Raw genomic sequence first — 72,089 nt, 5'->3', positions numbered from 1 at the left:
AAGTGTGTGTGAATGCACTCAACCGTTTCAACGTGCAGCTCAGTTCTTGGTCAGAGACGTCTAAGCACAACAAAGATCACATAGAAACAAGGCAAAATCACATAAAACCCTCATCATGGGCCTTCTCCAAGGCTGTCCTCTGTAGGTGCCCAGTCAGTAGTACCAGCACCCTCGCACAGGTCGGCTATCATGACAAACAGATCCAGGCTCCTGCTCAACCAGTCGTCTAACTCAGATTCTGTAAGGTCAACCGCAATGGAAAACTCATAGGGTTCTTCCACCGTTTCACCTCGCACGACACAAGTAACCGTAAGCCGATCCTCCCCTAAGGGCACAATTCTTATCCTCCAGGCACCGGAAATGAGCATGATTCTATGTAACTGGACGGTGACAATAGCAAAATCAAAGAAAACCAGTCCAGTAACCGACCCACAACAGTCCTTTCACAATCTCCCAATATTGCCCACAGCAAACTCCCAGTGGATATAGTACTGACTATATTCACATAAATATAAAGCCTATTTCCAAAGTCTGAATACTAACAGGAATCTTGTAGCAAAATTATTTCAGCTATTTAACCGACAGTGCGACAAATACCACAGTTTCACCCCCAAACCAACAGACAAAAAGAACACATGTAAGTGAAAACCAGGTATTAGTTATCATGAGTTTCTCAATGTATAAAAGTATTCAAAAGCCTTCAGTATTCATATATTACATAGCAGACCCAGCCAAAAATCACCTATTAATTGCAAACATAAACATCATTTATTTCATTGTAAAACACAGTGCCAGAAATATAATCACACACAGTCATTCAATGCCTATCAGGGCGTCATGGCCAGACACCTACGCACCAGGTAATTAACGGCTCCACATGTCCCTCAGTTATGTCACAGACAAATAAAATGCCAAAACAAAAATTAAGTATTTCACCATAAATGTATAATTCAAAGTGACTTCCCTGGCCTTCCGGGTCAACTCAGCGCCCACGAGAAATAATTAAACATGTCCCTTTACTTCCCTATGGGGTAGGACCGCACCCCGCTGTCTGTGTGTAAAGTCTCAAGTTATCCGTAAGTCAACAGTTAAAGGGTTCAATGTTTAAAGTCAATAGAAAATAAGAAGGTGTACATGAATATTCAGCATTTCAAACTGTAACTCAAAGGCAGCCACTTCAACCATATGTGCAGTTATAGAAATTAATAAAAAACAATTAAACATATTGTCCACAGCAAAAGAGGAACTAGATCTCAAATTGTAGTGCGTATGAGGCCTTCAAGAAAGGCCCTGAGAAAAAGGGAAGTGACCGCACCCACTAAGGGTATTCTGAAATTACCAGCAAATTTCAAATACTACAAATGCACAAAATGACCACTTATTAACACACAAAGAAAACACACCATTAAAGCTCCTTTATTTTACTTTAAACAACAAGATGTCACTGCGATAACAATATACGAGTCGCCATGCAATTCAGCTCTCATAATTAGGCTCATAAGATCTATAAACCAGATGAATTAGACCTTGTGTAATATACATGGTATCAATCAAAAAAATCAGCCAGTTGTTCTTCTCCTATCACCATATTCGTGCGATACTCATAAGGAACATCCACTGTTTCACAGGAAATAAAAATCTCTATTGCAAGCCCTTCAGGTACTGGTCTTAAACTAACTGCCACAAATGCGTCAGTCACATTACCCTCCAAGTCGGACAAAGGGATGTCAGGACCATCCATTGGTTATATATATTTAAAATGGGACCGTATTGAACTGATCTTCTTTATTCTCTCAATGTTTTAATTGAAAATGACATCCTGTTTCATTCATGGTTTGAGTACTGGATCAATGCACACGAATGTCGCACTTTAAATTGAAAAGAGGAAGTCACACTCAAAGTCAATGGTAATCTAAGAAAGTCACAGCTGGGTCACTTGCAAACACACAGACATACGACTTTAAAATAACATATCCTCTGCAAATTGTCTCTCACACAGACTTTCTAGACATAAAACTTTTACATTATAATACAGAGACGTCTTGTAATCACAATAACAACAATTATCAGGCCAGACATTGCACAACCTCAACAATTTCGACAGATTTAAATTAACCCTCCAAGGGACAAACTCCAAGTTTTTTATCATCAATTACCCAGTTTCAGGTCCAACCTGTCTCTGGTCTAATCTCTAAACTCCCTAACCCAATTTAAAAGCGTCCAACGCCCAAGCTCCAAGCTTTACTACCCAAAAGCGCAAATACCGTTTCTAAACGGTAAAGTGATTTAATCACTAGTTATTCTGGAGTGTCCCAATCTCCACAGTGACCAACTGACTATCCCTCCTAGAGGATCTAAAATACGCGTCCGCATTTCCCGCAAGCGTTACCTCTGGACAATGCGCTTCTTAGCAGTCCAACTGCCGTTCTACAGAAATTTACCCTAATTTAAAACAACCATCATAATTCTACATTAAGTATATGACCGAAGCCGGTCCAGCCGTTTCACCAATTAAAATTACTAATTACGTATTTTCTAAATTCTCTTAAGTCATTTGTCACGTATCCGTTATTATTATCAGAACAATATTATTCTCGACAAATTATATCCGACTTTGCAAATTTTCAAACCATTACGACACAAACATTTACCAGCAATCTAATGAGTAGACATTAATTTCAAAATCCAATTCGGCACACTTTGAATAATTCAACAGGTAGTGCCTACCTTTAGATGGGCTGCCCTTTGTCCACTCAGTACGACCACCGGATCTGTCTGCGTGACCCCTTCGGACGTCCAGACCGCCAACAAATCCGTCCTCAACTCAACCCCGAGGCCAATGCACCAAATATTACGGGTCCAAAATTGAGTGAAGAATACAAAACCAAGACAGTCCAGAAGGATGGTCAAAAACAATGATTTATTTGCACACGCGCTGGAAGATGATTACTGCACACATCAGCAAGGATCTTCACCCAAAATACATTTCAGAATGCTTTTTATACTGTCAGGGTATTATGACGCCCCCTCATGCGTTTACAAGCACATAATTTGCTTCCTAAGAACATTATTTGCAACTTGTACAGACAATAATCTATTCTAAGAAATACATGCAAACACAGAAGTTCCTCTTCCTGGCAAATAAGGCGATGGTCTTTGCCCTCTGGGTCGCCATGGGCTGGTCTTCTTCTCCTTGTCACCTGTTGTTAAGCAGAGTCTAGTGCTACAGGTTTGCTAAATACATTCAGGCCCCTACTCAGATCTGTGTCTAGGTTATATGTGATATATATGTGTGTTGTAAGCATGTATGCAATCAACCTCCTATGTTCTCATCTCCCTCCAACATGTATCACCTGGACACTCTCACCAGTGAAGCTTAAAACCTTTTGGATGGAACATCAGCTCTAAACAAGCACAAATATGCACTGTATATAAAGATATAACAACATAAGAAATGGTTATAACTGCACCTGTAATAAAGGTTAATATGGTGTCAGTGTGTTTAAATGTCTCCCTACTATCTTAAGGCTATATGTGATGTTATTAATGCAATGCTAATGCTATAAGATATATTGTAGCAGTAAAACAGTTTCTTTTAATTCCACAGGCTGATGACAAAAGGCAAAACAAAAGCTGAGACGAGTGCAGGCAAGACAACTAAACTGGAAAACAGACTGAGAAAAACCCATGAAACTGTGATAAAGCTATGAAATGTCGAGAACTAATGGACTTTGGTAACGTTTGAACTGCTGCTCATGATAATCTGCTGGGGGAGAGCAAACAGGGGCTACGGTATCTTCGATAGGGTGCATGAATCAATGTGCCATCCTGGAAGAGTTGGACTATCTGTGCAACCTCTGTAGAGTCCAGGTGTCACCTTATGCTACCAATCATGAAACTGAACACAGCCAAATGCAAAACTAATGAAAAAACTGTCACAACAGTTGTGGAGGGAAAAACTTTTGTAAATCCATTCCTGTTTTCAGGGGTTGTTTCATTTTTGCCCCTCTAGTATACCTGTTGTTAGTTTCACAAATACCTCATGAATTCAGCCTGATTTGTTTGTTCAATAATATTAAATAGTTTCATCAATTGTATCTCTACACAGTGAAAAAAGTGCTCCAGTGCTGTCTAGAATAGGAAGGAGAACAAAAAAACTCCTGATCAGAGGAAGAGGGCGGGCTTTACTTGGTGTCAGTGAGAGAAATGAAAAAAAGCTGAAATGAGTGAGAAGGACGATGAAGGAAACATCTGTGCTGTGTCTGCTCTGTAAGTAGAATCTCTGTGTTTGTTTGAATTCTTGTACTTTGACTGTCTGCTCTCCTGATAACTGATGATGGAGGAGAAGACATGAAAAACAAATCAGGCTGAATTCAAGTTCAAAACACCACGAGGACCAACTGCAGGTCTGAAATGACTCTTTATCTTTGCTCAGGAGTCGAGGAAACACAGCAGGCAGTGAAAAGCTCAAATCATTCACTCATTATTTAACCACACAAATATGTACAGTGTAACAGTAATATTTATAATTAGTGCACATTTTTCTGTATAACTCCACAGTGCAGTCAGTGCACCTCCAGTAACAACAATGATTGTTTAAAAAGGTTTTTAGATAAAAAGAAGCAGAGAATGTTTAAAATCTGTTTCTTCAAATAGAAGACTTGGTTAAAACACGTTCACTTATTGTTTGAGGCAGAGCTGGACTGGCCATCGGGCATACCGGGCATTTGCCCGGTGGGCCGCTGGCGATTTTTTGTTTTTATGGGCCGATGGACTTTTTTTTTTTTTTGGAAGGGTATATATAATGAAAGGTGTTGGATTGGCCAATTGGTCATGATCGACTCTGGGCTGGACCATTATACAGCCGAGGAGGCCGGATGCACCCGCCCCTTGTTTAGCAATCTTATAGACGAACTAAAGAAAATGGAGAACAAAAAGGAAAGGAGGTGTTTATGAAAATATCACTAAATCTGTCATTTATTAATTTTAATATTAATTAATGATCATGTCTCACCTCTAGTGTTCTTGGTCTTAATTTAAGATTTTTCTAGCGATTGACAGATCACGTGACTTTCGCGCATTGCATGCCGGGAACTCGAGGCAAAACAATCCAGTACCGCATCAAATGCAAGCATTTGCAGCACCAAAAACGCTCATTCTCCGGTTCCAATACCTTCTTGGTTTTTCTTTGCCGCACAAAAAGGAATGTACAAAACTAAGGAGAACAATGCCGGACCGTATAAAGACAGACTCGACGAAAAGGCAAAGAAAAGATACGAGGAAAAAATCAAAGGAGTGAAAGGGTCAGACCCTTACGAGCACACAGAGTGGACAAAAGACGTTAGCCTGCTGCCCAACTTTCACCACGCTCAGATTTATAATTATACGGTTCTTGGAGTGAGTGCAAACACTCATGAAGTTTAGTAACTTCAGGTCACTGCAACAAGCCCAGGTACAGTTTACCGACGGATGGGTACAGGACCTTGAAATGCACCGTAGAACGAAAGACCATCGTAGAACAAAGGTAAGTTTACCAGTCTCACAAATCGTCAGTCATAAATACACATTCGTTAACCGCTTATTAATATAACCTTTGAGCTCAACGGTAATTAATTAGTAGTGGAAATAATTTCTGGTACGCATTACAGAAATGTAGCAGTGACAATAATATTGTATGTTGTAATCGCACTGGACAATTAGTGATACAAAACAACTGTTTTATCCTGTGAATAAAAGTATATGTTTTTGTCAGTGTACCGTGGTAATAACAGAAGCGAAACGCAATATTGTGTCAGGACAATTCACTATTTATGCACAATAAATAAAGGAGCATAGAGCAACAATTTCTGTTCAGTGCCAGACTTGATTGTAACCTATATCACCAATTATGTTAAGAAAAATGACATATTAACTACTACAAAACACTGACCTTTGTGGGAATACTTGGAGCAGACTAACATGTGAGCAGGAGTGTTCTGAGACGTTATATTTGGTATATCCAGACCATCCGTCGGCTCTTACTTCAGAAACATGGCTTAAAAAATTTCTCTTCAATGACGTAATCCGATAAAAAAAAAAAAACGATCTCTTTACCCGTTGGCTTCCCGTGGCTGTCAGGCGACCGGCTTTTGCAGTTAATAATACAACAGCTTCTTGCCATTTTTGGGGTTTCTTTTTATCGCTGTGTAACTGAGTTCAATTGAAAGCCTGCGTGCGCTAGTACCTCTTGCCTCAAGTTCCCAGAATCCTTTGCGGTTTTACCCCTGAATGACGTCACATTTTCAATCTCTATCCTGGTGGGCCGGTCTCTAGTCAAAATGCCCGGGCCGATTTTTTGTCCCAGTCCAGCCCTGGTTTGAGGTTAATCAGGGATTCAAAGTTGGCCAGAGGTGTGGATGTGAGTGTGTACTTATTATTATTGTGTTGTATTTGTTGTTAAGCCAGCACTGGAATACGCTGCTCAAGCAGTGACAACCGGGCTCCAGCTCTGCAGACCGAAAGATGAGAAATTAGTTGAGAAGATGGATGATCTATCAAATGTTCAATCTTACACACTTTTTTAATTTTGTCAAACCTTGTTGAACCATGTTGCTGCCATGGTAAATGGTAAATGGACTTGTTCTTATATAGCGCTTTTCTACTCTTTCTGAGCACTCAAAGCGCTTTATACAACTTTCATTCACCCAATCACACCCATTCACACAAGCACTTTTATCTGAAATCTTAAGTGCTCTGTATCTACCACTCATACACATTCACACTCCGATGAATGCATCGGAGAGCAACTTGGGGTTAGTATCTTGCCCAAGGATATTTGGCATATCCTTTTCTTTCCTTCTTTGCGTATGTCTTTTGTCTAGTTTCATCTAACGCCAACCCTCAAAGAGTCTCTCAGTCTTGTTCTCTTAAACCTAAACAAGTTATCGCCCTGGCTAACTATCAAGCTGGTGTGTATCAGATGTCTCCAAAAATGTGGGAGCACTTTTGCAAATATGTGATGCCTTGATCAGATATTTGAAGTTTATACAGCTACTTTCTTGCCTGAAAAATAAAAGTTTATTTTGTGACCCAGAAAGTGTAATAAGACTAATATTATAACTTAGTAGCGGCCACCATTGTTGGAAACTGGAATTTGTAGTGCCACACTATGAATTCTGGGATATGGTGGGACACGAAGGATACACCCGACCCATCCTTCAAATCGGGGAAAAGGAGGATGCATTAGTTGGCTGCATTCGGAGAGGTCTGGGAATTTGGACAGCCTTTGTCACGTCGCTGTGACGTATAATCGGTCTACAAATGCGGCCTCATGAGGATGCAGCTCATGAATTTAGAAACCCCCATTGATTACCTTAGAAGTCAAACATCTAAGAAAAACTAATGCCCTTCTGTCAGTTAATCCAATTTACCACAGAACACCTCACATTATCAGTTTGAAACATACAGTAGAGGTTTCGGATAGTAAATGGCCTTTTTACTATGTAGTGGTTTTCTAGGTGATTACTCCCAGCCATTTATACAACATGCCCCATTCGCCAGTCCATAAAAACACACCTACTTATCATCAATCTTGGGTGGCTTGGTTTGTAATATAAGCATAGAGTTTTATTACATCCAGTCTAAATAACAGATGGATAGGACCTGTGTGTCACCTGCTAGGTTTGGTCACAGATTATAAAACAAGAACAAAGCTTCAAGTTGGAAAAATGAAGCAAGTCACTTGCTGTGCAGTGCAGCGAGGAATTCAAAGACCTCTAAATTGGAGAGACCAAACAGCCACTTAATAAACGCATGGCACCACATAGAAGAGCCACCTCGATGGGACAAGACTCGGCTGTACATCTACATCTAACGGTCAAAGGTCACTTTTTCGAGGAGCCCAGTGTTCACATTTTGGACAGAAAAGACAGATGATTTGAAAAAGGAGTTCACTATGAACAACCATCTTTAAGTAGACACTCCTCATTTGCTTTGCATCCTACTTAATACAAAATGAAGTCAGTTTTCAAGAAGCTGCATGCTCATTGTCTCTGCTGCACTAAGGCTCTCTGACTCAAATCAAGATGGCACCGGTGTGTGTAGCTGCTCATCTATAACTCCCAAGTTTCTGTTTATATAATTTGACTTGCGTCACTCACAAAACAAAGTCTCTGCTGAGGTCGCCAGACAGTTTGGTCCAAAATATTCTGTTGTTTGGAGCTGGTGGGAAGCAACCCATGTCCCCAGTTGTATCGGAAAGCCCTGGTTACCTATACCGGGTTCCCATACTGCCTTCCCGGCAACAGCGTCATTGTCGTCAGGGTAAACTAAGCGGTCACCTGTTAAAGCTGAAGGTTTCCCTAAAGAATTCTTCTGCGGTTTTCCAACTGGTGCATTGAATGTTCCCATGATTGTTTGTGTCTCGGCGTTTCCTGGATCATGTTGATGCCTGTTTGGTGCCTGTGGTCGGTTTTGATGATGCTCCTCGGCCTTGCTGCCCATGCCCTCCCAGGCTAAACCTCCACCGTGAACATTGTCGAAACCTGACATCACTGTGTCGGGTTTCTGGACTTTCTGAACCTCATGCTCCAGCTCCAGCTCCTGCCGGGATTGGCCTGGTGAACGCCAGATAACTTATAAACAAAATATTTTTACTTCAGGACTTTTTCAGTTCCCGTGACCTGGATTTTATGAGTGTGACTGAGACGTGGCTGGTTGATGAGTCCAGTGCTCTGTCTGAACTTTTATCAGTTGTCACAATCTGGCTGAGGCAGACTGTATGTGTTTGCAAAAGAGGACTCAAACGCAGACCAAAAACTGAAAGTGACGTGGATTAACAAAAAACAAGCCGTTTATTAAGGTTAGGAAACAAGGTACAAACAAAGGGTGAAACTAAACAATAACCTAAACTGAACTGAACTAAAACTAAAACATGAAAAAAAACTTAAACATGGTGAACTGACATGCATACCTGAATTGTATAACTGATGTTTTTAGCTGGGATTATGCTCAACTATGATCATGTTCATCACTTTATTGATAGAGATTTTAATATACATGCGTGTTGTCTGGATAAACCACTGGTGAAGGACTTTTTGAGCCTTATTGACTCTTTTAACTTGGTACAGTCCATGTCTGGCTCTACACATGAACACGGACACACACTGGATCCTATTCTGTCATACGGTCTATCTGTCACTAACTTGGAGATTTGTGACTCTGTACTCTCAGATTATATTACCTGTGTCATTCAATGTTGATTTTACACATACTGCAGTCACAACTCTCACTGGCACTTGGTACCGTCAGGTTACCCCAACCCAATGTTTTAGCTTTTCAAGCAGAATATGGTGGTCAACTGTGTCGAAAGCCGACGTGAGGTCCAACAAAAGCAGAACAGAACATTTTCCTGCATCATTACTAGTGTCTGGTGAAGAGGTTGGATTCATCATTAAAATGTATATTAAAATCCCCAACTATAAGCAGCCTAAACAGTTACATAGTAGAGAATAAGAAGTTGCTGAACTTTGATAAAAACAACCTATTTGAGACAGGTGGACGATATACCAAAGCACAGTAGGAAAGATCCTTGTTTTTGGCTTTAACCAGCTATAGCTGAAAAGACAGAAAATGTCCAAATTTCATAGAGCAGCAGGAGAAATGGTCCTGGAAAGCCATAACAAGACCACCACCCCAACCAGATACCCCAGGCTGGGTAATGAAAGAATAGCCATCTGGGCAGAGTGGCAAATAGTATAAGTTAGATAATATAAAATTATTCAACAAGAATGATTTATTAGTCAGAGACTGAGCCTCATTATTTGCAGAGACTTGATTTAAAGGACACAAATACTCAAGGTTTGAGCCATCATGCTCATTGAGGCCACTCACCGAGGGAATAAAAAGTTAGCCTGCAGGAGAGTCTGGATAAACCTTCCTGAGGCAGCTGGGTCTCAAAAAGCTGGGACCAACATATCCAAGCAGCAGGGATGTGGAAAACAAGCCCCACTCCATGGAGCTTCTCTGAGCACAGGAGACAAGGCAAGTTCAGCGTCGTTTACTAGCCAAACCCCGCTGTCAAAGAAATCTGAGCATCACCTGAATGCCTGCTCTTCTCCCTCTCCTTCTCCATGGTCTAAGGGGACCGCCACAGCTGCCTGAGAACGATTCAGCTCCCATTAGAGGATGGAAAATACCAAAAGTGGAGGGTGAGACATTGTGGGGCTTCATAGAGGATTGGATGGATTGCAAAGTTAGGCGATCATAAACCAAGGCAGCCAATACATTGTTGATACTAAGATTTTCTTTATTAGAATAAATCATATTCAGTTAATCATAGTGAGGTCTTTACTGTACATGTAAAGCCACAGCTGCAGCTAGTTCCTGTTGTTCAAACTTGTTTTCTGGAGCCTGAACCTGGTGAGAGCTCTCACTGCTCTGTGTCCTAGTTTGGGTGGCCACAGCGTTCATGCTGTGAGGGGTTTTATGTTTTTGTGCTCTATGATCAAGTGTGTCAGTGCGCAGTTAAACAAGATAACATCTCCCCACCCTGGAGTTCCCCCTGAACAGCCCCCGGTTCTTTGTGGTCACTTTGAATTTCTCAGCAGAGTTGATAAGAAGAGGAGAACAAGAAAAACAGTAGAAAGACTCTGCAGATTATAAACAGCAATATGAAGAGAATCAAATTACAAAATGAAAAGTGTCAAACTAAAAGATGCTGGAAAAAAGAAAAGAAGGAAAAACCCATCTGCTTGACCCATTGTCAAGTTTGCTGACGACACTGTTGTTGTAGGCCTGATCTCCGACAACATCAAGACGGCCTACCTGGAGGAGATTAGGAACCTGGAGACCTGGTGCCAGGAGAATAACCTCCTCCTAAATGTCAGCAAGACTAAGGGGCTGATCGTGGACTTCACTACAAAGCAGGTGAGGAATTACAAACCCCTCGTCATCAGTGGCACGCCAGTAGAGAGAGTGGACAGTTTCCGATACCTGGGTGGCCACATCACTCAGGACCTGTCATGGTCCTGTCACATCAACACCCTGGTTAAGAAAGCCCGTCAGCGTCTCTTCTTCCTCAGAAGACTTAAAGACTTCGATCTGCCTGAAGGTGCTCAAGAACATTTACTCCTGCACCACTGAGAGCATCCTGACGGGAAACATCAGCACCTGGTTCAGGAACAGCACCAAGCAGGACAGACGAGATCTGCAAAGAGTGGTGCGCTCGGCCGAAAACATCATTCAATCAGAGCTCCCTGACCTGCTGTCCATCTACACCAAGTGGTGCAAGTCCAAAGCTAGGAAGATTATGATGGACCTCTTCCATCCCAACAATGGACTCTTCTCACTGTTGAGGTCTGGGAAGCGCTTCCGCTCCCTTAAGGCCAAAACAGAGAGAATGAGGAGGAGCTTCTTCCCCCAGGCTATTCGGGCCCTGAACCAGGTGTAGGACTGGACTCTCACACACATCACATTAACACACACACCACCACACATTTTCTATAATTTATAATCTTTATAATCTCTTTTTGCTATTTGCACATTTTTTACTGTAAATTTGTAAGTTAATTTGTAAATTTTGTAGTAACCTGTAAATTGTAAATACTGTAAAACTTTTTTCTGTCATTTAATGGTCGGGCATTGTACAGCTACAAGCATTTCACCCCTATGCCATACTGTTTATGGTTGTGTGTGTGTGACAAATAAAATTTGAATTTGATTTGAATTTGAATTTGATTTGAATTTGGCTCCTCAGATAGGTGGCTGCTGCAGTCAGGGGAGAGGGGACAACAGGGCACTTCCACACAACACACAGAGCTGTGAATAACACAACATCACCATGTTTATTTAAGCCACATCACATCAGAGGCAAGCATGCTGATGTAGCATTGTCTATAGATAGCTATAGGTAAATCAGTTAAGACACAGGAGTGATTCAAGATGACTCTCAGAGCTTCATCTCAGCCACAAGTCTTCCTCATATGCAGGTGTCAGTGGTGTTTTTTGAAATTTTGAGTTTGCGCATTTTGCAGCACATTACACATAAAAAGCAGCCACGATGTGCATGTTGGTGCAAACAAAAACTGGTTGCATGATCAGTGAGATTAATTGCTATGAGTTGTCAATTTGACTTGTTGGTTCTGGTTATCTATAGTGTGAAGCTCGTGAGACTTACTGAGGTGTGCCCTAGTTTGGCTAAGAAAGTATTCAGTTCATGGGAACGTTTTTTACTTTTGTGCCTGTGGTCAAGTGTGTCAGTCTTCATTTAAACAATATCGGCGCTGTCAAAGATGTTATCTTGTTTAAATGCAGGCTTAACGTCCACCTTCCTTTTCTCAGAAAGAGCCCCCACTTCTTTGTGGTCACTGAATTTCTCAGCAGAGATGTTAAAAAAAAGAAAAAAATTATGGAAAGTGTACACAATCTATAAAAATCATGGCTTAATCGCTTCATAATGCCACATAAAAAAAGTTTGGCCATAGATGTAGGGTAATAATAAAATAGCACTAAACAGTCAACTCAGCAAGTCTTGAAAAGGTAATGGCCAAAAACTTCCTCCTTGTCTTTACCTGATGATCATTTAACCTTCCATCAAATATGATTAGATGACAACAAACACGAAACATCCTGCAGATTAAACATGGATACCAAAAAAAAAAAAAAAAAAAAAAAATATATATATATATATATATATATATATATATATATATATATATATATATATAGAGAGAGAGAGAGAGAGAGAGAGAGAGAGATAGATAGATAGATACATAGTACTTTATCTGGAGTGTTCTGTTTTCAATATGTTCATATGCTAATGAGACAAATATGTGTAAAGTGTATTTCTATTGTTATACATTGAAGAATTGTGAATCTTTTATTCATCTGGATAGACAGGAAGGCTTTTATTTTGACATGCGCATAGAGAGGAAGCAGGAAATGCAGAGAACAGTGGGAAAGCATGGCTACACCTGTGTAATCATTCATGTGGAATCCAAAGCAATCCTTCAAAGGAGTCCTTCAGAAAGCAATAGTCGTAAGTTCTGTCAGTTCTTTGTGTATTAAGCAATTAATAATATGGTGTTTTGAGACATTATTTTGTACCTTCTTTGAAGTGCAGTTAAAGGGTGTAGCGCCTGAGCTAATGATACAAGTGTACGCTCACCCACTACCTGCTTGTTTTTCTTTGTAGTAATATCAGTTTGCATATCTACAGTGTACTTATTTCATAGTCTCCTGTGTAAGTGCCTGAATAGATTTACCTGCTGATTATATACATTAAATACAGGCCATTTATATGACAATTTATTAAGAGTTTTGTATTATGTGTTTTTCTAGTTTCACTCCAGTTCAATGATGTCAGTGCAAGATGATTGCTATGTTTGGAATCATTAAAGGAGCAAGTACGCTCACCTTCTTGGCTCTTGAAAAGGAGTTTGGCTGGCTGTTTATCTATGTTCACACTCAGGGAGTTTAACATACAGAGAGAACAGTACAGTGAAAGACTATATTCGTCAGAGGGATTCTCCAGCATAGTTATGGATGCCAAAATGGACGACAAAGTGTCATCGGTTTCCAGCTCCAAGCGCACCTCTTCTTCAAAGCATTCAGTAGCCAGCGCCGCTGCAAAAGCCAGAGCTATCGCTGAAGCTGCACGCACCAGGGCCACATTTGCACAGAGGAGCTCGAAAAAAAAAACAAAAGGCCAAGTTGGATTTAGAAAAGGCTACTCTTGAGGCAGATCTAGAAGCATTGAACTGAAAAAGCAGCTGCCGTTGCTGTTGCTGAGGCTGAGGTTTTAGAAGCAGCAGCAGGCATAGACTGTGATGATATACACAGCAACAGGAGTGGCATCTCACCTTTGTCCATCAAACAGCAAACTGAGGCATACCTCGAAGATCAAGCTCGAATCAGTTTTAAACCTGCCATAGATTCTCAAGCCACACTGAGTCCCATCTATGTTAAGAAAGCATCGCTGTCAACAAAACAAGAACTCCCAGAATCCAACGTAGAATATCACACTCTATCCACAAACCCTGGTTACTCACAGCTAAGTGAGCATCAGCCAACTACAGGACAGCAGCCGTTCTCACCTCAGTTCACTCCATTGAGCCCTCGCTATTTTTGTAAGGCATCTTCAGAACGCAGTCCACACATACAGCATTCAGATACTTCTCAAAGGATCAGTATACAGCAAAACTCTCAGACTCCATCTACAGGCATGTTAGACTTTGCAAAGTATCTGGCACGCAGGGAATTAGTAACCGCAGGTCTCACTAAATTTGATGATCAGCCAGAAGGCTACAGAGCTTAGCAGTCATCCTTCGTCAGCACCATTCAGGATTTGGAGCTGACAGCCAGTGAAGAGTTAGATCTACTAGTAAAATGGCTTGGCAAGGAATCATCAGAACATGTAAAAAGGATCCGTGCTGCTCATATCACTAACCCTGAAGCTGCGCTTAATTTGTCATGGTTGAGACTTCAAGAATGTTATGCAACCCCAGAAGTGATAGAGTGTGCTCTCTTTAAGCGACTGGACTGCTTCCCTCGCCTCACGTTGAGAGAAAACATAAAACTAAGGGAATTAAGTGACCTACTGATGGAGCTTTTGGCAGCCAAGGAAGATGGTTATCTACCAGGTCTTAGTTACTTGGATACTCCAAGAGGCATTAACCCCATTGTCGAAAAGCTGCCAGTGAACCTGCAAGAGAAATGGCTCTCCGCTGGTTCAAGGTATAAAGAACAGCATAGGGTATGTTTTCCCCCATTTGCCTTTTTTGTGGATTTTGTCAACAGTGAAGCCAAGGCTAGAAACGATCCCAGTTTTGTTTTGACAAACAGCAGCCGTTATTATAATCGAAATGAAAAACCCATGGCAAATCATGATGGTGGGAGAACTGCCATAGCCGTTTGAAAGACAAATGTGTCTACAGTAGCTAATCCAAGCTCCAGACATAGAGAAGAAACAGATGGGAGAGGCACAAATGATCTTGCTAAGTACTGTCCACTTCACAACAAACCCCACCCTCTGGAAAAATGTAGGGTCTTTAAAGCGAAACCACTCATGGAACGGAAGAAGTTATTAAAGGACCACAGACGGTGCTTTAGGTGCTGCTCAGTTACTCATGTTGCGAGGGAATGTCACATGAACCTACAGTGCAATGAATGTGAGAGTGATCACTGCACTGCTCTTCATCCGGAGACTACTCTCCCAGAAGTGTCGCCTCCTGCATCAGTGTCAGATACAGACCAGCGAAACAACTCCACAACAGAGGTAACCTCAAAGTGCACTGAAGTATGTGGAGATGGTCTCCTTGAACGATCTTGCGCTAAGATCTGCCTGGTGCGAGTTTTTCCAAAAGGACAACAAGAGCGCTCAGTCAAGATGTATGTCATCCTTGATGACCAGAGCAATCGCTCGCTGGCCAAATCTGAGTTTTTCCAACTCTTTGGGATCAGTAGCAACCTTTCCCCATACTTGCTGAAGACATGCGCTGGCACTACTGAGATGACAGGGAGAAAGGCAGTCGGTTTCCAGATTGAGGCTTTAGATGGCGAAGTGTGCTTAGACTTGCCTCCACTCATTGAATGTAATGACATCATGACCAACAGGTCTGAAATCCCCTCACCGGAGGTTGCGGGTTCCCATGCCCACTTGATGCCCATAGCGCCTTACATTCCTGAGATAGATCCCGAAGCACAGATTTTGATCTTACTGGGAAGAGATCTCATACGTGTGCACAAAGTAAGGCAACAAATTAACGGCCCCCACAATGCTCCCTTTGCCCAGCAGTTGGATTTGGGATGGGTGATAGTTGGGGAAGTTTGCATCAACAGGGCACACAAGCCTACTGTAGCTGTCTATAAGACTAGTGTCCTGCCAAATGGACGTCCATCTTTCATGGTGCCATGCCAGAAGGAAATATCTGTGAAAGAAAAGTTGGCGTATGGCGGGGAGCAAAGACCCTTGCCTGTCCAGTTATGGCTCCATCAACATGCCTGCTGAGGAAAAACTTGGGGTAAGCGTATTCACAAGACAAACGTGTGATAACGAACCCGCTTTGTCGTTTGAAGACGAGAGCTTTCTGAACATCATGCAGAAGGAGTTCTGTCAGAATGAACAAAACAGCTGGGTTGCTCCTCTACCATTCAGGTCGCCCAGACCACGCCTACCAAACAACCGTCCTCAAGCCTTGTCTCGTCTCCACTCTCTGGATCGCACATTGGGCAAAAATCCTAAAATGAAAGAGCAGTTCATTGCGTTCATGAAGAAGCTCTTTGAAAATGGGCACGCTGAGAAGGCAGTAAGCGATGGGCGATCCTTTTCACATGCATGAGTACCAGGGCTGTACATATAGAAGTCATTGAGTCCATGGACTCAAGTAGCTACATCAATGCACTACGCAGACTTTTTGCTTTAAGAGGGCCTGTGAAGCAGTTGAGGTCAGACTGTGGTACAAACTTTGTTGGAGCATGTTCTGAATTAGGAATGAGACAAGATGATCAGAGTCAAAACAAGATCCTGCGATACCTCTACGAACACGGCTGTACATGGGAGTTCAACCCTCCGCATGCCTCACATATGGGAGGTGTGTGGGAGCGCATGATTGGTGTGACCAGGAGGATACTGGACTCCATGTTGTCTCACGGTAAACACAGTTCCCTGACTCATGAAGTGCTCTGTACCTTGATGGCAGAGGTGTCTGCTATAATCAATGCAAGGCCATTGATCCCAGTCTCCTCCGATCCTTCTTCACCACTGCTGCTGACTCCCGCTATGATAGTAACGCAGAAACCTGGTGTACCACCTCCAGCTGGCGAGTTTGTTGGGAAAGAACTTTTGAAGTGCCAGTGGAGACGAGTACAGGCACTTGCTGACGAATTCTGGACCCGATGGAGAAATGAATATCTACACACTCTGCAGCCAAGACGCAAGTGGCAAGAAGCATGTCGTAACTTACAAGTGGGTGATGTAGTGTTGCTCAAACAGAAGCAGTCATCTCGTAACGAGTGGCCGATGGGGTTGGTCACTACCACCTTTCCAAGTAGTGATGGGAAGGTGCGCAAAGTGGAAGTCAGAACAACATCACAAGACAAAGTAAAGACTTTCTCAAGGCCTATAAGTGATGTTATTTTGCTCTTATCAATAGAGAGTCAGAAGTCACCCAAAGACAGTTAAGCATGAAGTGGCATATTTGGGAATGCCAGACGGGGAGTGTTCTGTTTTCAATATGTTCATATGCTAATGAGACAAATATGTGTAAAGTGTATTTCTATTGTTATACATTGAAGAATTGTGAATCTTTTATTTTGACATCTGGATAGACAGGAAGGCCTTTATTTTGACATGCGCATAGAGAGGAAGCAGGAAATGCAGAGAACAGTGGGAAAGCATGGCTACACCTGTGTAATCATTCATGTGGAATCCAAAGCAATCCTTCAAAGGAGTCCTTCAGAAAGCAGTAGTCGTAAGTTCTGTCAGTTCTTTGTATATTAAGCAATTAATAATATGGTGTTTTGAGACATTATTTTGTACCTTCTTTGAAGTGCAGTTAAAGGGTGTAGCGCCTGAGCTAATGATACAAGTGTACGCTCACCCACTACCTGCTTGTTTTTCTTTGTAGTAATATCAGTTTGCATATCTACAGTGTACTTATTTCATAGTCTCCTGTGTAAGTGCCTGAATAGATTTACCTGCTGATTATATACATTAAATACAGGCCATTTATATGACAATTTATTAAGAGTTTTGTATTATGTGTTTTTCTAGTTTCACTCCAGTTCAATGATGTCAGTGCAAGATGATTGCTATGTTTGGAGTCATTAAAGGAGCAAGTACGCTCACCTTCCTGGCTCTTGAAAAGGAGTTTGGCTGGCTGTTTATCTATGTTCACACTCAGGGAGTTTAACATATAGAGAGAACAGTACATGGAGTTTGTTATATATACTGCATTAATTACTCTTTTACATATTTAATGTTATACACTAAAGCTAAAGCCTGCCTCCTCCACAGCTCATTATGTATTTTTCCACAGTGACATCATGATGAAGTCCAACCTACTAAACATTAGTCTAACGTGACTTCCTTATAAGACGCTAAAATTAAAGTATGGAGTTTGAGGGAGCTGGATGAGCAGACCTTTACACACAGTCAGTGACTTTAAGCTTTATTTAAGCTTTAATTTATCCTGATTTAGTCATTGTTTAAACTTAGGTTCTGTTTTGTATTTAAAATACCAACAAGCTCAGGCATTTAGAAAAACGAAGAAACAGATCAGCAGGAGTAGATACCGCAGAAATGTCTGCAGTAACTTTGTCGCCCTTCTCGACTATCCTGTTTTTTGGCATTTTAATGTTTGTCTCTGCAGGTGAGGTTTAAAAGCTAATCACTATTTCTGGGGCTGGGCCACTGTTTCCTTCTTAGATAAAGATTAACAAGAACAGTCAAACTGATTTCATGTTGATTCTGCATGTCTGTGCATGTTCAAGCAGATTGAGAACTGGTCTCTCATGTGAGATTATACACTTTTTAACTGCTTTCCAGTTTCCAGCACAGAGAGAGAGAACACAAAGAAGTGTAATGTGTGTGTCAGTGTGATGTGTTGTAGTGTCAGGAGTCAGTATACAGCTACAAAGCTTTTTGTTCAGTGTATACAAACAGCTGTAGCTGCAGAAAAGGCAGCATGCAGAGACTCACAGTGTCTTATAATGAGAGAGATGCTTTTTCTCACTGATTATCGGGACATGTTTCTGTCATATCATAAATATTCAACTAAACATTGAATTATGCAGGAACTTAATTCAGGATCTAATCTGTAAAATCTAAATCAAAATATGTATTCAATTCAATTTATTTTATATCATGACAAATCACAGCATCAGTCGCTTCAAAGTGCTTTGTGTCGGAAGATAAAGCCTAATCTCAATGTAGAGAGGTGGTCTGTCTCCTAAATCCAAACTGGGAGCTGAAGGATGCCACACTGTTAACAGGATAATCCACCTCTGTATAAGAAGTTCATTCTTGAATGTAGTTACAGTTCTTTACATTATATATTTACATTTTAAGAGAAGTGAATAGAATCTAATAATTAAATCGAGGATTGAAATTGTTTGTCGTGTTACTGGGTCATGGACCCAGCTTTTCTGAGTTTCAAAAATTTTTAAGTTTAGTTTATTTGGATATTTTTTTATTTAAATATTGACTTCTAATCCCTGGTTTGTATAACCTGTTAAGCCTCAAAGGGCGTGTCTACCATACTTGCTCAAACTTTCAGTTTCCAGATGCTTTAAAGTTTAATTATTTTTCCATGCTCATGTGTCAGGTCCCTTTTGTTTAATATACTCATATTTTCGCCGTTTGTTTTTGTATCTAGTGCTTTGTTTTTGAATTAGTGTTTCCTTTGTTCTTTGGTGTTCAAGTGCCTTGAGGTGACGTCAATATCGTTAAACTATATTATTAAACTGTGCTTTGCTTTTACTTTTGCTTATTTGTCTCATCTTCTGTGATTTAGTTCAGCTGTGTTTCAATCTCCCCAACTGACTCCACTTCCCCTCATCGCCCCTCTGTGTATATATAATTATATTATATAATGCTTCCTATAGAAAAAGTAAGCCTTAAATATTTCTTTGTTGATTTGTAGTTTGGTGTTTAAAGGCCATTTTGCTTTGGGAGTTTTAAGAAATTTGGCCATATCTAAGTTTTCCAATTACATATAAAGCACACATCATTGTCAGATACTACTCAGACAGACAGAAGTGTAATTGCCCCCCCTCCCCCCTTTAAATATTGTACTTTTTCAAAAAAACTCCACTGTTTTAGAAGTTTGTTTTGTTTTCTCTTCCAGAGCATAAAGTCATCACAGCTGACTCTGGACAGGATGTCACTGTGCCATGTCAAGCTCCAAACGACAACAACAACTTAGTTGTCGTTTGGGACAGAGCTGAACTGAAGTCAGAATATGTCCTTTTATACCAGGATGAGTTGATTGTTCCAGACAACCAGCATCCATCTTTTGTGAATCGGACAGATCTGCAGGACAGACAGATGAAGGATGGAGACGTGTCTTTGATTCTGAAGGATGTGAATACTGATGACACTGGAATGTACGAGTGTTATGTCATCCGGGGATTCAGAAAACATACGATTCTTATCGGCAAAATCTACCTTTATGTTGTTCCTCCAGGTGAGTGAGTAGAGTTGAGTGTGTGTGTGATCAGAGGTGAAGCTGCTTCCAGGTTGTTGATGTTTGTTTCTAAAGATCTTGTTGATGAGACTTGGTTGATGAGCAGCTGGTCTGAGTGATGTGATCAGAGTGCAGTAGATAATGTCTGACAGCAGTTTGAAGAGGAAATGGATTCTGTTCTGTTCTTCACTCATCACCTACCTGACAGCTGACACCTCACACCTGTTTCTCACCTGCAGGTCACACAGGAGGAGACACAGAGGATGGATCTCTTAGACTGATCCTTCACCTGTCAGTTCCTGCTGTGGTTCTGGTGTTAATTATCCTTAAACTACAGAAACATTGTGTGATATTTTGGAAGCTGTGATCCATTCTTGCACGGGGTGGGGGCCAATGTTCCCTCTAAGCTGCACACGTGCGCAATTGCGCACTGCTGGCACGGTCTCTGCGCACAAAAAATCTGCGTTGCGCACAAAAAAAATCTAACCTGAACTGAAATTAAAATTAATACTTTAACAATTCTGTTTTGCAGTGTTAGTCAGTGAGTGACTGGCTGCTCCCGTATGGGATTAGAATGATGCCACCTTATCCAACAGTCCAGCCAATAACGCGATTCACATTCGTATATACGCAGCCAACCAACGTCACTGACAGGCTATGACAGCGTCCTTATGTGCCGACACCGGTGTTTTAGCTGGCAAAGCGGTGTGGCTGATGTGAAGTTAATGACAATGTGTACAACCATTGGAGAGGTGAGAAGGACAGATGGAAAAATTGAAAAAGGGAAACGTGTGGACTTTATACCAGTTTTTTAAATTGTGCTGATAGGGCACGTAAAACCAGAGTTGATAAAAATATCTTCAATGTTTGGTTTTCTTCCTGAATGCGATCGTTGTTTATATTTACTGCGGGAAGAAACGGTAAAAATGCCGTTTTATAAGGAAAAATGCTCAAAAGCGCTCTCCACCTGTGAGCAAAAACAAACCCCACCCCCCTGTCCCTTTCCTATTCCTCCAAAAAAGTACCATGTCGACCAATCAAAAAATGATATGGCAACGCGGCATCTAGTTGTTAAGAAACGGGGGGGAGAGTTTTAGGAGTGACGGCAGTGTTTTGAGATGTGAGAGATTTGAGACGTTTAGTGCAAATCTTGTGTAGTTAGTGTGTAGTGTAGTCAATAGTTTTGTTGTGTGTGTCAGAACAATGAGGCGACTGCTGAATGTTACAGGTGTTACAGCAGTGATACATCTCCTGCTGTGTGGCCTGCAGATATCAGGCTGTTGTTCTCCTTTATCTCATAGTGGACAGAAATAATTTTTGGAGAGGCACAAATAATTTTTGTGGCATCAGATTTGATGCAGAACAGCTGATTGTTCTGTAAATAGTTTGAAATGTTTATTTAAAAAACGCCTTGGCTGCATTTAAAAAAATAGCTGCAAAAACTTTGTTGTTTGCCAAACTCAGTTACTTTTTTGAAGAAGTAACTATATAATTAATTGCCCGACTGTTACGTCCCTCTGCATCCCCTAATCTCCTCAATGTTTTCAGCTGGTGCTAATTGGCCACACCTAGTCAGGTGTGGATAAAAGCATACCTGAGGCAAGCTTCCCAGGGAGCTCACTTGTCTTTGCCTTGGTGGCACCAGCCATTTTAGCGAACCTGTTGTGCCATTTTAAGTTAAAAGCCTCTTCTCATCTACACTCTATTCGTCTCCTTTTTTTATGTTGCGGCTTTTGAGCCGGGGCGTAACATAAGTGGGGGCTCATCCGGGATTGTTTGGATGTTTCTTGGGGACTGAATATCAGGTTTTTTGTATTTCTTTAAGTGGGTGAGTGAAGGTGTTCACTGTGATTGAGCAACGTCCCTTTAGTTAGTGTGTTTCAGCTGGGTGGCTGTGCTGCCCTTCCATCGAAGCACTTGTTTGTTGTTTTGCTTTGTTGTTTTAGTTTTTTGTGTTTGGTGGTTATCCTGGGTGGGGTTACGCTTCAGGGTTTGGTGGGAGACTGTACCCCTGGTCTGCTGCCTACCCTTGAGTTTGCGTTTAAAGATGCCTCGAGCCCGGTACACCAATGAAGACTAGACAGGTAAAGTTTTATTGGGTTTTTTTAGCGTTTTAGGCTGGGAGTTGCTCAAAGTGAATTAGTGGCACCAAACTTGGCAGGAGGTTAAGACATGGTCTTGTAGCTGAGGCGGGTAGGTTGTTTTTAAGTTGGCATAGTGTGTACACTGTGTGTGAATATGTCAGTGTTGATGGATGCTAATAAGATCCTTGTGAGGTGAGTGTTTTGTGCTGTGACCTTTAGTGTTGTGGGGAATATGACTACACAGGTCAATGACTAGATTTTTTAAAAATTTCATTGTAAGTGGGCTAAAGCAGTTATTTAAAAGTAGTCCAACATAAATGTAAATGTTGTAATAAACCATGTAACTTGGATGGATTAGATGCTGGCGTGACCACAGTGCACACGTCTGATGTTGCTCACAGTGGTCCAAGGGATCGCTCAGGGAGTTTGTGTGTTCGCTCAGACACATGAAAAATTAGAGGGAACATTGGTGGGGGCTGATCAGGCAGATTTTATTCACTGTAAGTACAAATGTAATATAAAATCATATACTGGATATCATATGTATACCATGTGATATCACATGTCAAACACCTCTGTCTACATAGATAGACAGAGGTGTTTGAATATAATACCAAAGGAAACTCCTTTTGTCTTTTGCTTTTCTTTGAAGTGTGTTAAAACTCTCTTTTTTAAGTGTTGTCTAGGGAAAGGGAATGAGCTGCCTAGTGCATTAGAAACATACTGCCATAGAAAGGTTTTACAAGGCTGTATCTATTAAACACCAAATTGTGTAAATTATGTTCTAGAGGGTGTTTTTTATTATCTATGTGGATCTCTTAGGATATATTTTTCATACTCAACTCTTGGTTGTGTATATTTTCTCTCTCTCTCTGAGCCTAGGCTTGGTTGAGCAGAAAAGGCTCCACCTTTGGGTCGAGCCAAAATCCTCTGCTCTTGGTCCATGCACTTGTTGCTAGGGCTGCACGATTAATCGTTGGAAAATCGCGATCTCGATTCATACTTATGTGCGATCTTATTTCCAAATGACAACGATTAAAAAAAAAAGAAAAAAAAAAAGACGACGACGATTGTACCGCATTTTGATCCGGGACGTAATCTGCATGAAAACAAGCGCTCCCTCTTCCTGCTCAACAAATGACAAGGGCGGAGCCTTATACCACGTGATACAGAAGCTGTGCCGTGATGCTCAAATTGGCAGGGAAAAACAACGGAGAACACGTCAGGGATGACGAGAAAGTGACAGGAGAAAATCGGTCCCGGTCAACCACCCAAACATCAATAACGGGAACCTTATACAGCGCTTCCCTATACACGTTGAACTCCCGCAGGCACAAAGAAATTACGGAGGCTATTACTTATCACCTGACCAAAGATATATCAACACTGTGCAAAACGAGGGATTTAGGAAAATGATCAACACCCTAGACAAACGCTACACAGTGCCGTCCCGCAACTATTTTTCTGTTGTTGCACTACCTGCTCTATACACGCAGTGTCGAGCAACGGTGGAGACGGAATTTCAAGCAGTACAACATTTTGCGGCAACCACAAAATGTGAGGCATTTATTGTTTTTATGTTTATTTATTGTTTTATGTTCAGTTTCAACTGTTACGAAGTTGATGTGCAGTTAATAAGTGCAATAAATATTTATATTGGAAAAGAAAATCGTGAGAGAATCGTGATCTCAATTCTAAGCAAAAAAATCGTGATTCTCATTTTATGCAAAATCGTGCAGCCCTACTTGTTGCTCATTCACTTAACCATGCCACAAAAAAGCAGCTCATGCATCCAGTCTCTGCCAGACTGTCTGCATATCGAGTGCAGTAATCAGGCTCCTCAATGCATGTGTTTATGTACTTTGTTCCAAAGATGTCTCTGTCTCTCTCTCTCTCTCTCTCTCTCTCTCTCTCTCGCTCTCTCTCTCTGGGTGAATGGCGGAGTGAATGGTGCTGGGGACAGGAGTGTAGGAGTGAGTGGATTTCTGTTTTCGAGTACCTTTTTCTATTTTTACTGTCAGGTGTAGGGATGGGTACCGGTGTCGTTCTGACATAAACGGTAGTAACCAGACCGAAAAGCAGCGCACATTTCGGTGCTTTATTTCGGTGCTTTCTTTTTTTTCTTGAGCCAATTCTAGCCAATCATTTTACGTTTCCGAGGAAAGTAGGCGGGCTCAGGTACGTACGTTCTTTTAGAGCAGAGCTACAGATTAAAAAAGGCGAAGCGGTCAAAAGTCTGGCTGTACTTCGCAGCAAAGCATGCAAACTCAGCAACCTGCAACAAGTGCTTTAAGCTGATACTGTGATACTGTCAAAGGTAACACCTCGAATCCGATGAAACACCTGGCGACGCATAGCGTTTTTTTTAAAGCCGAGAAATGTGCCGTGTTTAGCTTGCTGCGAGACCTCACACCGAGCACATCTACTGCGGGTGTGGGGCCTGTTATCGGACCCGGAGTTAGCAACAACCCCCCAAAAACCCGAAGAGTAGAGTCCTGGCCCTTAGCCCTGTCAGCGTAGTAGAAATGATGATGGCAGCAGCAGCCGTTCTTCTCTGAGTGAGTAGCTTAATGTTGTTCGTGTGTAATTCACATTGAGTAGTCTAACCACATTATTACATTAATGCATGTAAGGTGAACTAGCAAACATCATCATAGCTACATGCGGCTGTCTTCTTGTTTGGTGGCAGATACTCCCTTCACCCTGGCCAAAAAGGCTAAAATGACCAAAGAAAAAGTGGAAAACAGTTAAACATGAGAGGTTTTTGGACCAATTTTGTGTTTTTTCCATTGTTTAAGCACTGCTTCCAGCCAAGAGTGATACCATATATGCCCTACAGCTGCAGAAAAGGCTTACATTGTTATTTTTTTTTACAAAAAAACAGCTGAACATGAGAGGTTTTTGGACCAATTTTGTGTTCTCCATTCTTTAAGCACCGGTTTGAGCACCGTTTAAGCACCGGCACCATTTCAAAAGTACCGGTTTGGCACCGGTATCGGATAAAACCTAAACGATACCCATCCCTAGGCAGGTGTGATTATTTTTTCAACACACGGTTGCTAGTTTGTTTTGTTTGTTGCCGGCTGGTTTGGTAGCTTTTGCTGCCAGCTTGGCACGGCACAATGCCCTACCTGTAAGAATACTTTAATCACAACTTAACACAACTGAAACCTAAATTCTGTGTTGCATAGTTTACTAACAGTGTGTGCTAACACTGAAGTTAGCAGTTTGTTTACTAAGAGCTGCTGGGACAAACCACAGTGACCGGCTACAGAGTTTTAGTTAAGGTGGTTCTAATATGTGACCTGTTGAATTATTTACAGGGATTTTTTCAATTAAAGCATCATTTGTTAAGTTTTTATGGAGTTCAGTTCTTTTACTGAAAGTAATAAACCTGAGAGGAAATAAACTTTGGACTTTAGTAATCTGAGCTCTGAAGCTGTGATGGAGCTCAGTCGGTGTGAAGGTGGCTGCTGTGTAACAAATGTTTGTCTGAGGTGCTGCGACTGATTGTGGTGCTGCAGGGAGCTGACTGTCCTCCAGCAAACTGTTTATGGGGACACCACCTGCCCGAGGGTGTACTGAGAGGTGGTGTATGGTGCTGGGTGTAGTCTCTCTGCTGGTTCATAGTTTTTACTGAGGTCACCTGATACCTGGCAGTGAAGTTTTTATAAATCAGCTCTGTCAGATTTAATCCAACAGAATAACATGTAAAACACTCCAGGGCTTTTAATCTGAAACTTTCTCCAGAGCTGTCTGGAGTTTTTCTTACATTAAAATATTCTGGGATTACCAGACTGTCCACATCGTGTGTCCTGCCAAAACTTTCATCTATCATAACTTTCATCCACAAATATACCCTGACATTAAACCCAAATATGTCAGAGTCTGCAGTGTGATCATTTAATGTGGTCTGGAAAAGCTGCAAATGTTGCATTTATCTCAGATTTGAGAGCAAGTCATTAGTATCAGTACTCTCTCTCTCTCTCTCTCTCTCTCTCTCCCTCTGTGTGTGTGTGTGTGTGTGTGTGTGTGTGTGTGTGTGTGTGTGTGTGTGTGTGTGTGTGTGTGAGAGAGAGAGAGAGAGAGAGAGATATTCAGGTAACTTACTGGGTTACTGCAGATGCTCACACCTTTTCAGCACAACAGCTGCATTTTAGTGTATTACTGCCTCCTACTGGAGCAATGATGTCATTGTTAACGTATCACTAAACTATTAATTAAACTTGATGTATGTTAATGTTGTCATGAGACCTGGTGTAGAAAGAGATTGAATTCCCTCCGGATGCCTTTATATCAGAGCTGAGAGGTTGAAAGGTCTTAATATTTCACCTTCTGTGGTTAAAAATTACTAAAACAGAGCTTTTCTCTATTTTGTAAAAATAATTTATTCTTATCTAAGATAAATCAAAAAATAAGTCTGATCAATATTTTAATAGGAAATGTAGTGGTGTGTGTGGTGTAGGATGGGATGTTTGATCTATAAGATGTTTGATTTAATAAAAGAGATTAAAAAAATTCACATTGATGACTCTATCATTTCTAAGTTTTATTTCTTATTTTAATTTTACAACTTTTTCTGGCGAAGTTAAACTCCTTGTTAATGCTTTTAATGAACACAGCCTTCCAATTCTCAGACAGGTCGCTCTGTACAAAACCAACTTTGCTTTGTCAGTTCTTTATGGATAAATAATTAAACTTGTGCTATTTGATGTTCCTGTCAAAAAGCAGAACATCTATGGAAGTCCACGGGTCAGATTTTCCACCGTGAATACTTCAAAGTGCTTCTTCACTTTTATAATGAGTCAGTGAAAGGAGCGCTGTGTCGTCCATCAAGTGTGTTCCACAAGAAAGGTGAACGGACGGCAAGACAGAGAAATACATAAATCGCAGCAAAAAATAATTTCCGGCACAACTTCACCTGCTTCCAAGGTGCATGGAGGGGATGAAAGAATTCACAAAGCAGGAACTCCAGCAACACTTGAGGGAAGATTAACAACTTTAATAATTGACCAACGCATTTCGGCTTGTGGCCTTCATCATGATCAAGATCTGAAATCCCAACATAAATGTTAATATTAATAATATCACAACATACATGTTCTTACTTTTGTTCTGAATTTGTTTCCTTTATGTAAAATCTCATCAGATATATCCATCTGTGAGCTGGACTGTGTGTCTGTGGTCTGTGGTTAACTGAAGCTAACAGCTCTGCATTCGTCCAGCATCCTGTTTCTGATAGAAAGAAAACAATTGAGCTGCAGCTGTTTTAACACAGGACTGTTTATTTTAAGACCAGGAAGAAACATGGAAGAAACACTGCTAAATAATCTGTGGGATTATTTAGCAGTGCTATAATTGAACCTTTAATGCAAAAAAGAGCCCAGATGTGGTCCAGATGTGCCTTTTTTCTGCATTTGGTTCACACACAAGGTTGTGAGATAATGCATTTGTTGTTTAGTTGTTTAGTGTAAGATGTATACAGAGACAGACTGAACAAACCAAAGATCATTGCTACCTTTTTCCAGCCTCTCAAAGATTTGAACCATTTTTAAACTTGCATGTTAAACCACAGCAGCTACTTCCTGTTGCTGAGTCCAGTTAGTGTGAATCAGGTGAGACTTCTCACCACAGTGTGTTATGGTTTGTCAAATGATAATGATCAAGAGGTGAGAACATGTTTGCTTTGTGGTACAGTGTGCGAGATTATATTAATAGCAAACAGCAAACCATTGTGTCAGTCCACATTTTTGTCACAGACTAAGCTCTCAGTTATTTCTGATCTTTCTGTGTTTCACAGCAGAGGTGTGAAGTTAAAACAAATCTATGATTTTAAAATGCATCACTTAATCTCTTTATTCACAGCTGTTGTGTAATAATATAACAATGCTGTTGCTGTGCATTTGCTGTAGCTTTGGTAATTTTATGTGGTTTATCTTGCAGAGACTGATACAGCTGTGTTATACCCAGCAGTGAGCGATGACGATGTCAGTTATGAGCAAACAGAACAAGGGGGCCCAGGTACAGCTGCTCTTTATTTTTAGACAGAGCCAAGCTAGCTGCTGACGATGTTTCCAGCCATCGTGACACCTATGTTTTGTTCCCTATACAATAGTTCAGGGTCTATTTTTGATTGAAGCCACAAGAAAAAGTAGAGTTTCTCCTACTGCGCACAAGGTAAAAAACTAAGAGCTCAAGAGAAAAAGACAGTGTAGTGCGTTTGTGGCCAGAGAACAAAATGTCAGTAATCCTCAGTAGGATACTCTTCATAAATCTTTTGGTAGGACTTTAAGGTGAATTAAAACATAGTGTGAGAGAGCAATCTGTCAAACAGGCAAGTTGACTAAAACTGAATAACTACAGACTACATGTATCCATACATATTCTTCTTATTCATAAACACATAAGCACTCAGTAGTAAGTATAGGCGAGTAAACCAATGGTTGTAGTAGTGAATAAAAAGTGTTATTGAATAAAAAAGCAAAAATGGCAAATCTCCAGTCAAACCTCAAATAACTTTGTCAAAACCATTGATGTTTTGCATGAGGAAAGATGTGTTGCATTGATTTGTGAAACATAGGACTCGGATGCAGGACAGTAGAGGTTTTAAAAAAAAGTAGTCAAAAACGTCCAAATCCAAAAATCGAATCTAGTCCAAGAAAAGAAACATAAAATCCAAAAAAATCACAAAACAAATAAAAATGTACACTTGACACTAGATAAAAGAAAATGTTTTTTATTTATTTGTCCATCAATCCATCCATTCACTTTCTTTTGCTTATCTGGGACTGGGTCGTGGAGGGAACAGCCTGGGACCAGTAAGGTGTTTCCAGGAGACACCTCACCCAGGAAACATCCTTGCCAGATGCTCAAACCACCCATACAGCTTCCACATCACTGCAACCACAGCAACAATCTGTCTCCCGCTCACTTCTACCCTCCCTTGTGAAGAAGACTTGGGTGAGTAACTCATCCCTGACCCGAAGTGGGCTCTTCACCCTTTTCTGGCTGAGGACCATGGCCAATTCACAGATTTGGTGGAGTGAGCTGGAGACCAACATCTTATGAAGCCAACAGAATCCCATCATCTGTAAAAAGCAGAGAAAAAATTCTAAGACCACCCGGATGGAAGCCTTCTGCCACTATGGCTATGCCTAGAAATTCTGTCCATAAAAATAATGAACAGAACTGCTGAAAAGAACAGCCCTTAGGGAATGAGTCTGTCTTATACAGCCCTAGCTCTTGTATACCTTGTTGTAAAAGGATCGAACGGCCCATAGCAACGAGCCGGACATCTCATACTCCCAAAGCACCTCCCATAGAACACCCAAAGGGACATGATCAAACGTCTTCTTCAAGTCCACAAAACACATGTAGATGTGGTTGGCCAAACTTCCATACATCCTAAAGTATCCGTGAGAGGGCAAAGAGCTGTGTCCTGTGTCCTGTAACCAGGACGAAAAACGCACTCTTCCTTCTAAATCCCAGGATAAATGGTAAATGGCCTGTATTTGTATAGCGCTAGTCCCTAAGGACCCCAAAGCACATTACACTACATCCAGTCATTCACACACTGGTGATGGTAAGCTACATTGTAGCCACAGTTGCCCTGGGGCACACTGACAAAGCAAGGCTTTGTCCAGACACTGGCACCACCAGGCCCTCTGCCCACCACCAGTAGGCAATGGGTAAAGGCTGTCCGAGCCGGGACTCAAACCAGCAACCTTCCGATTACAAGACGACGATCGCCCATCGTTGCCCAGTATACAACTAATCAGACCAGGAGTGACATGTTTAGCCGCATGTTCTCCTTAAATTGCTGGCTGTCTGAATGGTGTCCAAGAAACGATGTGGGCTTCATAGATAATTGGCACACCTTCAGTTCTCATTTCTAGAAATATGGATAGTCATATTTTGGGGGGTTTAATCCCCCCAAAATATGACTATCCAGAGTTGGGACCAGGAAGCAGAGTTGCAGTCCTACATGCCTCACTGCAGCTTCTCTCCTCCTGCTACGCCCCCCCCCCAAAAAACCCATCTCCATAGAGACTGTGTCAGCTCCCAAAAAGACAAAAAGCAAACTAAAAACCAGCAGCAAACAACTTAAACATAAAAAATCACAAAGACAGAACAATACAGTATCCACATCTGAACCAAAGAGTAAAACAGTGAAATGTGGATTATTAAATATTAGGTCTCTCTCCTCCAAGTCTCTGTTAGTACATGACTTAATAATTGATCAACAAATCGATTTACTCTGCCTTACAGAAACCTGGTTGCAGCAGGATGATTATGTTAGCTTAAATGAATCAACACCCCCGAGTCATTCTAACTACCAGAAACCTCGAAGCACAGGCCGAGGGGGTGGTGTGGCAGCAATTTTTCACTCCGGCCTATTAACCCTTGTGCGCCCGCCTGTTCTCGGGGCGCGGGTCGTGGAGACCCCCGAGGGGCGTGTGTGTTATTATGATGGTGATGATGATGATAGTGATAGGGTGGGGGTCGCTAGGACCCCCTCGGGGCATATGCGTTATATTCATGATGGGTGTGGGGGGTCGCTAGGACCCCCTCGGGGCATATGCGTTATGATGATGTTTAGGGTGGGGGGTCGCTAGGACCCCCTCGGGCATATGCGTTATGATGTTTAGGGTGGGGTCGCTAGGACCCCTCGGGCATATGCGCGCTATATTCATGATAGTGGGGTCGCTAGGACCCCCGGGAACATATGCGTTATGATGTTTAGCGTGGGGGTCGCTAGGACCCCCTCGGGGCATATGCGCTATATTCATGATAGTGGGGTCGCTAGGACCCCCTCGGGGCATATGCGTTATGATGTTTAGCGTGGGGGTCGCTAGGACCCCCTCGGGGCATATGCGTTATGATGATGATGATAGTGGGGGTCGCTAGGACCCCCTCGGGGCATATGCGTTATGATGATGTTTAGGGTGGGGGAGGTCGCCAGGACCCCCTCGGGGCGTATGCGTTACGATGATGAATTTATTTTAAGTGTCTTCATCGTTTTATTTTTGAAATACACCAATTTTCATATACTGCAGGAAAAACGAAAATAAATATTATTTGCAAATTTGCAAAAAAACAGTATATGCATCAAAATAAACTATTTCCAGCAGTGCAATATGAGTCCTAAGCATCCCAGAAACGACACAGAAAGTCATAAAGTCAAACATAACTTAAAACCACCAGTATAGGGTCATAAGGCCACGATGGTAAAAAAAAAACTACATTTCCGCAAAATGACGTCACTTCCGGTTTCGGGCAGGTCATGGCGGACATGCGACAGTTCACGCTGATGGACGTAGGAAGTGTTTTGAACAGCTGATCGGATCGGCAAAGCGTTTTTCTGGAATATTATGTTTTTTTCGCTGCAAGCGCTTTTTATGCAGTTTTTGCAAAGCTATATGTGGAAGGAAACCGTGACCTAGGACAAGCTGATGGCATAAGATGTAAGTACAACTCCTCTAGTTTCATATGCAAAAAAAATTATTGCGCTAGCTTACGTAGTTGCAGAGCTACAGGGATTTAAAAATAGTTACGCAAAACGGAGCGTGTCCGCTCCGACCGGCTTTAAAGGGTTAACCTGCTCTCTAGTATAATCTCATTCTCCAAGCGTACAAACAACTCACATGAAATGTTGTAGTCTTTGTTTATTTGGCGACAATAAAAACAATCGTGAATAAAACCATACAGCATTTGTGTTCTTTCAGGCAACGTAACAGCACACGTGCACTCGTTTTACACATCGGTCGGTATTATCTTGCGCAGAATACGTTCAGAGACCGTCTTCGTCTTCTCGTCCTTGTCCTTCGTGTAAAAAGGATGATCATCGGTCTCCTAAAAATGTTTAGGGTGGGGTGGGGGTCGTTAGGACCCCCCCTGAGGGGCACTCGTGTTACTACGACGTCGGAGGCGTCTGGGAAGCGGCGTTGCGTGAAGCGGCGCAGTTGGGACAGTACTTGACGGCGCAGTTGATGCACACGTGCGCTCGGCACTCGCGGCACAGGATCTTGGTCTTGACGTCTTTGCTCCTGGGACACACGCGGCACCTTCGCCTCTTGACCGGAGAGGAGTCGTGCGGCGTGGCGTCGGCATCGTCGGCATCGTCGGCCTCGGTAGCAGCAGCAGTAATAGTAGTAGTAGTAGTAGTAGTAGTAGTAGTAGTAGTAGTAGTAGCAGCAGTAGTACCTCGGGCCGTGACTCGGCCTCCTCCTCCTCCTCCTCCTCCTCGCGCTAACGCCCTGGCTTCGATCATGGGGCACGCGAGTGCTTTGCCCAGCCGCTCGAGGAAGAGCCTTCGTCTGTTGAGCTTGCCCGCCATCCAGTCGGGGTGAATTTCCCTCCAGAGCACGAACGCGTTGTAGGGCGCCACGTCCACCATGTTGTGGAAAAGGGCCACGGGCCACCTGCAGGTCTTTGTCCTGCAGCTGTACGTGCTCACGACCTTGTCCAGGTTGTTGACGCCTCCCTTGGTGCGGTTGTAATGCAGCACCAAGGGAGGTTTTCCGCCGGCGTCGCCGTTGCTGCTGCTGCTGCTTTTGCCGTTGCTGATGCGGCGGGGCTAGGCCGGGGCTCGGGGCCGAAGCGTCAGTGGTGGTAGCGAGGAGCGGTGGTGAGGAGCAGCACGTTCTTGTTCTTTTTGGCCACGTAGGAGAGGATGATCGTGTCTGGCCCTCTTCCTCCACCGCCACCACCACCGCCTCCTTCTCCTCTTCCCTCTCCTCGTGGCGCGGAGCCCGCGATTACTACGGATTCCACGGAGCCCACGGCCCTGCCCTTGACGCAGCGCAGCTCCCTGGGGATCTCGGGTCTGTTCGCTCGCAGGGTGCCCAGCACCGTGTGTCCTCTTTCGCGAAAGAGCCTGTCGGCGAGCTCGCGTGAGGTGAAAAAGTTGTCGCACGTGACGTTGCGTCCCGGCGGCAATCCCTCGGTGAGGTCCACGACCACTCGAGCGGCCAGGTGCTTTTTGGGAGGGCCGCGCTTGTCGGGCTTGCCGGTGTAGACTTGCATCTTCCAGCGTGTAGCTGGGCAGCGCGCCGCACGCCACCCATATCTTGATCCCGTACCTGGCCGGTTTGCTGGGCATGTACTGTCTGAACGGACACCTTCCTGAAGATAGGGCGAGAGAGAGAGAGAGAGAGAGAGAGGGAGAGGTGTGGGAGAGATTGGGGTAGAAACGCAAGATGAAGAAGAGACCTGAGTTTGACAGAGAACGTGCTTGCAAGCGTGGAAGATATACAGTCATGCGAAAGCACACGCGCGGAACCCAACACAAATACAACAAAGCGAGCTAGCGTGTTTTCGCTGTTCCCACTCCCATTCCTCCTCTGGTCGCCCAGAGCAATGTGGGAAAGCGTGGGAGAGATTGGGGTAGAAATGCAAGATGAAGAGACCTGAGTTTGACAGAGAACGCGCTTGCAAGCGTGGAAGATAGAAAGAGTCACTCGAAAGCACACGCACGGAACCCAACGCGAATACACAACAAAGCGAGCTACGTGCTTTCGCCGTTCCCGCTCCTATTCCCCCCCCCCCAGTCACGCACAACACGCACGCACCACCACGTACGTACCTCTGAACGGCACCAGTCTCTCGTCGACGGTAACCTCCGGTCCCGGTCGGTACATGGCGGGCAACCTCGCGCACCACTCGTCCCACACGGCTCTGATGGGGGCCAGTTTGTCGTGGCCGCCGCCGCCGTGGCCGCGGCCACCGCCCTCGCCTCGCGTGGCTCGTCTGGTCTCTCTGTCGCAGCGCGCTCGAGTAGGCTCGAAAGGTCTTGAGGGGCATCGCGGACCTGCCGCTCTCGGCGTCCCACAGGCTCTCGCAGGCCTCTCCCCGGGACCTGTACACGCCGGCGAGCACCAGCAGCCCCACGTAGGCCCGGAACTCCACACGGCCCATGGGCTTCCACCCGTCGATGGCGGGCCTGCGCCTGTCCGCTTCCAGGTTGGTCATGGTGATCACCGAGTCCTCTATCTCCGGCGGGAAGTAGGCCATGAACGCGGAGGCCTCATCGCGCGCCGCCGCCACGGCCTCTTCGGTGGGGCCTCGTCCTCGCGGGTCGAGGTTGTCGTCTTCAAATTCTGCTTCTTCTTCTTCTTCATAGTCTTTGTCTTCATAGTCTTCGTCGTCTTTGTAATCGTCGGCTACATCTGCATCGCGAGTTTCACCGACAGCGCCGTGGCTGCGATCGCGCCCAAGATCATGAACGCCACCTGCAGCGCGGCCGGCGTCCTCCTCTTGCCAAAGCTCCCAAGTCCCCCGCCCCGATTCAGCGCCTGCTTCTTCCTCTCCCTCTCGGTGGTTCGACTCGCCTTGCGAGCCGCCGTCCTGGCAGAGTTGCAACGCCATTTCGTAGTCCTCAGCCTCTTCCGCGTAGGACCTATGGGGATCCGCGACCCCATCGTTTTCGTCCTCCCGATCCTCCGAGTAGTACCGCTCCTCCTCTGCGAGCGTTCGGGCTGTCCGGTGGTTATCTCCCTCGGCCTCTCGCTCTTCTTCTTCTTCTGCTTCTTCTTCTTCCTCGGCCTCTTCCTCCACCTCCGAGTTCTCCTGCTGCCGCTGCCGCCGCCGCTGCTCTTGGTCTTCCTCGACCCCTAGCCCTCGATAGCGAAACGTGGCCGGTCGCAACAACCCAGACACTGGAGCCGACCCCGCGTAGGCCAAAACCGTCGGCGATGTTGATGGTGATGGTGAGGAGGACGAGCACCGTGACACAGACGGCGAAAGCGCTACGCCTGTACCGCCGAGCTTAGTGCTCTTTCGCTCCCACGGTCTAGTGTGTGACATCCCTTGTTGTCGTCGCCGTCGCCCTCGCCTCCGTGAACAAACACCGATGCGCTTAGTACCCACCATCCGCTTTCTTATCATCTCGCCGCGAGACTCGCTCTGCTTTCGCTAGGGTGTTCCATCGACAGCGGTGTGTGGCGGGGGATCGTGAGACCCCAAACCCCCTTGCTACCTCCGCGGGGGGACCAGCGTCCCCCTGGCCGACAGACCGACCGACCCCGCAGGGGAGCATCAGGGTTAAAGAATGGAGAACACAAAATTGGTCCCAAAACCTCTCATGTTCAGCTGTTTTTTTTTTTTTGTAAAAAGATAACAATGTTAGCCTTTTCTGCAGCTATAAGGCATATATGGTATTACTCTTGGCTGGAAGCAGTGCTTAATCAATGGAAAAAACACAAACTTTGTCCAAACCTTGAATCTTGCTCTTGACGAAGGCGGTCGCACTTTTCTCGTCTCATCCTCTCCTCTCCCTTAGCTTCCCTGCTTAGCGTCTTCTGTCCTTGTCTAGTCTCGTGTTTTTTTGTATTACTTTTTTTCCCTGGAACACTCTCTCACAGTCTGTTCTCTAAAACCTAAAAGAGGAATTATGGATTGGATCAACTGGTCCCTGAATGCAATTGACACCCCTTTCTCAACGTGAAGTTTGGGCTTGGGTGAGCCTGACTGCTGAAGATATCTACCTATTCGGAACCATGATAACAGGGTTCTGGCTGATCGGAGCTGGCCTGGCCCTGGCTTATCGAAGATTAAAGGAAGCGGAACCAGCTGTTCAAACCTCCACAAGGCTGCCCGCTGGGATTGAAACGATGGGAAGAGACGTGAGTTTCTCAAAATGGGCTCATTGTGTGCGGCACGGATAAGATCTTGGAGAAGCTTACGGCTGCCGTGAATACTCAGAATAAGATCTCTGAGTGCAAACTGGATTACATCTCGGAAGGGCTAGCTCGGAATAACATCTCTGAGCGCAAATTGGAAGACATCTCGGGGAGGCACACTGTTGTGAGTTCTCAGAATCGGCTCCTTGAGCACAAGAATGACAACATCACAGAACGCAAGTATGGCGAAGCTCGCGGCTCTCCAACGAGAGACCAGTGCTGGACTGTAGAACAGCTTTGAAAATCATATGAGTTGTTCGCACTAAAGTAAAAAGCACCATCACTTCATGCGAATACCCTCTTGGCGCCAGCTGCAGTCGCAAGACTGGAGCCGAACACAAACACCCTGATAACAGACTGTGTTGTGACTGTTCTTCCCGTTCCATGCAAGGCCACCTGGGTTGGCTGGAAGACTGTTTACTTAGCCTAGCAGGGCGAAGGACACTGTCTCAGCTGAACTCTGGACACGCACACACATACACATACACTGATATGCACACAATCATCCCCCTCCCTTTCCAAACACCTTCGACGCTTATTCCCTTCCGATGCTGACGGTGGATCATGGAGACCAGCACATAGGCTGCGGGCCCGGATGTACTGTCTAAATCGGCTGTCTCTCACCCTTTACCCACCCCTGTTGCTTGTCATGTGTTTCTTTGGTGTATTAAGAGTTTTTTCATGTGGTATGTGCAGAGGTGTTTTTTTCTGTTCTCAAACTGATCTCCCTGTTGGAGCTCAGTCTGGGGGGAGTTATTTTTTCTCCTTATCTTTCCTCATGTTGTGCTTTTCCATGTTATACCCCTCTGACCTGTCTTCCCCATGTGATGTTTGTGTAATGTATGTATGGTCGGAGGGTAAGACGGCGCTGGCAAAGGTCGGCAGCCTTAACCCAATTTCCCTCGGGGTCAACCTTCAGGATCAATAAAGTTTTATTGAACTGAATTGAACTGAAAAACCTCTCTTGTTTAGCTGTTTTTTTGTAAAAAGATAACAATGTAAGCCTTTTCTTCAGCTACAGGGCATATATGGTATCACTCTTGGCTGGAAGCGTGCTTAAACACAAACTTTATCCAAAAACCTCTCATGTTTTCCACTTTTTCTTTGGTCATTTTAGCCTTTTTGGCCAGGGTGAAGGGAGTATCTGCCATCAAACTACGATTGTGTTTGCTAGTTCACCATTAATTTAATAACGTGGTTAGCCTACTCAACGTAAATTACACACAAACAGCATTAAGCTACAAACGCAGAGGAGAACGGCTGCTGCTGCCTTCATCATCCGTCATCATTTCTGCTACACTGGCAGGGCTAGGAGCCAGGACTCTCCTCTTCGGGTTCTTGGGGGATGTTGCTAACTCCGGGTCCGATAACAGGCATCACACCCGCAGTAAATGTGCCCGGTGTGAGGTCTTGCAGTAAGCTATCAAACACAGTGCATTTCTCGGCTTTAAAAAACACGCTATGCGTCGCCAGGTGTTTCATCGGATTCGAGGTGTTACCTCCTTTGCACAGTATCACAGTATCACCTTAAAGCACTTGTTGCAGGCTGCCGAGTTTGCATCTTTTGCTGTGAAGTACAGCCAGACTTTTGACCGCTTCGGCTTGGGCATTTTTAATATGCAGCTCTGCTCTAAAAGAACGTACGTACCTGGACCCGCCTACTATCCTCAAAAACGTAAAACGATTGGCTAGAATTGGCTCAGGAAAAAGAAAAGCACCAAAATAAAGCACCAAAATAAAGCACCGAAATGTGCACTGCTTTTCGGTCTGGTTACTACCGTTTATGTCAGATGGATACCGGATGGACACCGGTATCCATCCCTACATTTAAGTGTTCAGAGAGTGCACTGAAAAAGAATGAGAGATCATAAACAATTGAACCATATACCCTTACAATACATAGCTTTTTTATCAAGTATAGATAGTTTAATGATTAAGAATCTGCCCTCTGGATCTATAACTGTATCGAGTACTGTGAAAAAAATATTTTAAGTATTAGAATTGCTACTCCCCTTTTTCTCTAGAATTATAACAAGCTGAGAACACATTAGGAAACTCGGGTGTTTTAAGTTCATTCAAACCTCTAAGAGGTCTGTGGGTCTCTTTTTAAAGGACAACATCTGCCTGTAGTTTTTTGAGTTGGTTAAATATTTTTAACCTCCTTTCTCTGGAGCCAGCTCCATTTATATTCCATGTAACAAACCTTAGTGCACCCACAGATGTCTGTGTATAACCAGGGGTGTACGTTGTGTGTGTCGCTTAGACAGGTGGAGAGAATACATCACTTGTTCATAAATAAAGAGAAGAAGAGAGAGAAAATGTGTGGCGAGATGCTCCCTGAGTCTGAATATGTGTGTGCATATTTACTAATATGACTAGGCTTGGCTTAAGTGTGTGTATCCTGTAGGTCTGTGTGCGCTGTTTGACTGATGTAAATGTGCTGGCGTTGAGCGCATGACTGTGCGTGATCGTGCGGTGCGTATGTGTCGAAATAAAGGATGTTGTTTGTGGATGAGTGTGGAAGCAGGTGATCGAAGCAGTGAAAGAAATAAGGAAAGAAACATAAAAACAAGAAGGGGGAAAAGAGAGGAAAAAAACGAGAAGGAAAAAAAAACCCCGGAATCATTCCAATCAAACCATTGACCATTAATTCTGCTATCATATCACACTTAAGATGCAATTTGATACCGGTTGTTAATCCAGATGTTACAGATGTTGCATTAACCAGATGTTAATGCAAGTTAGTGTGAGTGGATAGGGAAATGGTGTAGCGGATTCTTATCTGGTGTGAAGTTAATACAGCCACGGAGTGATGTCGGGGTCAACTTGCGTCGGATTGGGAAGAGGACCCTGCATCGTTCCAGGATCTCTTTGGGGAACTGGTCGTTCACGTTGAAGTCCGTTCCTTTTAATTCCCTGCCGCGGGCTTTCACATGTTCCTTTTGTTTGAAGTGGCCGAATTTGGCCACAATAGGACATGGTCTCCCGGCCGCAGCCAGCATGGGGCCAACACAATGTACCCTATTGAAGACGATGTTCTTCACTGTGTCCTCCGGCAGCTTCAGGTGGGTTTTGATGAAGCTTTTTACTGTAGTCTCCGCGTCCTCTCCAGCGGCTTCTGGAATACCAGAAAATACCAGATTATCACGTATGCTACGAGATCAATAACTATTTCTTTTATTTTTTTATTTTTTCTATTTAACTGAGTAACATTGTCTGTGAGACATTTCACCAACTCCCTTAGCCTGGCATTTTCAGCAGCGAGCGTTTCCACCTGCTGCTGGCGGAATCCAGGGATTCTCGCAAGGATTTAAATTTCCAGTGAAGAATCTCCACCAAGGACAGCCTTGTATCGAAACTGGACAATCGTTGATCGATTGACTCCAGTATGTCGACAATATCTTTGCCGGCTGGCGATGTTGTGCCGGGGGAATCTGCTGGGCAAACTCTTTTCTACGACGGCGTCTCAGATTTGGCCGGGGAAGCTGCACTCTGGGCCTTCTTCATCACGAGATCCTGGAAGAACTGATCAATGTAGTCTTGGAGAGCCTCCAAACTCTCCCCGTTGTTCTCCAGGGTGTTGGAGATAATTTAGACAAATGTTGTTAGTTATAAGACAATTGATAAGTGTCTTTAATTTTCCGCCAAAATCTCCGGCGTCTGATATCAGTTACAACATGAGTCACTTACCTTGTCCGTCACTTACGTCACTCACCTACCGCCCCTTGGGATTTCTTTCCACTGTTATGCTGATGACTCCCAGATTTATTTCCCACTTAAAAAGATAAATGGCTTCTCAGTAGACACTCTGCTCAGATGCCTTGATGAAATAAGGGCCTGGATGGCTTTGAACTTTTTACATTTTAACCCTTTAAAGCCGGTCAGAGCGGGTACGCTCCATTTTGCGTAACTATTTTTAAATCCCGGTAGCTCTGCAACCACGTAAGCTAGCGCAATAATTTTTTTTGCATATGAAACCATCAGCTTGTCCTAGGTCAAAGTTTCCTTCTACATATGGCTTTGAAAAAACTGCATAAAAGCACTTGCAGCAACAAAAACATAATATTCCAGAAACACGCTTTGCCAATCCGATCAGCTGTTTGTAACACTTCTTACGTCCATCAGCGCGAATTGTCGCATGTGCGCCATGACCTGCCCGGAACCGGAAGTGACGTCATTTTACGTAAATGTTGGGGTTTTTTACCATTAGGGTCTCGTGAGCCTATACTGGTGTTTTTAAAAGTTATGTTTGACTTTATGACTTTCTGTGTCGTTTCTGGGATGCTTAGGACTCACATTGCACTGCTGGAAATAGTTTATGTTGATGCATATGCTGTTTTTCTGCAAATTTGCATAATAATATTTATTTTCGTTTTTCCTGCAGTATATAAAAATTGGTGTATTTCAAAAATAAAACTAAGAAGACACTTAAGATAAATTTCCTGTGGTGGGAAACTATTTTGTGCAACTTTTTTATATTTACAGTTTTGAGGGATAAGCCTCTTAAATTTCTCTAACTAGAAATATATGTTAAAAAACCAAAAACGATTTTCAATTTTTTTGTAATTGCATTTGTTTACAATTTATGTAATTACTATGTACTTAATGCATACATATTATTAAAATTTGGGCTATAATGGTTGTATTGATGTATAGCAACTTGAAATGCTCCCAAAAATGGCACTACAGCATGTAAAAATACAATATAAGCTCTGGCGACTTGGTTCTATGGTAGGTCTTAAAGGGTTAATAAGCAGAAAACACAAGTGATGGTTTTTGGTGGCGATTCTGAAGCCACTACTTATTTGTTTTTAAATCTAATTAAGAGATTTAATCTCAAAAGAGATTTAACAACAGCACGTTTTTAAGAAAATCAAACATATTATCCTTGAAGATCATTTTAGAGTTTTTAATGAGCTGCAGGATCCTTGTTCAGTGTGAGTGGAGAACAGCCAAGTCGCCTCCTCTGATAAACCTCCACATGTACCACTGAAAACAGTTAAATTCGTTTGAATCTGAAATCATGGCTCAAACTACTTGTTCTGAGACCATTTCTTTATTTTTCACACCAAAATATTTAATAAGATAAACTCTACACAGACTTCATCAAATATAACTAACACTTTAACATTATCAGGATTTCATAATACAAACTTCAAATCAACAAGAAAACAGCTGCAGAACATGTGGATCAAAATTCATTAAAAAAAAACAACATATGGACTTCAAGGACTAAATACACTAAAGTGATAGGAGGAACAAAAAATAGAGGTTTAACAGAATTTGAATTAAGTAAAAGTAGTCACCTGCTATCTTTAAAATGGTCCTGATGTGTGCTGCTGTTTGTAACTTTCAACATTTCTTTGCTGCCACTGTGAATAAGATTGTGTTCTTTGCCTGACTGAATAAAGGTTACACTGACTCACTGCTTCATCTTCTGGTACAAACTGGCATTATATGGAAGTACAGCCCAAAACCAGTTAGCTTGAGTTTCTTTTTTCTGGACATAAAGTCACAGAAGGTGTTTTTTCAAAGCTAGTGAACAGATTTTGTTCATTTTGGAGGTTTTAAGAGCAACTGCTGTGAAAATATTTGCAGTTTTGAGAGAAAAGGATTTAAGAGAAGATTTTACAACAGCAAAAGATTAAATATGAATGAAGAATTGAAATTTAACTGAGGTAACACATTAAATGAATACATTAGAAAAAAGAAGTTAATTTTGGAAACACTAAGAAAGTTCAAATGAAAGAAATTGAAATATATATCCATATCTGCAATTTTGATACATTATTAGTTTGGTAAAAAAAAGACATTCCTATAACTTTAATAATACAGTAACAAGTACAACTACTAAACACTACTGTGTCCTAAGGAAACAAAGACTAAAATGTAACAGGGATAACATAAACTTGATGTGCATATCTATGCATGCAGCTTCCTAAATGTAACATTCAGGATTATTCACTGCAGGTCCAGAAATCAGAGCTACCTCATCAGATCCAAGTGTGACATCAGCTGACACTCTTTACAGGAGATTCCATCTGAACTCTGTGGAGCCTGATCTCAAGGTTTTTAAGTCTGACTATGAAACCAGAAGAGGATCTTCCTCTCTCTCTTCAGATTTATTGTGATCCAGTGATTTCAGTCCTGCATGATCAGGCTGATGTTTGCAAAGAGCAGATAATGAAGTGAATGTTTTTGCACATTGGTAACAGTGAAGCAGTTTATGTACAGTGTGGAATCGTTTGTGTTCGGACTATGACCTGAGAATCCTGAAGCTCTTGTCACACTGGTCACAGCTGAAGTTCACTTCTATGTGTGTACGTTCATGTTTGTTACGATGACCTGATTGTGAGAAGCTTTTGTCACAGTGTCTGCACTTGTATGGTGTCTATTCTGTATTGATTCCGTTATGCTTTTTCTTTACGCTCATGTCCAGTGTTGAAGGATGACCCACACTGGTCACAGATGTGCTTTTTGACCACACTGTGGAAGAGGTTATGTATTCTTATAGTACTTGGTGTGTGGAAGCCTGTCCCACACTCTTTGCAGTAGTTCATTTTGTCTCCAGTGTGTCTGCGTTGATGAGGTTTCAGGTCCCGTTCGTGATTGGAGGTTTTTCCACAAAGGTCACAGAGAAACTCTTTCCCACAACCACAGTGACGACAGGGTTAAGAACTGGATCCATGTGCTTTGCTCCACTTCAAAACAAAGACCGTGTAAGTCAGGGAATTCCTTCAACATTTTTATCCTGAACGTCGCCTGAAATAAAGAGCATCTCTGCCAACGTCCAATTACATTTTACTGTTTACATTATAACACTCAGGTTACTTCTTCATTTTTCCAAACAGTTCATTCAGTATAATTCCATAAGTTTACTGATCAGACTTTTTCCAAACAATCAGGTTAAAATTACAAGATAAAAATAAATACATACCTCCCAGTAACTGCACCTGTAGAGTTACTTTCTGGTGTGGATCTGTTGGTGTGTTTTCAGCTGATTTGGAGATTTAAAAGTCTTCTCACACAGGTCACATTTATAAGGTTTCTCCTCAGTGTGGCTAAACATGTGTATTTTTAACTGTGCATCTGTTGTAAACAGTTTCCCACACTGATCACAACAGTAAACATCATTTCCAGTGTGAATCCGCAGGTGAATATTTCGGTACTGTTTGTCGCTAAAACTTTTTCCACAAAAGTCGCAGCTGTACGCCTTAATTCCAGAGTGGGTAACTAGATGCTTCTGTAAGTCGCTATTTTGAGTAAAAGCTTTACCACACAACTCACAGCTGTGTGCTTTAACTCCACTGTGGATGATATGGTGTGATTTTAAGCCTTGACGTTGGGTAAAAGACTTTCCACACAAGTTGCAGCTGAATGCTTTAAATCCACTGTGGATGAGTTGGTGTGTTTTTAAGCTCTCAGCCTGGGTAAAAGACTTTCCACACAACTCACAGCTGTGTGCTTTAAATCCACTGTGGATGAGTTGGTGTGTTTTTAAGTTTCCAGCCTTGGTAAAAGACTTTCCACACAAGTCACACCTGTACGCTTTAACTCCACTGTGGATGAGTTGGTGTGTTTTTAAGTTTCCAGCCTGGGTAAAAGACTTTCCACACAACTCACAGATATAAGGTTTAACTCCACTGTGGATGAGTTGGTGTGTTTTTAAGTTTCCACCCCCGGTAAAAGACTTTCCACACAAGTCACAGCTGTAAGGTTTAACTCCACTGTGGATGAGTTGGTGTTTTTTTAAGCTTCCAGCCTCTGTAAAAGACTTTCCACACAAGTCACAGCTGTAAGGTTTAACTCCACTATGGATGAGTTGGTGTTTTTTCAAGCTTCCAGCCTCGGTAAAAGACTTTCCACACAAGTCACAGCTGTAAGGTTTAACGCCACTGTGGATGAGTTGGTGATTTTTTAAGCTTCCAGCCAGGGTAAAAGACTTTCCACACTCATCACAGCTGTACGGTTTAACTCCACTGTGAAAGAGTTGGTGAGTTTTTAAGCTTCCAGCCAGGGTAAAAGACTTTCCACACAACTCACAGCTGTAAGGTTTAAATCCACTGTGGATGAGTTGGTGTTTTTTTAAGTCTCCAGCCCGGGTAAAAGATTTCCCACACTCATCACAGCTGTACGGTTTAACTCCACTGTGGATGAGTTGGTGTTTTTTTAAGCCTCCAGCCTCGGTAAAAGACTTTCCACACAGGTCACAGCTATAAGGTTTAACTCCACTGTGGATGCGTTTGTGTTTTTTTAAGCTTCCAGCCTCGGTAAAAGACTTTCCACACTCATCACAGCTGTAAGGTTTAACTCCACTGTGGATAAGTTGGTGAGTTTTTAAGTGTCCAGCCTGGGTGAAATCCTTCCCACACTCATCACAGCTGTACATTTTCTCTCCCTTTTTTCTGTGAGGTTTGTCGGCCTCCTGAGAGCGCTGACTTCTCGCACCATGTTGGTCCTGCAGTGACAGAGATACAAACAGAGGCAATGAGTGAAATGCAGTCGTGGAACAAACTGAAACTCCCTCCATTGGTGGAATTCAACATGTCAACAAAAACATTGTTGGTGTGTTACCACCACCTTGTGGTGATAGTATCACATTGCAATGATGTGACACAATGAGAGGTATAATTAAAATGCCATTATTGAAGAAATATTGATCAATGAAGAAAATCTTTTACGAAATTAAAGGTTAAACTCATGGTATTGTTGTTTCAATGTGTGCACACAGTTTCAATAACATTGTAACCGTGATATTTCTCTCACGTTTTGTGTTGAAGTCATTGTTTCCTCTGTAGTGGCTGAGCTGAGTCCAAATGGCTGAAATTGTTCCTCTGTTGCACCTCCAGACTCTTCTCCTACTGTTACTCAGCTGGGACACACACACACACACACACACACACACATATATATATATATATATATATATATACATATATAGTACACACATATATATACATATATATATATATATATATATATATATATATATATATATATATATATATATATATACACATACATACATATATATATATATATATATATATATATATATATATATATATATATATATATATATATATATATATATATATATATATATATGTATGTATATATATATATATATATATATATATATATATATATATATATATATATATATATATATATATATATGTATGTGTATATATATATATATATATATATATATATATATATATATATATATATATATATATATATATATATATATATATATATATATATATATATATATATATATATATATATATATATATATATATATATATATATATATATATATATATATATATATATATATATATATATATATATATATACACACACACACATGTACCTGTGGCTTCATATATCTATGCAGCCACAGGTACATGTACATGTATACATACATGACAGCACTGCTGTCCAGCTTTGTGTTTATCAAAACTCTTTTTACAAATCATGCTGGAATACGTCAGGTTACAGCTGCAGTCAGGGCTGGACTGGGACAAAAAATCGGCCCGGGCATTTTGACTAGAGACCGGCCCACCAGGATAGAGATTGAAAATGTGACGTCATTCAGGGGTAAAACCGCAAAGGATTCTGGGAACTTGAGGCAAGAGGTACTAGCGCACGCAGGCTTTCAATTGAACTCAGTTACACAGCGATAAAAAGAGACCCCAAAAATGGCAAGAAGCTGTTGTATTATTAACTGCAAAAGCCGGTCGCCTGACAGCCACGGGAAGCCGACGGGTAAAGAGATCGTTTTTTTTTTATCGGATTACGTCATTGAAGAAAAATTTTTTAAGCCATGTTTCTGAAGTAAGAGCCGACGGATGGTCTGGATATACCAAATATAACGTCTCAGAACACTCCTGCTCACATGTTAGTCTGCTCCAAGCATTCCCACAAAGGTCAGTGTTTTGTAGTAGTTAATATGTCATTTTTCTTAACATAATTGGTGATATAGGTTACAATCAAGTCTGTCGCTGAACAGAAACTGTCGCGCTATGCTTCTTTATTTATTGTGCATAAATAGTGAATTGTCCTGACACAATATTGCGTTTCGCTTCTGTTATTACCACGGTACACTGACAAAAACATATACTTTTATTCACAGGATAAAACAGTTGTTTTGTATCACTAATTGTCCAGTGCGATTACAACATACAATATTATTGTCACTGCTACATTTCTGTAATGCGTACCAGAAATTGTTTCCACTACTAATTAATTACCGTTGAGCTCAAAGGTTATATTAATAAACGGTTAACGAATGTGTATTTATGACGACGATTTGTGAGACTGGTAAACTTACCTTTGTTCTACGATGGTCTTTCGTTCTACACGGTGCATTTCAAGGTCCTGTACCCATCCGTCGGTAAACTGTACCTGGGCTTGTTGCAGTGACCTGAAGTTACTAAACTTCATGAGTGTTTGCACTCACTCCAAGAACCGTATAATTATAAATCTGAGCGTGGTGAAAGTTGGGCAGCAGGCTAACGTCTTTTGTCCACTCTGTGTGCTCGTAAGGGTCTGACCCTTTCACTCCTTTGATTTTTTCCTCGTATCTTTTCTTTGCCTTTTCGTCGAGTCTGTCTTTGTACGGTCCGGCATTGTTCTCCTTAGTTTTGTACATTCCTTTTTTGTGCGGCAAAGAAAAACCAAGAAGGTATTGGAACCGGAGAATGAACGTTTTGCGGTGCTGCAAATGCTTGCATTTGATGCGGTACTTGGATTGTTTTGCCTCGAGTTCCCGGCATGCAATGCGCGAAAGTCACGTGATCTGTCAATCGCTATCCGGTTGTTCAGTGATGACGTGACGAATCCTACTTCCGGGCCTAAAGTAGTCTGCGTTTAATATGGCTTTTGTGTTGTTAACATGTTTAATGTTTTGTATTTTCTTCTATTTAATCTCAAAAAGCTCCTAAAACAGTCAGTGATCACTGTTGACCTCCCTCGGCTTTTATTACTGCTAATCATTTATTTAAGCTCAGTTTTTAAAACCTTACGATGTAACTACAGCACAGCCCATGCAGCAGTATATGAATGACTAACCTCGTATTGTGGATGGATTATCTCACTTGTTCTCCTGGCTGAAGTTTAGTCCTTTTACAGCATCCGCTATGCGATTACATTTGTTCCTGACCACCGAGAACCCTCACGTTAACTTTTATCGAGTGGGAAAAAAAGTTAGCTTGTTTATGTTATGCTAACATAGCTGTGTCGCTAGCGGTCACGTAGCACATCATTATATACCAGCTAGCCAAACTTCAGTAACCCTACAAACGTCACTGCTGTTTAGTTTTCTGTCTTCATTTATGTTCGAAGTTATAGCAGAGCTGTACGTTTGAATTTTTTTCCAAAACCCCGCAGTCAGGACATGCTATATTGTATTTAGATAGAAGCTAGCGAGCTAACTTCCTGCTAACTTCTAACGCCGTTAAATGTCATAAATTCCATTTTCATGGATGCCTGGATGTTAAACTGAATTGTTACACCTGGTAGAGCAGAACACTGATCATTTTATTAAAGATGAAAGACTTTAGACAGTTTTTCAACTCTCAGTAATGCCACAGTGATCGTTTGATATATGGACCTGCAGCGGAGTTTAGCCCCAGACACGGCCAGTGACGTCAGACTGAACAACCGGATAGGAAAAACCATAAATTAAGACCAAGAACACTAGAGGTGAGACATGATCATTAATTAATATTAAAATTAATAAATGACAGATTTAGTGATATTTTCATAAACACCTCCTTTCCTTTTTTTGTTCTCCATTTTCTTTAGTTCGTCTATAAGATTGCTAAACAAGGGGGCGGGTGCATCCGGCCTCCTCGGCTGTAATTGGTCCAGCCCAGAGTCGATCATGACCAATTGGCCAATCCAACACCTTTCATTATATATACCCTTCCTAAAAAAAAAAAAAAAAATCCATCGGCCCATAAAAACAAAAAATCGCCAGCGGCCCACCGGGCAAATGCCCGGTATGCCCGATGGCCAGTCCAGCTCTGGCTGCAGTCAAAGCAAGATGGAAATAATTGAACAAGCAAGCCAGCGCTCAGCTTCTCCCAGCATGCTCAGCTAATAATTAGTTGGTGTTTTTCTGCAAACAGTCTCTCACTATGTCAACCTGTTCACAATAAGCTGTGAACACATTTCGCCGATTTCACTGATTTTTCATGGCAGCGACCTTTGGAGACTTTTACTTCCTGTATTTGCGCTGGAAGTAAATAAAATACAGATGCATCTGGAGATCATCCTATGAAGTCCTATTCTAAAGGCTGATTGCCCTCCCCCACGCTTGTACCTGTGGCTTCCTGTCCTGGGGGTTGGCTGTTCTCCTGCCCTGCACCCTTTGTTCATATTCAAAGACTATTTTTCTGTATGTATTCTTTCCCCCTAGCAACCGCCGTATTATATTGTTGCAGACAATCACAAACTCTACAGTCTGTCTAACTCCAATCTATACCAAGCAATCTATTATTCCCAAAAGAGATAAACTCAACATAAACTGAACCCACATTAAAGTTAGCTCGGTGCTTACCTTTAGTTGAGCCCACAAACCGAGAGACACTCCGTGATGAAGCTGAAAGTCTTAAGAAACAGATCAGGGAGCAGAGACCCACGTGGTTCCGCTGATCTCAGCTAGGATCCAGGAGACAAGGGTGTGCGGATCGATGCAGATATCGATCCAAACGCTGGTAGTGGTATATGTTCCTGTAAGTTCACTACTTTACTCCCGTTTCATGAAAAAGCAGCTCTCTCTGCTCGACTCCTCTCCTGCACACACACTTTCCCCGCCCCCTTTTCCTGGCTCTGTGGCGATTTGTTACTGAGCCGTCACGTGACTCAGCTGCATAACGTAACCACGTGGGGTGTAATTTCGAAATTAGCGCCTATCTTTTCCTAAACTCTTTTCCTTGGCCTCGATGGAAACGTCATCGTGGGAAGGAGATTAGCTCAGGGAAAGAGAGGAGCGGTGCTGAGAATTGGAACAGCCTTAGGCTGTATCCCAATAGCTAGGTTTCATTTGACGTAGACGTGACGTCGACGTAAAGCGCGAAATTTGACTGGCGGTCGGAAGTGAAAAAGATAAGCGCAAAATCACAGACAGACAGTACGCAAAATGCCTATGTCCTGTTGTGTTTACGGATGCTCCAGTAGGTCGACCAGAGAAACCGATAAACGGTATTTTAGGGTACCAAAAATAGCCCAACGAAGAGGAGAAAAATGGAAAATTCTAACCGAAAAACGTAGGAAAAAATGGATTTTAAATTTACGTTTACAGTCGGGAGGAGCAGAGTCTGCCAATGCCCGTGTCTGCAGCGACCACTTCGTCAGAGGTAATGTTATGTTTGCAAACGAACTTATTAGCATTAGGTTGTCGTTAAATTCTCGTTTACTTAGTGCTTTTAAGTTAGTAGTCTAATATTGACTTGATTGGGACTATAGGCTGCCCAAGTGCTTTGGATGACGAAGAGTCGGAGGACTGGGCTCCGACGGTCAATCTCGGCTACGAACGAAAACCCAGATCGGAATCAGTTCTCAAACGAGAGAAAAGAATGAAGCTTAAGGCAGAACAGCATCGATGTGCAGAGGCGATTTTGGATATGCAACAGACGGCTGAGAGCCCGGATTTGAGCCTAGTGACAGTGGAGAACCCCGAACTGCAGCTTCCAGCTGAGAATCCACAACCAGAAGACTTCAGTGTGAATGAGACATTCACTTATCCAGGTAAGATATTGTGCTGAGATGTAAAACAAACAAGAATCATGTCAAAGAGAAAAAGATGCCATTATCTGTAATGATTATGGTTGTTGACGTTAAAGCCGCTACCGCTAACTGTTAGCGTGTTTAAGATAAAGCAATATAAGAACAAACACTCACCCTTGCAAACACCAAACTGTATCCATCACGGAGACGTTTTGTTCCAAGGTTGTGGACCCACCCGCTGACAAAAAAATTGTACGCCTCCAGACTCTTGAAAGCTTTCATTTGCTGCCTAGTGTAGTAAGAAGTCTGGAGGACCAAGTAGTTGGTGATATCCACAGCCTCGATAGTAGGCAAATCCTTTACTTCTGTGGTGTATTCGGACATTTTCAAAGAATACGGATCACGTCCGATATATTTTTTAACTATCTGTTTATATCTCTCCCGAGAAACGGGGTCTAAAGTTGCACAATAGCTGCTCTCCTGACTCTCCACAGTGTCCTCCATGTTTACTTCCGCCCTCCACTCAAAAATCGCGCTGCCTCCGCACGTCATCAGAACCACGTGACCGCAACCCAACTATTCAGGTTCTGCAGCCTTAAAGTACGCAGCCTTAACAATCCACAAGGGCCGCGTACCCAAAGACCCCAAAGACCGGAAGTGCCAGCCTTGTGAAATATGATGGTTTCCGTCGCGCTGCCTAGGTTGCCTAGCAACCATGGTACTAACCGCTGGAAACGTTTCATACAGCTTTGTTTGGCAGAAATGAATGAGACCATATTTTGTTCATTTGTTTGTTTGTTTCTACACGAGCTCTGTGTGATTTGATAAGTATCTGAGGCTGAGACCACAGGACTGTAAAACATGATTGTTGGGCTTCATTTCTGTACTGAACAGTCATTTGAGATTAGCTAGTAAATAACAATTATGTTGTTCATGAGACTAAAGTCAGTGTAAATATAGTATGGCCAATATTATAGTTATTATATTAATCATTATTAGTTATTACAGCAGTGAACTTGACCAATTTACCTGAATAATTCACTTTTATTGTCACATCACATGTTCAGGTACACTGGTAAAGCACATGTGAGTGAACTCTGTGTCAAATACTGAGCTTCAGTAAAGATTCAAGTTTCAGTTATTTATATTTCCCATCACCTTAAATCTTCACTCAAAGACAAGAATCTTTTAAAGTGTATAAATACGTATAGATGTATCATATGTAAGAGACAAATATTGTTCATTTGATATGTTGGCATTACTAAATTTGGCTCAATGCTTACATATATGTGCAAAAAGAAAATGTACGAGCTGTGATAACTGTTTCTGATATATGAAGAGTAGACTGATATATGAAATATTCCTTTATTGGGTGAGAAAATCAGACCATGTCATAACTGCTTTAAGTCATACAGAATAGATATCAGAGCCTTAAACAGGCTGACTTCTGCTAAATGGGTCAAACTGGGCAGAAAGTATACAAACACATAACATCCCTATAGAATATGATGTAACACTATAGATCAACGTACCTCTGAATATATAAAGCATATAAACAATTACAGCAACATGACGCAACAAACACAGCAGTGCTACTAATCCAAAATACTCAAAGCTTCATAGAACTGAAACAAACATTTATTTTTAGCTCCATTCTGCTGCTGATACATACTTTAGGTTTCTGAATATTAAACTTGTTGCTGCCTTTCATAGTGTGTAACTTGAAGGCCCTGAGTACTTTCTCCCACACTGAAAACACTGGAATGATAACATTATTTGAACATTACCTAATAAGATTGATTCAGGACAGACAATTAGTTTTGTTAAAAAAAAAAAACATATTGCCATCACATGTTATCCTTTTTAAAAGGACTAACTAACTACAGATGGTCTACATTTTTTATGCTGTTTTACATAATTAGAAATTACCAAGCAACAATTTTCTGATTTTTTTATTAAATTTTTTTGAATAATCAAGATTGCAGGCCTCAATATATTAAAAATATTGCTAAATTTTTACAGATTAAGCATGTCTACCATCTACCCTTCTCTGAAATTAAAGTGTTAGGTAATGCATGCATTCCATACAGATCTATCATGGTCCCCGTCTTTGAACAGCCTGCCCTGCAAGGCTACATGTGTTTTATATTCCTTCTCTCCTCTCTGCCTGGGCGGAGCTCACTGTGGCCCACAAACCTGTTCGTGATTAGCTGTCCACTATTTGAGGCTCGTCGCTGGATGATTGTGCGAGACACGTTAGTGATCCTCTCAGCTCCCATTAATCTTTGCTTAAGTGTTTTGTGATTTCTGAGTAATTTCCCTCTCCTTTGTTATAGTTTTCCTCCCCGGACCTGTGACCTTCCTGCTGTGCGAATGTGTGGGAGTTTGGGCGTGAAGACGAGAATGAGTTTCCCCTTGGACCTTTGGAACCATGGATTTCCCCCCTCAGTGTATATATTCTGTACTGGTGTTGTAAATAAACTGGGTTTCATCCAGCTCATCCTGTTAAAAAGAATACATAAGTTTAAGAAATGTGTGTGAGAGAGACATATGACTTGCATATATAACTGAAATAACTAGAGAAAAGAAAAAAATGAAAAAAAAAAACGTTTTCATGAATATCGCTGTCTACACAATGTTTAAGCTAGAATGAAGTTTGCAATATTTCCTGTTACCACCCCCTTATTTTAAATGTCATTAATTGCATATCAGTTTTCAGAATTCAACATCATATGATCCAAACTATATACAAGTCTACACTCACATACAACACATAAACATACTCACATAAAACAGTTTCAGCTAATAAACCAAAACAAAAACAAACTACATTTTTACATAAAGTAAGAATCCTGTGGTTAACACCAGATTAATCTCTGAGCTTATTTTATATCTATGTGACAAATACTTGAATGAACACTTTAAGCTTGGGTTACTTTTCCCTTGGTCTATAAAAATTAGGTCAAAGCTTAAACAGATCACAATGAGACAACTCAGGCACTGAGAGGATGATTTCCTATATTCATGGAATTTATTATTTTCAAATAATCATTTTTATAATGATGTACTTTTCCTAGTGCCACCTGAAAAAGTGTTCCAAAAACTCCTGTTACTGTAATGCTGTGATATTTTACACTCGTACTTACTACTGGCGTGGCTCATCTACTCCCCTCATAAACATTGACTTTGCTACATTTAAAGTTTTAGTTTTAGTCCATTTGTTACAATTACTTTAGCCAAGCCTAGACCAACATAAAGAGGAAAGTCATTAAATGATCATTGTAGTTTTTATTTGAAAGTTATTTGGATATTCCAATCCCTTAGTACCTTTATTTACGATACTATTTAATACTGTCCACATGTTTTTCATATTGTTTTTATTTTACTGTATACAGTAGTAATTTCTTTTGCTTGGCATCCAGAAGACCATCAGGGTGTACTCATCCCTGGCGCTGTTGCCTGTAAACACGATATAGCACCCATTTCGTGCCCACGAAATAGTATTTCGTGGGCACAATTTATTTATTTTTTGGACCATGTCATCAGAGGGGCTCTGTAGATAACGTCCGAAGCGGGTGAGTAAAGTCACCCAGTCGCTAGCTGTGCCATTACCCAGCATACACCACTCCCTCCATAAATGCAATAAATGATACAAAAGTAATGGCCTATAATTAATTTATCTGCTGTATCTGCTGTTTCTCAGGTAGTTGTTTACATTATATAATTTATTCTGTTCAGTACACGTCACTACAATGTGATTTCATAAATATATAAATATACGGACAACAGGCTCTTCTGCGGCAATCTGTTGTCGTCAATAAACAATGTTTAGGGAGCTCTATAGTATTCAGCGAGAGGACCCTGCACGTCAATAATAGTGATAGGATTTCCGGCTCTTTTTAGAGAACCGGCTCTTTCAGCTCAGCTCACTGAAAAGAGCCGGCTCTTTTGGCTCCGAACCTGCTCTTCAGGATGTGTTGTTGCTTTAATTAATTCATTATTAACAACAATATAAAATTATGCACAAAAGGAATTACTAATGTAAAAAATTGGTTATATATATATATATATATGTATATATATATATATATATATATAAATATATACAGTGGCCCCTAGAGACACGTACAAACTCCAAAAAGCATGTACAAACCCTAAAACACATTTCTAGCGTTAACTGAACTTCCAAAACAGAGCTACCTAGATCACTTAAATTACACAATTGAAAGCATATGTGTATTGTTTGTGTATTTATACACAAGCACTCACATATATTCAAATAATTCATTTATCTGTTACTACCACACACCAAATCCGGTTGTTGGTACTTGCTGACTTGTGTAGCCACTAGGTAACAAAAGCTCAACACTGCACCTAGCATCCTGGAGCACTTCTGTTGTCTTTTGTACGTGCTTCTGAGCTTTTACGTGTTTTGGAGTTTGTACGTGCTTTGTCTGTAGGGGCCACCGTAAATATACTTTTATTTATTCACTCTACATAAAATGTAATAAATAAATCATATAATGCAAAAACAAACAAGTCACAGTTCAACTTTTAACTATTTAAATTTTCAGCTTTTTCCTTTTAAACATATTTAAAGTGTAACAACACAAAACACGGCAATCCACAACACAATTAAATATAAATTAAAATATGAAAACAAAAAGAAGATGCATATTCTCTGTCACAGGGGTCTACATGAATACATTTTCTGAATCCTTTATCATCTGCAACTGAAAATAGTTGTGGATGATTACTATACCTTTCTAATGTTTCGTCCTTGTCCCTGGCTCTCTTTCTTTCTCTTTTCCTCATGCTCTGTGTCAAACTCAGTGTCATGCAGTGACTTTTACACAACCAGATCAGATGAACCAACTCACACTAAAACATGCATTTTGCTGCACTCTTTACACTTGTTTCTTTTCTTCCTGCTCTTTTATATATTTTGTAAAACCACCAAAAAAAAATGTCTGCAGCAATTTTTCTCAAACCGCTGCATCACAGCTTTCATGCTCTAACCTGCATGTGAAATGAAATAAAAGCTCTTTTTTAATAACTTTTACAACTTCTGGCAGGTTAATGTCTGAACTTTGGAATGAAACACACCCTTAGTTACAAGAAATAACACCACTGATTCTTCTGACACTCACACATATTGTTGGACCAAACTAGCAGCTTCCTCTGAGTCCAGCTACAGGAGAGAAAAGTGGAAAACTCCAACGCTGCTGCTTCAAGCTGCTGACGCTCCACACACTGAATGTGAGTTTGAGCAAAAACACGACTGAAAGGAAGTTTCAGTGAAGGTAGTAGAGGAGGGAGGGGAGCCAGGACTGACTGTACTTCCTGTCTGCTGATTTCAGCTTCACTCACAGACTCAATGGCTTCCAGATCAGAGGAGGATCTCTGCTGTCCGGTCTGTCAGGAGGTCTTCAGAGATCCTGTTCTTCTGTCATGTAGCCACAGCTTCTGTAAAGACTGTCTGAAGAGATGGTGGAGAGAGAGACCAGTTAAAGGTTTGTGAAGAAGTTCAAGTGAAGTTTGATCAAACAGCAGTACACATTAAGGCAGGGCTCTAGACTAACTTTTTGACATGGGCGCACCGGTACGCCTAACTTAAAAAATTTAGGCGTACCGGCACAAAAGTTAGGCGCGCTCAAATTTTTCAACCGCTTTGCTTAACACCGCAGTTTTACATGTGCACTTTCTTTGGGGGGAGGTCCATACAGACAATATTCATTTCTAAATTATTAACTAACAATGTTGTGCTTAAAGTGCTTTGTCAATATTGTAGAAAATGTTAAACTTAATCATCATCTTGGCCTCCTCTAACAACCTGTTTGCTGTTGCATGCTGCTGAAAGGCAGTGGGGAGAGGGGACACTTGGGCAGTGCATTTATTTCAGCATATAATGTGTTTTCTGGATACACTGCTGCTTTTTCAGCATTCAAAGATTGATGGCTCCATGTCAGAGCTGGCTATGAATTTCAGACGGATCAGGCCTTAACTTAACAAAAAAGTTATCAATAGTTCTTTTCATCTTTTCTTATTACCCACAGCTACATCCACTTCTGTCGGGCCTAGGCTGCTCACTAGGGCTGGGTATCATCACTGATTTCTATAATCCATTTGATTCCGGTTCTCAAAGTCCTGATTCGATTCAGTTTAGCCTCAGACAGTCAGAAATATTATAATTCTGATCATTTATCAGTACTGACACTTGTGAGACTTCATCAGAATTGTGAACATCACAGCAGATGCCTTTGTGTAAAAGTAACTGAGAATAAAACACAGAAAAACATGAAGGAGACTTTCCTGGTCTGGCTTTTTATTCTGCAATATTCTGCAATTTTGCATAATTTTAAGAAGTTCAAATTTCTTCAGTATTGAACAGCAGAAATTAGGCTTTCTTGTCGGACGTCATTTACATGAAAAAAGAAAAAGACAGCGCTGTAAACAACGGTAGACTGGTGGGTAATAAGCGAATGAATAATCCAGAAAACAGAGATTTGAGACGGGAAACTGTTCTTGAAGTACACACAGGGAGCTGTGTAGAAAGTGTAATTTTTATCGTGGGGAAGCAAAACAGCAAAAGTCAGAGGGAATTCATGACGACATTGATCAAATGTGAAGTGCAGTTTGCTGCTTCTTTTTGGCTCGGCAAATTTTGGTTGGAGAGACAAAACCTGCAGCTCAGAATCAGGTTTAGTCTGAACACTGTGGTGCAGTTTGGTTTACTCTGTTTCTGAGTGTTTGTAGGATCAGTGTCTGCTGGTCACCTGATATCTGGCAGTGAAGTTTTTATAAATCCGCGCCATCAGATTTAATCCAACAGAATAACATGTAAAACACTCCAGGGCTTTTAATCTGAAACTTCTCCAGAGCTGTCTGGAGTTTTTCTTACATTAAAATATTCTGTGATTACCAGACTGTCCACATCATGTGTCCTACCAAAACTTCATCTATCATAACTTTCATCCACAAATATGTCAGAGTCTGTGATCATTTAATGTGGTCTGGAAAAGCTGCAAATGTTGCATTTATCTCAGATTTGAGAGCGAGTCATTATTATCAGTACTGTGTGTGTGTGTGTGTGTGTGTGTGTGTGTGTGTGAGAGAGAGAGAGAGAGAGAGAGAGAGAGCGCTGTGTCGTCCATCAAGTGTGCTCCACAAGAAAGGAGAAGGGATGGCAAGACAGAGAAATACATACACAACTTCACCTGCTTCCAAGGTGCATGGAGGGGATGAAAGAATTCACAAAGCAGGAACTCCAGCAACACTTAAGGGAAGATGAACAACTTTAATAATTGACCAACGCGTTTCGGCTTCTGGCCTTTATCATGGTCAATTATTAAAGTTGTTCATCTTCCCTCAAGTGTTGCTGGAGTTCCTGCTTTGTGAAGACAGAGAAATACTACAGGAGAGAAGACCTGCAGAAAGACTGAAATCGGATGGCTTCATTTAAGCAGTAATGAATATCATCTGAGAACTAGAAATGTTGGAGGAACAAGACATGCAACAGTGGAGGAAACTACAACTGTAGCTACTGACGTAAATTACTGGATCGGATATCGGAGAGAAAAAAAAAATGTAATCCAATCCGAAGTATCACAAAAGAACCTCACAAAACGCGCTACTTTGCCTAACCCAGCTCGGCGCGTCAGAGCAGTACGTGTCACGTGATAGAGCCGCTGTTGTCTGCCAGATCTGTCGGCGGACTGTTGGAGCATTTGGAGCCTCGTTACATGCTTCGTAAGGCATTTCATCTCGGCGAAAACTATCCCAGAGAAGTAAAGCAAGTGTGTAAATTCATCCCTATAAGTTTTTGGAAATTATTTCCATGTTAAACTTAACAAATGATATATTGAGCCACAGCTGAACTGGCCTTTGTACTCCAGCTAGAATTAAAAAATAGACACAAAGTTGAAGTTATTCTGTCTTTGCTGCACAGTTGCATCTACTTCTCTCATTTACTCCCCTCCCTCTCCTGTTATTACTTCAAACATGAAAATGATCAACGATCAGCTGATCGGCTTTTCTGTCGCGACTCCCGACTTTCTTGTTTGTTTATCGCCCGGCAACACGTTTAAGCGTCATAAGCGGTTGTTAGAATTTATTTTTTATTACTTTCTACACTAGGATCTTTTTCTACATAGCTGACGGCTGGTAACTGTGCAGGGGGGATGATAGGGCATGAACAGGGAAAAGGGGGGCACAAAGACATACTTTTCTTTCTTATTCGCATTTAAAATGTCTAGCTTTTAATAAATAATTATACGAATCTTACACCCAAAATTTCTATCTGATGTAAAATGTATAGAAGTCTATTACTGTATATAGTAACTATTAAGTCTAATATACCCTAGTAAGCTATAGTACTTTTTCCTTTGGGAATGTACAATCTGTGCAGTCTGCTATTCTGTTGAACAAAGATGTTTAATCAATTTAATTATTTTTGAGAAATAATTGATTTCTGTGGATTTTTTCCACACTGCATCAAATTAAAGTTGAATACATCGATTAAGCATCATAAAGTGGAGGGTGGTTCCCTGGTTTTGTTTTGGGTTTTTTGCTGGGAGTTTTCAACCCTGTTGGTTTGGTTGCTTACTCTTTACAATACCAGAATAGGGAGGATGGAGTAGGTTTAAGTTTATTAGATTGATCAGTATTGCTGAACTATGAAATATTTTGGTTGCAGTGTATTTTTTGCACACAGGTATAACAGAATAGCTTTAGTGTTTTGTTTTGTTTTTAACTTGAGTTTTAACTTATACAAAATTCAGCAAGATATAAAAAAATTTTTATTGATTAAAAGACACTATTGGTATCGGCCGATATCCAAATTTATGATATCGGCATCAGACATAAAGAAGTGCCATCTCTATTGATGTATTTGCTTTTAAAAGAAATCTGATTCCATTCGATTAGGTGTGTCCAAACTTTTTTCACTGATGGCTACATACATAAAAATATAGGAGGGGCTGGGCCACTTACTAGAAATTAGGTATATAGGCTTAACTTTAGTCTATTAAAGTTAGAAAATTCTATTAAAAGTGGTCAAATATGTTATACTGACCACTGCCTTCATCACAGCTTTCCATAAATGGATCTTTATTGATTTATCCAGAAAAAGCTTTGGTAGCTCATTCTCAGAACAGCAGCCTCAGATTTCTTCCTAGACAGAAGATTTACAGTACAGAGAAAAAACAATAAAGGGGAAAATGGGGCCGGTAAATTTTGAGCTTGTTATTTAAGTTATTAAGCTTAGCAACACACCTATTAACGTTCATTTGAAATGGTTAATAACATTAACAGACTGAACTGGACTTAATAACAGGAGTGTCTTTTAGACCCCATTCCTTCAAAACTGCTCAAAGAAGTCGTGCCATCAATTAATGCTTCAGTCTTAAATATGATCAACCTATCTCTAATAATCGGCTATGTACTACAGGCCTTCAAGGTGGCCGTAGTTAAACCTTTGCTCAAAAAGCATCTCTAGACCCAACTGTCTTAGCTAATTATAGGCCAATCTTCAACCTTCCTTTCATATCAAAAATCCTTGAAAGAGTAGTTGTCAAACAGCTAACAGATCATTTGGCTTATTTGAAGAGTTTTAGTCAGGTTTCAGAGCTCATCACAGCACAGAAACAGCTTTAGTGAAGGTTACAAATGATCTTCTCATGGCCTCTGACAGTGGACTCATCTCTGTGCTTGTCCTGCTAGACCTTAGTGCTGTGTTTGATACTGTTGGCCATAATATCCAATTAGAGCGATTAGAGCACATTGTAGGTATTACAGGCACTGCACGGCAGTGGTTTGTATCATATCTATCTAATAGACTCCAATTTGTGCATGTAAGTCCTCTTCACACACTAAGTTCAATTATGGTGTTCCACAGGGCTCAGTGCTAGGACCAATTCAGCTTACATTATACATGCTTCCCCTGGTCAGCATCATTAGAAGACATAGCATACATTTTCACTGCTATGCAGATGACACGCAGCTCTATCTATCTATGAGGCCAGATAACACACACCAATTAGTTAAACTGCAGGAATATCTTAAAGACATAAACACCTGGATGGCCGTTAACTTTCTGCTTCTTAATTCAGATGAAACTGAGGTTATTGTACTCTGCGCTGAAAATTTTAGAAATATGGTATGCTTGTCACAGTTCTCTCCCTCGTGCACGAGATCACACAAAGAATTCTGCCTGGTGCCCAATGCTGTGCTAGTGGCAATTGAATTGTCTTGGCTGTGCCAGCAATAGGTCTGCACTAGACAGACCTATTGCTGTCCACATGTTTTTCACATTGTTTTTATTTTCATCTAAAAGTTCACTGTAGTAATTTCTTTTTCTGCTTCTTATAATTATTATCAGTTTATTCTTATACTTTTTGTAGGTTTGTTCAGCTTCTATGTTCTTTTCTTTAAAACATCTTGAATATAGATGTTCAATACGTTTTCAATCCTAACTCGTCAAATGTGCGACGCTTGGTCAGGCTCTCTCTGCTTCACTCATTGACACGCCGGGTACCCCCCTCGCATCGAGAATTGACGAACAGGGTCCTCTTAGGCTACGTTCACACTGCAGGTCTTAATGCTGAATACCGATTTTTTGATCAAATACAATTTTTTTGTCTGCTTGTTCACACTACAAATAAAATGTGACAGCAAACACGCTCTAGTGGGAACCCTCAAAGCAGCCTGTATGCTCAAAAAAGACGTCACACAACGCGCTCTGTTTAGACCGAGACCAAACAGTATTGTTTGACTGATATGCCATTAATATAGAGCAGGGGTCCCCAATCCCGGTCCTCGAGAGCTACCGTCCTGCAGCTTTTAGATGCATCCTTGTTCCCACACACCCGAATCAAGTGAATGGCTTGCTATTAGGCCTTTGCCAAACATGATGGCATGCTGAAGAGGTAATCAAACCATTTGATTCAGCTGTGTTGGAGTAGGGATGCATCTAAAAGCTGCAGGATAGTAGCTCTCGAGGACTGGGATTGGGCAGCCCTGATATAGAGACTTGTTTCACTTTTTAAATTGTGTTGATAGGCCATGTAAAACCAGAGTTGTGATAAAAAACAAATGTAATGTTTGGTTTTCTTCCTGAATACTATTGTTGTTTATATTTACTGTGGGAAGGAACGGTAAAAACTGCGTTTCATAAGGAAACGCTATAAAGCACTCTATGCCTGTGAGCAAAGACAAAACGAAAACACCCCACCCTTTCCCATTGGTCAAAAAAATGTACCATGTCGACCAATCAGAACATGGCATTTAGTTGTTAAGAAACAGAAGTTGTTAAGAAGAGGAAATTTTTGGAATGACTGCAGTGTTTTGAGATGTGAGAGATTTGTGACGTTTAGCGCAAATCTTGTACAGTTAATGTGTAGTGTAGTCAATAGTTTTGTTGTGTGTGTCAGAACAATGAGGCGACTGCTGAATGTTACAGGAGTGATACATCTCCTGTTGTCAGGCCTGCAGGTATCAGGCTTTTGATGTTCTCCTTTATCTCATAGTGGACAGAAATTATTTTCTGGAGAGGCACAAATAATTTGTGTGGCATCAGATTTAATGCAGAACACCTGATTGTTCTGTAAATATTTTGAAATGTTTGTTTAAAAAAAATCCCTTAGCAGCATTTTTAGGTAAACAGCTGCAAAAATCTTTGTTGTTTGCAATACTCAGTAACTTTTTGGAAGATGTAACTATATAATTAATTGCCCAGCATTGGTCTTTATATATTGTATTTTGCAGAGAGAGAGTTACGAAGTTTCAAAGTGGTGCTCCATGAGAGTCCTGTAGACGAGCAGGGAGTAGAACGCAACTGCAAACCGCTGTTGCAATGCAGGAACATCTGCTTTATTGGAATGTGTGAGATGTTAACCACAATGACTCTTAAAAACACTGTCTGAAAACTTCATGCCAACAGCACTTTTTTAAGAAAAATCAAACAAATTTTCCTTCAAAATCATTTTAGAGTTTTTAATGAGCTGCAGGATCCTTGTTCTGTGTGAGTGGAGAACAGCCAAGTCGCCTCCTGTGATAAACCTCCACATGTACCACTGAAAACAGTTAAATTAGTTTGAATCTGAAATCATGGCTCAAACTACTTGTTCTGAGACCATTTCTTTATTTTTCACACCAAACTGTTTAATAAGATAAACTCTACGCAGACTTCATCAAATATAACTAACACTTTAACAGTATCAGGATTTCATAATACAAACTTCAAATTAACAAGAAAACAGCTGCAAACATGTAGATCAAAATTCATTAAAAAACAACATGTGGACTTCAAGGACTTAATACACTAAAGTGAAAGGAGGAGCAAAAAAATAGAGGTTTAACAGAATTTGAATTAAGTAAAAGTAGTCGCCTGTGATCTTTAAAATGGTCCTGATGTGTGCTGCTGTTTTTACCTTTCAACATTTCTTTGCTGCCACTGTGAATAAGATTGTGTTCTTTGCCTGACTGAATAAAGGTTACACTGACTCACTGCTTCATCTTCTGGTACAAACTGGTATTATATGGAAGTACAGCCCAAAACCAGTTTAGCTTGAGTTTCTTTTTTCAGGACATAAAGTCACAGAAGGTGTTTTTTCAAAGCTGGTGCACCAGTTGATATGATTTTAAACACATCTGAGGGCTCGATTGTACCTGAGTAGACACTGGACAGCTTTGTCCTGGTTAATGCTGAGAACCTTAAGAAAGTTTTCTCCACAGTGAGACCCACCACATGTCTTTTAGATCCAATCCCCTCTTTACTTTTTTAAAACACTTTATGGATTTTTTTGAAGCTGAGCTTTTATACATGATGAATTGCTCTGTTCAGCTGGGTGTCTTCCCTGCTGCCTTTAAAACGGCGGTGGTGAGGCCCCTTCTGAAGAAGAGCAATTTGGATTGTAATGATTTTAATAACTACAGGCCTGTATCCAACTTACCATTTTTAAGTAAAATTTTAGAAAAACTTGTTTTTACCCAGATTAATGACTTTTAGAATCATAGACAGATCCTGGAGATATTTCAGTCTGGATTTAGGGTGAACCACAGCACAGAGACTGCTCTCCTAAAGGATTAAATGATCTTAGATGTAACTGGGACTCCCAAAAGCTCTCAGTCCTGGTGCTACTGGATCTAAGCACAGCCTTTGATACAGTAGACCACGCTATACTTTTAAACAGATTGAAACACATGGTGGGCCTCTCTGGTGCTGTACACAACTGGTTCACTTCCTATCTCTCAGACAGAACTTTTATGGTGAGTATGGATACATGCTCCTCTAAGATCCATAAAATGACATGTGGTGTGGCTCAAGGGTCGGTTTTAGGCCCTGTACTTTTTAATTTGTATATGCTCCCTCTTGGCGGTGTTATCAGAAGGCATGGAGTGAACTTCCACAGTTACGCTGATGACACTCAGCTGTACATCTCCGTGTCTCCTGATGACACCAGACCAATGGATACCCTTTTTAACTGTATTCTAGATATAAAATTTTGGATGGCAGAAAACTATTTACAGCTTAACCAGGACAAAACTGAAGTTTTAATCAGAGAAACTGCTGTGTGCCCAGCCTGGAGGCTGCGGTCTGTGACCGGCTCCCGGTGCAGACGGCTCCCTGTGATAGTGTTTCCTCACTTGGCTAATGCGTACCCAGCCCAATTTTACTCTTTAAGTGTGCGTGTCCGTGTGTGTGTGTGTGTGTGGGAGGGTGGATGGGATGGGCTGCTTTTAACCATGTAAAGCACTTTGTGCTACATTTTTTGTTTGAAAAGTGCTTTATAAATAAAGATTGATTGATTGGTTGATTTATCCTGAACGTCGCCTGAAATAAAGAGCATCTCTGCCAATGTCCAATTACATTTTACTGTTTACATTATAACACTCAGCTTACTGGGCGAAAATGAGTCTTAATTTTTCCAAACAATTCATTCATTATAACTCCATAAGTTTACTGATCAGACTTGTTCCAAACAATCAGGTTAAAATTACAAGATAAAAATAAATACATACCTCACAGTAACTGCACTTGTACAGTTAGTTTGTGGTGTGGATCTGTTGGTGTTTTTTCAGCTGATGTGGAGCTTTAAAAGTCTTCTCACAGACGTCACATTTATAAGGTCTCTCCTCAGTGTGGCTAAACATGTGTTGTTGTAACTGTGCATCTGTTATAGAATAGAATCGAATGCCTTTATTGTCATTATACAGTTGTACAATGAGATACAGAGCATCTCCTACTTAGTGTAAACATGTTGGGGGGTACAGTTCTGCAGCGCTATATACATATGGACAGTATTAACATAGGGAAGAATATGTATATATAAAATGTACAATTTACAAGCCGTAAACAATATGTGATAAATAGTGTTATGTACAGTTGAGTTATTGCACATGGAATTGGTATAAATAGTGTTTATGTATATACAGTTATTGCACATAGAATTGGTATAAATAGTGTTTATGTATATACAGTTATTGCACATAGAATTGGTATAAATAGTGGTGGTCCATAGAGGAAGTGGGAAGTGGGGGGCTGTGTTATCGGTGCATGTGTGAGTTCAGGGTGGTTATCGCTTTGGGGAAGAAACTATTTTTGAGTCTGTGGGTTTTAGTGTTGATGCACCTGTAGCGCTTCCCTGAGGGAAGCAGGCTGAACATGTTGAAACCAGGGTGGGAGCTGTCCTTGATAATGTTTGCTGCTCTGCTGAGGCAGCCGGAGGAATAAATGTCCATCAGGGAGGGGAGAGGGCAGCCGATGATCTTTTGTGCTGTCTTGACCACACTCTGAAGCCTCACTCTATCTGCCTTGGTGCAGCTGCCGTACCATACCGTGATGCAGTAGGTTAGCAGGCTCTCAATGGACGAGCGGTAGAAGGTCAGCAGCAGGTTGGAGTTCAGCTTGTACTTCCTGAGGACTCTCAGGAAGTGCAGCCGCTGTTGGGCCTTCTTGATGACCGCTGAGATGTTTTCCGTCCAGGAGATGTCAGCAGAGATGAGGACACCAAGGAACCAGAAGGTGTGGACCCTCTCCACACACTCCCCGTTGATGTAGAGGGGGGCCAAATCAGTGCTGTGTCTCCTGAAGTCAACAATGAGCTCTTTGGTTTTCTTGGTGTTCAATGCCAGGTTGTTTTCTGAACACCATGCTGCCAACTTCAGGACTTCCTCCCTGTACTCTGCCTCGTCTCCCTTCGAGATGAGTCCGACTACCGTGGTGTCATCAGCAAACTTGATGATGAGAGTGTTGTTGTGGGTTGGACTGCAGTCGTGGGTGTAGAGAGAATACAGGAGGGGGTTCAGCACACAGCCCTGTGGGGAGCCGGTGCTCAGTGTGCGAGTGGAGGAGAGATGAGGGCCGAGTCTCACATGGTTTCCCACACTGATCACAGCTGGCAACATCGATTCCAGTGTGAATCCCCAGGTGAATATTTCGGTACTGTTTGTCACTGAACCCTTTTCCACAAAAGTCGCAGCTGTACGCCTCAATTCCAGAGTGGGTAACTAGATGCCTCTGTAAGCTGCTATTGTGAGCAAAAGTCTTACCACACTCACAGCTCTGTGATTCAACTCCACTGTGCATGATATGGTGTAATTTTAAGCCTTTACGATGGGTAAAAGACTTTCCACACAAGTCACAGCTGTACGCTTTAACTCCACTGTGGATGAGTTGGTGTCTTTTTAAGTGTCCAGCCTCGGTAAAAGACTTTCCACAAAACTCACAGCTGTAAGGTTTAAATCCGCTGTGGATGAGTTGGTGGTTTTTTAAGTGTCCAGCCTGGGTAAAAGACTTTCCACACAAGTCACAGCTGTACGCTTTAACTCCGCTGTGGATGAGTTGGTGGTTTTTTAAGTGTCCAGCCTGGGTAAAAGACTTTCCACACAAGTCACAGCTATACGCTTTAACTCCACTGTGGATGAGTTGGTGTCTTTTTAAGTCTCCAGCCTGGGTAAAAGACTTTCCACACAACTCACAGTTGTACGCTCTGAATCCACTGTGGAAGAGTTGGTGTCTTTTTAAGCTTCCAGCCTGGGTAAAAGACTTTCCACACAACTCACAGTTGTACGCTCTGAATCCACTGTGGAAGAGTTGGTGTCTTTTTAAGTCTCCAGCCTGAGTAAAAGACTTTCCACACAAGTCACAGCTGTAAGGTTTAACTCCACTGTGGATGAGTTGGTGTTTTTTTAAACTTCCAGGCTCGGTAAAAGACTTTCCACAAAACTCACAGCTGTAAGGTTTAACTCCACTGTGGATGAGTTGGTGTTTTTTTAAACTTCCAGGCTCGGTAAAAGACTTTCCACAAAACTCACAGCTGTAATTTTTAACTCCACTGTGGATGAGTTGGTGTTTTTTTAAGGTTCCAGCCTGGGTAAAAGACTTTCCACACAACTCACAGCTGTAAGGTTTAACTCCACTGTGGATGAGTTGGTGTTTTTTTAAACTTCCAGGCTCGGTAAAAGACTTTCCACAAAACTCACAGCTGTAAGGTTTAAATCCGCTGTGGATGAGTTGGTGTTTTTTTAAGTGTCCAGCCTGGGTAAAAGACTTTCCACACAAGTCACAGCAGTAAGGTTTAACTCCACTGTGGATGAGTTGGTGTTTTTTTAAGGTTCCAGCCTGGGTAAAAGACTTTCCACACAACTCACATCAGTAAGGTTTAACTCCACTGTGGATGAGTTGGTGTTTTTTTAAACTTCCAGCCTCGGTAAAAGACTTTCCACACAACTCACAGCAGTAAGGTTTAACTCCACTGTGGATGAGTTGGTGTTTTTTTAAACTTCCAGCCTCGGTAAAAGACTTTCCACAAAACTCACAGCTGTAAGGTTTAAATCCGCTGTGGATGAGTTGGTGGTTTTTTAAACTTCCAGCCTGGGTAAAAGACTTTCCACACAAGTCACAGCTATACGCTTTAACTCCACTGTGGATGAGTTGGTGTCTTTTTAAGTCTCCAGCCTGGGTAAAAGACTTTCCACACAACTCACAGTTGTACGCTCTGAATCCACTGTGGAAGAGTTGGTGTCTTTTTAAGTGTCCAGCCTGAGTAAAAGACTTTCCACACAAGTCACAGCTGTAAGGTTTAACTCCACTGTGGATGAGTTGGTGTTTTTTTAAGGTTCCAGCCTCGGTAAAAGACTTTCCACACTCATCACAGCTGTAAGGTTTAACTCCACTGTGGAAGAGTTGGTGTGTTTTTAAGCTTCCAGCCTGGTTAAAAGACTTTCCACACAAGTCACAGCTGTACGGTTTAACTCCACTGTGGATGAGTTGGTGTCTTTTTAAGTCTCCAGCCCGGGTAAAATCCTTTCCACACTCATCACAGCTGTAGGTTTTCTCTCCCTTTCTTCTGTGAGGTTTGTCGGCCTCCTGAGAGCGCTGACTTCTTGCTCCGTGTTGGTCCTGCAGTGACAGAGATACAAACAGAGGCAGTGAGTGAAATGCAGTCATGGAACAAACTGAAACTCCCTCCATTAGTGGAATCAAACATGTCAACAAACACATTGTTGGTGTGTTTCCACCACCTTCTGGTGATATTGTCACTTAACAATGATGTGCTACAATGGGAGGTGTAATGAAAATTACATTATTGAAGAAATATTGATGAGTGGAGAAAATCTTTTACGCATAAGAAATTGCAATTTCAACTGATGATATTGTTCTTTCAATGTGTGTAGATAATATATAATCTTTGTATTTTCTTTCAACTTCTGTTGTTTCCGATTTTGAATGTAGATTCTGTATGTATGGTTGAGCCCAGGATGCAAAAGATAAAGCTGCTGTTAAAATGTTTTTAAAAACCAACCAGCTGAACACACAGTTTCAATAACAGTGTAACTGCGATATTTTTCTCACCTTCATTGTTTCCTCTGTAGTGAACCACCAGACTCTTCTCCTCCTGTTACTCAGCTGGGACAGACACACACACACACACACACAAAAAAAAAAAATACACACACACACACACACACACACACACATATACATATAGACATAATGTGTATATATATAAATATATATAACTATATATACATACATACATACATAAATATATACATACATATATATATATAAATATATACATATATATACATGTACACACACATATATACACACACACATATATATATATATATATGTGTATGTATATGTATATGTATGTATGTACAGTATGTATATATATATATATATATATATATATATATATATATATATATATATATATATATATATATATATATATATATATATATATATATATATATTAGGGCTGCCACAAGCGATTATTTTGATAGTCGACTAGTCACCGATTATTTTTGCGATTAGTCGACTAATCAGATCAGATTGGATCTAAAACGTACAGCTTATTGTACCAGCATGCATCTGCTCTTATATAACTATCATTAGCTTACAGCTTTAAGTATTGAGGGTATGTGCTAACTAAAAATAAAGTCAAGATGATAGTTTATTAAATTTTAATGAAATTTGCAGATTGTTTCGGTGAAGTTTAATAAACTCCTTGCTATCTAAAATATAACAGGATACCAGAGTATATTCTCGAGCATCTTACAATTCTGATAATCAGTTGTCTGCTTGATGTTTATTCAGCTGTGTAAAAAACTATAACTTTAATCTCAGCCAAACCGATTTACTCAGGAACAAATAAAATACTAAAAAAGCGAAACAATAACATTTGTAAGTTATCTAAGTGCAGGGCTCGCAAAATCGCTAGCCCGACGTCCCGGGGCTAGCGATTTTTCCAGTCGGGCTACCAGAATCTATCCCTGCCCTGCCCGTCGGGCTATCATAGGAAAAGGAAAAATATATGTCAATGCTTTTGCATTCTTTCGGAAATGTAGCTGGGTAAATATGTCATTGGCATCGGTGAACCACTGTCAATATGTGACTAGGGCTGCTCAATAGGTAAAAAAACCCTTCAGTGGTGTGGAAACATTATAGGTTCACGGAGTCAGACGTGGATCAAGTAGACATAGTGTGTAAACTTTGGTGTCGTAGCTGCACCACATAGCGACATGGCAAAGTTCACTAAACATGTTTACATTTTATTTTTTATATTGCAAACATTTGCACTGTTATGTGAGTGCGTGTGTAAAGGCAGCAGGATATATACTTTAGTTCTTCTGAGCCAAATAAGACCGGTCAGGGTGAAGAAGTGACAGCCAAAGAAAAGCTTACCACAAAACGCAAAAGTTATGACAAATCAGACTATAAGGCAAAAAGAAAGTGCAGCTTTAGGGTTTCATGGACAAAATAATTTCTGTGGCTGGAATATGACAAGCTAAATAACCAGGGGTGCACATAAGTGGTCCGGAGGTGCGCATTCGCTGTCAAAATAAAATACGCGCACAAGATAAGAAGTTGCAACGCGTGTTTGCGTCCATAAGATTTTCTGGAGGAGGACAGACATTTGTTTAGAACTCTTAAAGATGTCGAAGAAGCTCCTTTAAGCAATTACTTTGGTGTTCCTCCACCTCCAAAGAAATGTCAGATGGAGTCCACAAAAGAAGCACGTATTCTAGGAAAAGTAGTTGCAGGAGGTGAGCTGGCTTTAAACAAATGATGATCGCACAGAGATTTGGTGCAGAATATGCCATGAAAATCCCACTCTAGTGGACAAAAACAGTGCCTTTTATATGGACGCAAACGCGCAATGCAACTTCTTATCTGGTGCGCATCTTTTATTTTGACAGCGAATGCGCACATGCGGACCACTTATGTGCACCCGTGTAAATAACATAATGTTCTGCCGGGTGTGTTGTTGGTTTCCTCGATTTCTGAGTCGACAAGTGCCTTTGTTACTGGGACCAGTAATTTTAAGAAAGGCCCCCATTAGAACCCATGAGAAATGCAAGAAATGCATTATTGCTCAGTCTGCAAATAACATACTAAAAATCAACCTGAAAAATCTGTTTAGAACAGCGTACTGTGTTGCAAAGAGTGAACTACCACTGGCAAAATTTAGCAGTCTTTGCAAGCTTCAAAAAGCAAATGGCCTCGATCTTGGTTCCACTTGCCTCTTACCTGTGATTTCAGTGGAAATTTCAAATTCAGGATCTGACACAGACTGATTCCTGTTGTACAGTTCTTACAAATTCATAGAAATTTCTGTTCAATTACAACCAAGTATTTGAGTTGATGATTGTAATTTTTATACAATATTGTAATTTGTGTTTCAACAATTTTTTGATTAATGTTTTGTTTCCGTTACAATATTATACATTAAAGTATAATATTGTAACGGAAACAGGAAACAAAACATAAAAAAAATTGCTCCCTTTTTTATTCGGGCTACTTAAATTTATTTTGGGCTACCAAAAACTGAAGAGTCCCTGCCCGAAGGGCTACCAGGGATTTTGAAATTTTGCGAGCCCTGAAGTGACTTATGTATGTTTAACCTGAGTAGCGAAAGACAGCGGTGGGTTAGAAAACAATTTGCCGGGAGTCCGGTGTTCTCACAGGCGCTAGTGAGCCTTGCCCCCGGCTAGCTATCGAGCTGGTCGGTAACAGACGTCTCCAAAAACGTCGGAGCGCTTTTGAAAATATGTGGTGTCTTGATAAACTGAGCAGATATTTAAGGTTTACACAGCTACATTCTCGCCTGAAAATATGTTAAACGTTTATTTTGTGACCCAGAAAGAATAATAAGAGTAATATTAAAACTAACTAGCTGCCGCCATTGTTGGAAACTGAGCTGGGCTGCGCTATGAATTCTAGGACAGAGCTACTTCTTCTTCTTCGGGGTTTAACGGCAGCTGGCATCCTTGTACATGCAGTGCTGCCATCTTCTGTTTCAGTCCGGTATTACACTCTTAAATCCTACTACTTATTCTTGCGTCTCTTGTGATCTTATAAAGCTTCAAACGACTCGTCGACAATTAAATCAGTCGTCGACGATTTTGATAGTCGACGTAATAGTGACTAGTCGACTAATCAAGGCAGCCCAAATACACATATATATATATGTAATATATATATGTACATATACACATATATGTATATATATATATATATATACATATATATATATATATATACATATATATATATATATATACATATATATATATATATATATATATATATATATATACACATATATATATATATATATATATATATATATATATATATATATATATATATATATATATATATATATATATATATATATATATATATCACCCATATCCCATATGCTCTTCCAGTATTGCTCCGTCTCCAGCCTTGGTGGTGCTGTTCTGTTATTGTTCCTTGCCACTGAGAGTACACCTTTGCTGGTTCTGTGGAGAACAGCTGGTTTATTCTCCTGCCTTCTATCTCTCTGGTGTACCTCCTCAAGCGGCTGGCCAAGGCTGTGAGTCGTTGCTTGGCAGTTTCAAGGCCTCAGGTATGGACAGCTTGCTGTATTTCTTATGCACCTTCTTTGTCCCGCCTTTCTGCAACTCCGTTAGTTGGCTAACCTCCTCCGTGCTACTTTGATCTTGCCCTCTAGCCTCCTTCTCCATGGAGGGTACTGCCCCTTGTGGCTGTTCAACTTGTAGCCAAGCATCTCACTGATCACTGCTGCCGTAGTGTAGATCAGCTTGTTAGTGTCGGTAATCGTGGTTGTAGGTATCGTCCGTAGCGCTGCATTAACATCATCTAGCAGACCTTCTGAGGGTACTTCACGTAATCTTGGTAACCGGCTAGGGGGGGTCCAGGTTTCAAGCTTTCAACTGACAGTGTGCTCAGTGAATACCTCAGGCAGCAGAAACCCAAGAAAGAGGAGGAAGGCGAGGAACCATCATGGAAGGACAGGCCCCTGCACGGTATGTACCACCGGCAGATAGAGGAGGTGGCTGATATCCAGAAATCCTACCAGTGGCTGGACAAAGCTGGACTGAAAGACAGCACAGAGGCACTAATCATGGCAGCACAAGAACAAGCTCTGAGTACAAGATCCATAGAGGCTGGGGTCTATCACACCAGGCAAGACCCCAGGTGCAGGCTGTGTAAAGATGCCCCAGAGACAATCCAGCACATAACAGCAGGGTGCAAGATGCTAGCAGGCAAGGCATACATGGAACGCCATAACCAAGTGGCCGGCATAGTGTACAGGAACATCTGTGCCGAGTATAACCTGGAAGTCCCAAGGTCAAAATGGGAGATGCCCCCAAGGGTGATGGAGAATGACCGAGCTAAGATCCTGTGGGACTTCCAGATGCAGACGGACAAAATGGTGGTGGCTAACCAACCGGACATAGTGGTGGTAGACAAACAGAAGAAGACGGCTGTAGTGATCGATGTAGCGGTTCCGAATGACAGCAATATCAGGAAGAAGGAACACGAGAAGCTGGAGAAATACCAAGGGCTCAGAGAAGAGCTCGAGAGGATGTGGAGGGTGAAGGTAACGGTGGTCCCC

At 41.5% G+C, this 72,089-nt stretch overlaps 1 protein-coding gene, 1 long non-coding RNA gene and 1 pseudogene across 2 annotated transcripts; all 3 read right to left on the bottom strand.

Annotated features, from left to right (window-relative positions):
• Positions 1-42,922: 42,922 nt before the first annotated feature.
• LOC120438242 (zinc finger protein 665-like) lies at positions 42,923-44,317 on the bottom strand (the record flags this gene model as incomplete). Its single annotated transcript, XM_039608684.1, has 1 exon — positions 42,923-44,317. A coding segment is annotated over one exon (1,395 nt), but the record flags the coding sequence as incomplete, so codon positions are not given.
• Positions 44,318-44,323: 6 nt separating this feature from the next.
• LOC120438294 lies at positions 44,324-48,561 on the bottom strand. Its single transcript, XR_005611782.1, has 3 exons — positions 48,500-48,561; positions 44,692-44,797; positions 44,324-44,383 (listed from the first exon to the last, which is right to left on the bottom strand). It is a non-coding gene; the product is annotated as an uncharacterized LOC120438294 (long non-coding RNA).
• A 12,878-nt stretch (positions 48,562-61,439) lies between these two features.
• On the bottom strand, positions 61,440-66,841 carry LOC120434345 (annotated as a pseudogene).
• Between the last annotated feature and the right edge of the window lie 5,248 nt (positions 66,842-72,089).

Source organism: Oreochromis aureus, linkage group 3 (assembly GCF_013358895.1).
Source record: "Oreochromis aureus strain Israel breed Guangdong linkage group 3, ZZ_aureus, whole genome shotgun sequence".
Taxonomy (NCBI): Eukaryota; Metazoa; Chordata; class Actinopteri; order Cichliformes; family Cichlidae; genus Oreochromis; species Oreochromis aureus.
This window is presented reverse-complemented; position numbering and strand designations above follow the sequence as displayed.